Here is a 72,089-nt window from a genome sequence, read left to right as displayed (position 1 = left end):
GGCATTCCTATACTTTCCCGAGGTGTGATTTGGTAAGCCTATAAAATACCTGACAACTCATCCACCCAACTGCCTTTAACATGGTCCAATTTGATTTTGAACCCATGAACTATTTCTCAATTGACCATCTCAGTTTGCCCATTGCTTTGTAGGTAGGCTACTGAGGTGAAATCTTGTTCAATTTTAAATCCTTCACACCACTCTTTTAGTCAACGACCCTGGAATTGCCTGTCATTATCTGAAACAAGTTTGTGAGGGATGTTATATCGACAAATAATATTTTCCATAGAAATTTCTTTACTGTATCTTCAGTTATTCGGGCTAGGGCTTAGCCTTAACCCATTTAGAAAAGTAATTCATAACAATAAGGAGAAATTTCTTCTACTAAGCCCCAATCGAGAAGGGCCCCATAATATCTATGCCCCACTGGTCAATGGAGGTTGATATAGTGGAGGTCTTCAAGAACTCAATTAGGTGATGAGAGAGGTTCTAGTGCCTTTTGTAATGAATGTAGAGCACAAAGAATCGGGCAGTATCAGCCTGCAGTTGACTAGAAGTACCAGGCTAACAATGATTTTCAAGTGAGTGTCCTTCCTCCGATGTGATTTCCATAAATACCTTCATGAATCTCCTTCATAACATAGTTGTCATCATCGAGACCAAGACATTTGAGGAGGGGAAGCGAGAAGAATCGTCTATATAATATATCCCCAATTAAAGTGAAACGTGAAACCCTTCTTTTGAGCAGTCGGGCTTTTTTCGAATCAGTAGGTAAAATACCTTCCTTAAGGTAAGCAATGATAGGTGTTATCCAATCAAATTCATCATGTCTAGAGGCTTGGTCGATCTATGAAACCAGTAGAGTTTGAAATATGCAGTCGTCTGTTCTCCAATCTTCCAATGCACTTACTAGTTTGACCAACTCATCTATCTTTTGATTATTTATTTGAGTAAACTTCTGTAAAGTGACCTCTTGGAAATTACCTTTCAATTTTTCAAAAATGTCTGCATATCTTCACAATCGATTGCTTCTGATCTCAAAACTTCCTTCTAGCTATTGAGCAACTAATTGAGAATCTGAATAGATAATCACTCGGAAGGCCCTAAGTTGCTTTACTGCTTGAAGTCATGTGAGTAAGGTTTCATACTTGGCTTTATTGTTGGGCACTCGAAATTCAAGCCAAATAGAAAGTTGGAGCACATCTTCTCTGGGAGAGATTAGTAATATCCTGACCCCCATTATCTTGCCGAGTAGAGGAGCCATCCACTTAAATCTTTCTAGTCTAATTTACACCCTAGTTAGAAACTTCTGTTAGAAAATCAGCTAAGATTTGAGTTTAATAGCTGTCCATGGCTGATATTGGATGCTATATTTGCTCAACTTGGTGGTTCACTTAATCAACCTCCCAGAGGCTTCAGGATTTGTTAACATCCAACTTAGAGTACTATTGATGAGGACTATGATCTAGTGAGTGAGCCTGAGAGCTAAGTTCTCCAGATTAGTGTATCTACTTTCGACATCCTTTAACAAGTGGCCTAGAAAATATATGGGGTATTGTATACCATCTTCCTGTAGGACTAGGACTGCGACAACTGCTCCTTCGGATGTTGATAGATATACCTATAGGCATTTCTCCTATCATCGGTTTGGAGAGTAAAAGTAGTCGGGACAAATATTCTTTTGATTCGGCGAAAGCTTCATCACACTTTGTGTTCCATTTGAACTTGGAAGTTTCCCTCAATACCTTAAAAAAGGGTAAACTTCGATCAGCTGAGTAAGAGATGAATCAAGAAAGTACTATAATATGTCCAACCAATCATTGTGCCTCGCTGAGGTTACGAGGGGGAGACATGTTTTGGAGCCCCTGAATTTTCTTGGGGTTCAACTCTATTCCACGCTCGATTACTATGTACTTGAGAAATTTTCTGCTTTTAAACCCAAATAAGCACTTTTTGGGGTTAAGTTTAAGTCTATATTGCTTAAGCCCACGACATGTTTCTCGATATTTGTATTGCCTGATCTCATGTTACCACCATGAGATCAAGGTCTCAGATTGGACAGACTTGATTAAAATGTCGTCAACATACATCTCAATTTTCTCCCGATTTGATGGTTAAAGACCTGATCCATGAGTCATTGATAGATTGTGTTTGCATTCTTCAAACTGAATGATATGATAGTATAACAAAAGGTTCCATTAGTGGTTATGAAATTGACCTTTTCTTGAACATTAGAAGCTAAGAGAATCTGATGATCATATGAGTTCATAACCAGAAGTAGAGTTTACTGTTGGTGCGGTTAGCACTAACGGTCTAACTCATGTTTTGATGAATGACAAATGAGGTTAAGTTAGGTTCATCGTTATCTAACACTCTGATCGAGTGTGCAGGATAAGTCCAGACAGGTCGACGGGCTGACCGGATGTCTGGCACGAAGTCCAGCTAGGTCGACGGGCTGACCGGATAGCTGGCGAGAAGTCCAAGCGGGTCGACGGGCTGACCGGACGCTTGTCAAGAAGTCCAGCTAGGTCGACGGGCTGACCGGATAGTTGGCGAGAAGTCCAGACGGGTCGAAGGGCTGACCGGACGTCTGGCAGCTAAGTGAGGTAAGTCACTAGAGGGGAGTGACTGCGAGGACGCGTTCCCGGGAAGGGAACATTAGGCGTCGATCCGGCTTAGATCCATTTCGGATGTCTAAGTCGAGATCGTGACTAGATTTCGGTCTCGGAAAGACGGAATCTAAGTCATACTATTTGTGCAAATTCATAAATGTGCTAACAATCTATTTTGCAGGATATATATTGCCTCGGACTAACTTTGTTTTGCAGGAAAAGGAAGTTTTCTGGAACAAGGTGGTCCGGGCGCCCGGAGAGGATCCTGGCGCCCAGAGGTCCGGGCGCCCGGAAAGCAAATTATATCCAGGCCAAGTCGTCGCCACGTGGAGCATCTCGGTTTGAGCAGGTACGTCACATTCCAGGCGCCCGGAAGGAATCCAAGCGCCCGGAGCAACATATAAAAGAAGCCCCAGGCAGGAGCTTCAGAATCATCTTTCACATCTGAGAACTCTGAGATTACTCGCTCTGCTGCTCTACGCTCCAACGACGATCACAAAGCTCCGACGACACGATCCCGCTCTTTTAAATTCCTTGTCTGTCGGTACAGCTTTGATTTTCTTTTCATTAGTATCTTTTTGTACTTAAATTGTAATTATCCGAATTGCTAGTGAATTGCCCAACGAAAGTACTCAAGGAGTACGGGCCTTCGAGTAGGAGTCGTCACAGGCTCCGAACGAAGTAAAAAATACTGTGTCTACTTTACTTTTCCGCTGCGCTTATACTCGATATTCACCCCCCCCCTCTATCGAATCTAACGGTCCTACAAGTGGTATCAGAGCAGGTACCGCTCTGATTTGGTGCAACCACCAATCAGACTGGGGGTGAAAATTTTTTTCTTTCTTCAGTTTTACACTTAACTCCAAACTGGTTTATCATTTTTTTTAACATTTTTTGCAATTAAATCTAAATTGGTGCAACACCAATCTAGATTTTTCTACTATTTCTCTTCCCGCACTACTAATCCAAGACCAAGTCTTGGGATATTTTTCTTGGTTATTTACTTGTGTACAGGATGTCCCAACAAGAAGGATTCAGTACAGTACGACATCCACTCTTCAACGGGGACGATTTTCCGTACTGGAAGAAGCGCATGGAGGTCTACTTCAAAACAGACTTCGACCAGTGGATGAGCATTATGAGACCCTATAAAATTCCAGCTGACAACTCCGGGAATATACTGGATCCTGAAGACTGGACAGAAGATTTGAAGAAGAAGGCGTTAACAGAAAATAAAACAATCAACACTCTACAGTGCGGATTAACAAGGGAAGAACTAAACAGAGTCGGTCCACAAAAAAACGCTAAAGAGCTGTGGGACAAATTGATCGAGCTGCACGAGGGAACGAGCGACGCCAAGGTAACCAAACGAGACCTGCTCTTAAATAAAATTTTTAATATAAAAATGCAGGAAGGTGAAACGGCGAATCAGCTCCACGCGAGGATCAAGGACATCCTCAACGGGCTTCATGCGATAGGCCACCAGATGGAAAATAGAGACTTAATAAGGTACGCATTAAATGTTTTTCCACGTAATAGTTTGTGGACATCAATCGTAGATGCCTACAAAATCTCTAAAAATCTTTCTAAGTTAAAATTAGACGAGCTCTTCTGTGAATTAGAATTACATGAACAAACTAATGCTGGAGCCGAGAAAGGTATAGCCTTATTTGCAGGTTCCTCCAAAGAAAAGAAGAGCAAACCTGAATATGAAGAAGATTCCAACCAAGACTCCGAAGACGAAGAACACCTGTTGAACTTGGTAAGAAAAATGTTCACCAGGAGAAAAAGGAGCTTCAGAAAGATCAGTTCTCCCTCAGAACAAAAGAACGTGACTTGCTACGGCTGCAACAAAAAGGGACACTACAAGAACGAATGCCCGAAACTGAAGCTCGACAAACCGAAGCCAACCAAAAAGAAGACCTTCAAAGCAATGTGGGACGACTCCTCGGATGAATCGGAGGAAGAAGAGCAGAAACATCAGAGCCACCTCGCACTGATGGCCCGCGAAGATGAAACAGAAGACGAGTCGGAAGATGAAGACGGGTCTGAACCCGAAACAAGCCACGAGTCCGTACTCGTTTCCAAAGGCCTGAATGAGGTAGACTTTAATTTAAACAAAAAATTTTTTAGAATTATTTCCTGTTTAAATAGTAAATTGATTAAACTAGAAAATGAAAACAAATCACTTCTTGAGGAAAATCAAAACCTTAAGGAACAAAAAGAAAATACAAATCCAACTCAAGATCTAACACTTGAGGAGGAAAATTTATCATTAAAAAATGAGATTAACAATTTAAAAGAAATGTTAGAAAAATTCACAACAAGATCAAAAAATCTAGACTTAATCCTAAATAATCAAAAAGCATGCTATAATAAAACCGGACTAGGATATAAGTCGAATTCAAATAAAACCTTCAAATCATTAATAACCCAATACAAAACAATCAATCTAGCTTGGGTTCCGAAAGCGTGCTTAACCACGCAAATAAGACTTAATCAATATTATATACCTAAAGAAAAAATACATTATATAAAATCGAATAAACTAAACCAAAATCCAAAATACAAACCTAAATCAAAAATTAAACACTTTAAAAATCAACAAAATTATCACCAAGTTAACCATAACTATAAAAGGAATCGACACAAACCTAAAACGAAAATTTAAATTAAAAGGTCAATAATTCAGGGGGAGGCTCCATAATAGCTGACACCTCTAAAATTAACTAACCCGGCAGGGTAATTAGGATTAGTTAAAAAGAGACCAAGTTTAACTTGAATCATGGTATTGGTGAAGTTTTTGGATGATAGTACGTTAGGGAAGCTTGGGCATCGCATGTCTAGAAAGATATGATTTCGATCTGGTGCATTTGGCCAAGTAGAACTGACCGAAGCTACCCTTAAATGAACCCTAACAAGTTAGACCAAGATTTAGTACTAAGCTCCGTGGATAGGACTATTCGGAAAACCTCGAAAGGTTGGTTACTTCTAATGACGTCCATGTGACTCACCAAGCTTAGAAGTTTATCCGAAGAATGCCTATTTGTGGAGACCAAAGCTAAATCTGAATCTAACACAAGTTAAACCAAAACTCCATAATTAAAAATCCAATTTCATCTCACAAAATCATAGGATTCCCTGATTGATAATATAGATCAGGTGAGATGAATAAGGCTTCAAAATTTTAAACTTAAAAATTAATTTCAAAATTTTAATTTTAAACTTAAAAATTAATTTCAAAATGTCACGCCCCCAAAGGAGTCCCTGTCCGAAGAAATTTCGGCAGCACCTCCCTTGTACGGCGGACAATATGAAACATTACTACATACAAAATATACATCAGCCACACTCGGCCGGAATATATGCACAAATAGAAACAACATAACACGCAGTTTAATATACTCAGCCTACCCGGCTGGACAAAATGAAATAACGCATAACCACCGTCTATAACCATTAGTCTAAACGGCTGGAACAAAATAGAAACACACACAGTGAAAGACAGAACGATAAATACTCAGCCCTCACGGCTAGATGTAAACGCAGCGGAAATCACAAAAAGGGAACAAATGTATGACCAACAAAGTCACTAACTAACTTACCTGCAACCACCAGACTAGACTCCAAAATCCATATCGAAGCATACAATACCAAGTTCACAAAACCAAAACATAAATAGCGGTTGCAACGAAAACCAGAAAAAGAAACTATCCTCGAGTGTGTCGTGGGACTGACAGCTGGGACTCTCCAAGCATCCATGACTCATCTACTGCTACCTGGCGAAAGAAAATCAATTTGCGAGGTGGTGAGTATTGAAACTCAGCGGATATAGAAAGATAGTGCATGAATATAACATACAACTAGGAAGTGAGCCAAGAGTATACAGTCTCATAAAGGAATAGCAGACACTAAAATAACGTCATAATAAATGCTCATACCTGAAACCATATCCTATGCTAGATATAGTAGGTTAGAACTGGTACTAAACTGCTACAGTACTGCTCATACTACAGAGGTAATAAGCAAGATATATACATATTTCCAATGACTAAACATCTACAATGAGAATATATCTCAACCTAAGACAACATATCAGCATAAGTGAACCACAGTAAGAAACAACGACAGCATAAATATACCACATCAGCATAAGTAAGCAATGATAACATAAGTAAACAGCAGCAGCCAAAGCAGACATAATAACAGCGTATGCACGGATGGTCACCCCGCCCACCTCTCTGCACCATGACCCCTGTATGGTCGAGAGGCGGATCACGGATGGTCACTCCAGCCGCCACTCCCATGAGTGGCCGAGCGTGCGGCCTTGGCCAATGACCCTCTCAACCACAAGGGAGACATGGTCGCGACAAGCGACATCAACTCCAGCTACCACTCTCTCGAGTGGCCGAGGATGCGGCATGCATGCAATGACATGATGAATAATGCAACAGTCATCATATATTTATAAGCAGAAACGGGTATGCTACATGAATCCAGCATGCTCAATATCGTACATAAATAAGCAACAGTCAAAGCATACAAACATGGTATCTAGTATCTGCTACTGATCAGGGACAACAACAAGAGACTGTATAGATATGGAATGAATTTCTCAAATATTGCGTGGAAGTATCAAGCACAAGAGAAATAAGAGTGGAGTCAAGGTAAATAGTCCTTATCCAAAATGATTCATGCACTAAGGTCAAAGTACTAAAAGAAAACAAAGCAAGAAGTACCCGCCTTTATATGTAGATCGCGTCAACCGTCTTCAATCAACGTCCTGCAAATCACGTGATGTACAATTTAGCTAATTTCATAAACGACACTAGCTAAATCGAAACCCAACTTAATCAGGGAAAAATCCTAATCCAACCATGAATCTCAATTCACCCACTATCAATAATTAACGATTTTAACATCACATTCCTAACCACCTCCAATCACCATAACTCATATATATCCTACTTCAAGAATTAAGATATGTTTTGCCCTAAATATGAAAATTCGAGAAAGTCAATTCCAATTAGGAATAAAAATCTAACCACTAACTAACCCCCAATAACAAAGACTCATAGCTATCATACCACAAAATCTCCCATTCACAGTTAACGACTAAAACTGAAAACACCAACGACAACCTCCGATCGACCACAAATCCATTGACAGTTCATGGTAAACGCTCGATAGACCCAGCAATTCAAGTGGCACAATCAAATCCTTTAAATCTAAGAACAACATGTAGAACATAGTTATGACAAAGACAATCAATGTAAACACTTAGAACTCCAAGGAATCTGAACGTACAACGATCTAGAAGTGAACAAAAAGGATCTCAAATCGAAAACTCAAATTCAACGAGACATATCAAAGCCACCTTGCACCCAACCTTCAATTACCAAAACCACCTGTGATCCCCATAACACACTAAATCTTTGAAATCCCTAACCTTACCTAAGAGAAAGGAGACCTAGAAGTAGTCGAATAACCATCAGAAAAATCCAAATCAGCCTGAATAACCCAATTGAACAGACATTCTTGCCAAATTTCTAAACCCACAGTGGAAGAATTCGGGAGAACACTAGGTGGAAACACAAGAACGAGTAGAAATGAACAAGAACATCTCCAAATCTCCAAAACGCAGCTCAACAACGCCGACGATCATCTGAAATAAACCTAAAAACCACACCTATTGCCTAATTCATACCCATATAATCAGAATGTACTTACCGGATCAATTAGGGCACGTCAAGAAGTCTTTGGTGCTCGCGTGAGGAGAAGGAGACCAGCGGCCGAGCTCGTCTCTGGTGTTGGCGCGCAGGGTGGCCGACGGCTGCGATCTGTGGTGCTCGTGTGAGGGAGAAGAGTCGTGGCTAGGGTGCTTGCGGGAGGGAGAAAGATCGCCGGAAGCTGTGGCTTGACGGCGAACAGGATCGGTGAGGGGTTTGGGCGGCGTTGCGTGTGAGCTTGGGGAGGAGTCGGCGGTGGGGACTTAGGGCATGAGGCTAATAAGAAAAAGCCACTTATAAACTTAGGAATTTCTAAATCAAACCTTAGCTCAATTCCTTAATCAACTCCCACTTCCGGGTATTCCTAACAGACTTTTATCGGGCCTATTAGTGCATCCCCTCTAAATACGTCATACGAGCTCCAATTAATTCCAGAAATTTTTTCAAAAATTTCTAAAAATTCCAATAAGATTATTTGTCAAATAATCATATTTTTAATTATTATTTTGTTGTCGTATTTTACACAAAATTTTAATTTTAAACTTAAAAATTAATTTCAAAACTTTAATTTTAAACTTAAAAATTAATTTCAAAATTTTAATTTTAAAAATTAATTTCAAAACTTTAATTTTAAGCCTTAAAAATTAATTTCAAAACTTTAATTTTAAACTTAAAAATTAATTTTAATTTTTAATTTCAAAATTTTAATTTTAAACTTAAAAATTAATTTCAAAACTTTAATTTTAAACTTAAAAATTAATTTCAAAGTTTTAATTTTAAACTTATTAAGTAATTTCAAAATTCTAATTTCAAACTTAAAACTCACTTTAAATTTAAAAAAAAAAAAACTTAACTTAAATAATGTCTGCTCAAAAATAAAAAGACTAACTTTAAATTCTACTTACTGTAGGAAACCAAGTGGATTTTGGACAGTGGTTGCTCCAAACATATGACTGGAGATCACACTAAATTCACTCAACTCACTTACAAAAGCTTAAGAACAGTTGCCTTTGGAAACAACGGCAAACTCAAGGTAATTGGTATAGGTAATATTGAATTAAAAATAGACTTTATAATTACAAATGTTTTACTTGTTGAAAATTTTAAATATAATCTTCTGAGTATAAGTCAATTGTGTGATACTAGGTATAAGGTTAAATTTCTTCCACAGAGTGTTTAATCAAACATCTAGATAATCCTACCATAAGCCTAAAAGGTTTTAGAAAAGACAACATCTATGCCATCAACTTAACCACTTCTTCCATTAAGTGTTATTTAACACAAAAAGAAGAAACTTGGTTATGACATAGGCGGATGTCTCACACCAACTTTAGAAATATAAGTAAACTAAATGGATTTGTGAGAGGCTTACCAAAATTACCTAACTTAGATTCAACCATATGTAATGCTTGTCAACAAGGCAAACAAACTAAATCCACTCACAAACAAATAAATCAGCCACAAACTAACTCAATATTAGAACTTCTACATTTAGACCTTTATGACTCCCATGGAGTCAAATCTATAAATGGAAACTTATATTGTTTAGTAATTATAGATGATTATTCTAGATTTACTTGGGTAAAATTCTTAAAACATAAAGATGAAACTTTTGAAATCTTTATAAACTTCTGCAAACAAATTGAAAACAAAAAAAATATTAAAATTAAAAGAATTAGGAGTGACAATGGGGGAGAATTTAAAAATCATAATTTTAACAAATTCTGTCTTGAAAATGGCTACCATCACGAATTTTCATGTCCTAAAACCCCCCAACAAAATGGAATTGTAGAAAGAAAAAATAGAACCTTACTAGAAGCCTCTAGAACCATGTTAAATGAATATAACCTACCTAAATATTTCTGGGCAGAAGCTGTTAGCACAGCCTGCTATGTGCAAAATAGAACAACATTAAATAAAAGACATAATAAAACCCTCTTTGAGATATTTTATAACAAACAACCCAACATAAAATATTTTAAAGTATTTGGGTGTCCAGCCTTCATCCTAAATACTAGAGAACATTTAGGAAAATTCACCTCTAAAGTAGAAAATGAAATTTTTGTAGGATATTCTCTAAACAGTAGGGGTTACAGAATAAAATTACGCTAAAAATCGAGGAAACCACAAATGTAAAATTTGAAGAAACCCAAGGACAAACTCAACTTCAACCTACTGAGATTATTAATTCTGAAGAAACCAATCAATCCCTAGACTATGAAGAAGATGAACACACTCAAGAAAATGAACCCATTAGAACTATAAGAGTAAATCCTAACCATCCAACTGATCAAATAATTAGTGACCCAGACTTGAGAGTTCAAACCAGATCATCCTTTAGAAACCTAAGTCAAATTTCTCTAATTTCAAAAATTGAATCCAAAACTGTGGATGAATCCCTACTAGACCCAGACTGGATTATAGCTATGCAAGAAGAACTAGCCCAATTTGAGCGTAATGAAGTTTGGGACCTAGTACCACCACCTAAGAATAAGAAAATAATAGAAACAAAATGGGTATTCAGAAACAAATTAAGTGAAACTGGGGAAATTACTAGAAATAAAGCTAGGCTAGTTGCCAAAGGGTTTAGTCAGGTTGAAGGACTTGACTATGATGAAACCTATGCCCCAGTAGCCAGATTAGAATCCATTAGAATGTTACTAAGTTATGCAGCCCACAAGGGATTTAAACTATACCAAATGGATGTTAAGTCTGCCTTTCTTAATGGACTAATTAAAGAAGAAGTTTATGTAGGTCAGCCTCCTGGGTTTGAAAGTCTAGAACACCCTGATTATGTTTTTAAGTTAAAGAAAGCATTATATGGACTTAAACAAGCACCCAGGGCATGGTATGAAAGGCTAACATCGTACTTAACATCTAAAGGATTCAACCAAGGTCAAATTGACCCAACCTTGTTTGTTAAATCATTAAATACAGACATATTTATTGCACAAATATACGTAGATGATATAATATTTGGTTCAACAAATTCAGAATTTTTAGAAGAATTTATTAATCTAATGGAAAAAGAATTTGAAATGAGCCTAGTAGGAAAATTAACTTATTTCTTAGGATTACAAATCAAACAAACAAATGAAGGAAATTATATTTATCAACATAAATACACTAAAGACTTACTTAAAAAATTCGGAATGGAAAATACAAAAGAAATAAAAACACTTATGGCAGTAAACACAATCTTAGACAATGACCCAAGTGGAAAACCAGTTGACTTAAAATATTATAGGAGTGCAATAGGTAGCCTACTGTACTTAACTGCAAGCCGACCTGATATTTTATTTGCTAGATACTAAACTTGTGCTAAGGAATCCTATCTGACACAAGTCAAAAGAATTTTTAGATACCTTAAGGGAACAACAAATGTAAGAATTTGGTATCCTAGGACAAATAATTTTGAACTAATAGGGTATTCTGACTCAGATTATGCTGGATGTAAATTAGACCGCAAAAGTACAAGTGGTGGATGCCAATTATTAGGTTCATCACTTGTCAGCTGGTTTAGTAGAAAGCAACATTGTGCTGCTCTATCTACAACTGAGTCAGAATATATAGCTATAGGCGAATGTGTTGCACAATTATTATGGATGATGCATACTCTAAAAGATTTCAACTTAAATATCACAAATGTAAAAGTATTAATTGACAATATAAGTTCAATTAACTTAACCAAGAACCCTGTGCATCATTCAAGAACCAAACATATTGAAATTAGGCACCACTTTATCAGGGATCATGTTACTAAAGGTGATATTGAACTCAAATACATTGAGTCCAAATCAAATTTAGCTGACATTTTCACAAAACCACTCCCTGAAAGTGAATTTAGCAACTTACGTCGAAAATTAGGGATGTGCTTAATAGACTAGGGGTTTTCAAAATTGTTTTCAAATTATAAGTTAAAATTGTTTGTTTTCAAAACTTTCCATTTTTAGATTTTCAAAAACAGTTTTGGCCTTAGACTAACTTTGAATCCTTAGAAAGCATGTACCCATAGGACTAGTTTTTGAGCATCTCACCAACACCTTAGGCTTACCTTGCTTGTGTTTGACAAACATAGAAAGGGGTGAGATGCATAGGCCAACTGTCTGGACTTAAGATGCTTATTTCAGTGCATCAGCATAAGTCTGGACGTTAAATACAAATCAGACAGTAATCAGATTAAGATCATCAGTCAAGTCAAACACTGACTGCTTGTAATCACCTTAATCTGACTAACCAAGTGAAAGCTACTATCTTCTGATAGTTAGTTAGTACCTAATTGGTTAGACAGCTGTTTAATTTTAAGTATCAAGTTCAGGGGGAGAAATTAATTAAAATTTTGTGTGTTTGAAAAATGTTTTTGTACATCTATTTTAAAACTAACTTATTTTTTAAAACACCAGTTTTCAAAAAGTTAAATTTAACTAAGTGTTTGAAAAATTTGGAAGTTTAATCCCACCTAATTTTTAAACCTGATTTTAAAAGTTGAATATTGCAAATTTAAACTTATTCAGTTTTGTAACATATGCTTAAACTTTCCAAACTTAGCTATTATCAAATTAGCCTTAAAAATTTATTTTGGCAAAAATTTTACTTCTTGAAAAATTAATCTTACTTGTTTAATTTTTGCTTTATTTTGAAAAATCAAAGTTGAAAAGTAAATATTACTTAAACTTGAAAAGTAAATTTGAAAAACCTGATTTGAAAAATTTTACACGCTTGAAAAGTTAAACTTGATTAACTTTAAATTTATACTTTTCAAAATTCAACTTGTCTCCCCCAAGTCAACTTGACTATTTTTAACTTAGTGTTAAAAATTGTACTTTTATCTTTGAATTTTGAACCAAACTTAGATATTTTTCAAAATTAGCTGTTTTTAATTTGATTACTTTTTACAGTAACTCTACACTATGATTGTTTACCCTTGCTTATTTTTTTTGATGAATGCCAAAGGGGGAGGGTTAGGTGGTTAAGTTAGAGCAACTAAAAGCAAACTTGAAAAACTAACTTAAATCCTTAAAAACCTCGAAAATCATGCTTGATTTTTGCATATATTTATCACTAACTTAACCAGGTTGTCATTCCATCAAAAAGGGGGAGATTGTTGGTGCGGTTAGCATTAACGGTCTAACTCAGGTTTTGATGAATGACAAATCAGGTTAAGTTAGGTTCGTCGTTATCTAACACTCTGATCGAGTGTGCAGGATAAGTCCAGACAGGTCGACGGGCTGACCGGATGTCTGGCACGAAGTCCAGCTAGGTCGACGGGCTGACCGGATAGCTGGCGAGAAGTCCAAGCGGGTCGACGGGCTGACCGGACACTTGGCAAGAAGTCCAGCTAGGTCGACGGGCTGACCGGATAGCTGGCGAGAAGTCCAGACGGGTTGAAGGGCTGACCGGACGTCTGGCAGGTAAGTGAGGTAAGTCACTAGAGGGGAGTGACTGCGAGGACGCGTTCCCGGGAAGGGAACATTAGGCGTCGATCCGGCTTAGATCCATTTCGGATGCCTAAGTCGAGATCGTGACTAGATTCCGGTCTCGGAAAGACGGAATCTAAGTCATACTATTTGTGCAAATTCATAAATGTGCTAACAATCTATTTTGCAGGATATATATTGCCTCGGACTAACTTTGTTTTGCAGGAAAAAGGAGTTTTCTGGAACAAGGTGGTCCGAACACCCGGAGGTCCGGGCGCCCGGAAAGCAAATTATATCCAGGCCAAGTCGTCGCCACGTGGAGCATCTCGGTTTGAGCAGCCACGTCACATTCTAGGCGCCCGGAAGGAATCCAAGCGCCTGGAGCAATATATAAAAGAAGCCCCAGGCAGGAGCTTCAGAATCATCTTTCACATCTGAGAACTCTGAGATTACTCGCTCTGCTGCTCTACGCTCCAACGACGATCACAAAGCTCTGACGACACGATCCCGCTCTTTTAAATTCCTTGTCCGTCGGTACAGCTTTGTTTTTCTTTTCATTAGCATCTTTTTGTACTTAAATTGTAATTATCCGAATTACTAGTGAATTGCCCAACGAAAGTACTCAAGGAGTACGGGCCTTCGAGTAGGAGTCGTCACAGGCTCCTAACGAAGTAAAAAACACTGTGTCTACTTTACATTTCCGCTGCGCTTATACTCGATATTTTCGAATCGATATTCACCCCCCCTCTATCGAATCTAACGGTCCTACATTTACTAGTTGTTTAATACGGGGTAAGGGTAACAATCTTTTAGACAGGCTTTATTGATGTCATGAAAGTCGATGTACCGAAATAATCTAATATTTATGCGATGGTTATCCTTTTCTTGAAATGATCCTGTATTCTAATGCACGTCGTCAAGGAGCCTGGAGGCTAAGAAGCTGGGAGGTCCAAGAGTCAGGAGGCTAAGGAATTGGGAGGCTAAGGAGTTGAGAGGCCAAAGAGCCAAGAGGTATGGGAGCTAAGAGGCCCGATGTTGTGCAAAAGGATATCCACATATCTCCATAATGACATGATATTATCCACTCTAGGCCTAGATCTTCATGGTTTTGCTCTTGGACTCTCCCCAAAATGCCTCAAACCAATGGAGATATCCTACATCCTTTTAACCTCATGATCTTTCCCCAATCTTTCCAATGTGGGACTTTTATTGAATTCCAATAATTCTCCCCTCAAACGAAGGACCACAATTACTCTCATAGTCTGAACCTCCCGAGAGCATCTGATCACTCTGACTTGCTCTGGACCTCCCCGCAAGCATATGCACCCGGTCACCTTGACCTACTCTGACCTCCTCGCGAGCATTTTGTCACCTTGACCTGCTTCGGGCCTCCCTGTGAGCATCCGGTCACCCTGACCTGCTCGCCTCCCGCAAGTACTGGTCACCCTGACCTGCTCCAAGCTCCCCATAAGCATTCATTCATCCTGACTTGCTCCGGGCCTCCCCGCGAGTATCCGATCACCCTGACTTGCTTCGGGATATTTCCCACAAACATCTAGTCATCCTGACCCGCTCCAGGCCTCCCCGTGAGTATCTGCTTCCGGTCACTCTTGACATACTCCGGGCCTCCCTGTGAGCATCCGGTCACCCTGACCTACTTTGGACCCACCCTCAAGTTCGTTCAAGGCCATCCCACATGGTATCTGGTCTAGACCATGGCTCTGATATTATTTGTTATGCCCAAAGGATGTCCATATATCTCCACAATGACATGATATTGTCCACTTTGGGCCTAGACCCTCATGACTTTACTCTTGGGCTCTCCCCAAAAGGCCTCATGCCAATAGAGATATCATGCATCCTTTTAACCCCATGATCTTTACCAAATCTTTCTAATGTGGGACTTTTATTGAACCCCAACAATCCTCCCCTTAAACGAAGGACCACAATTACTCTCATGGTCTGAGCCTTCCCGCGAGCATCTAATCATCCTGACCTGCTTCGGGCCTTCCTGCGAGCATCCGGCCATCCTGACCTGGTTCAAGTCTCCCCGCAAGCATCCAGTCATCCTGACCTGCGTCGGGCCTTCCCACGAGTATCCGGTCATCCTAACATGCTTCGAGGCCTTTCCCACAAGAATCCTGTCATCCTGACCTACTCCAGGCCTCCCTGTGAGCATCCGGTCAACTTGACTTACCCCGGGCCTACCCTTAACTTCGTTCAAGGCCACCCCACATTACATCTGGTCCGAACCATGACTTTGATACCATTTGTTGTGCAAAAGGATATCTATATATCTCCACAATGATATGATATTGTCCACTTTGACCTAAGCTCTCATGACTTTGCTTTTGGGCTCTCTCCAAACGGCATCATACTAATGGAGATATCCTACATCCTTTTAACTTCATGATCTTTACTAAATCTTTTGAATGTGAGACTTTGATTGAACCCCAACATCCGAGATCATAGCATTAACTCTATTTCTCTTCTGTTGAAACCACCATCTCAATAAAGCTCTTTATCCTATCTTATCCATATCTATATGGTACCTACTAATTATCTTTTAGATCACTTGGTAAGAAGAACTCAAGGGCAAGGAGCAGTTGAAAACCTAAAAACATGAGAGCACGAGTCATATGTAAGCTTGGAACTTGTGCTTTTGGAAAATAATGCTCCCAAGTGATCATGTTTGAGTAACTTATTTACATGTGTTTGAAAAAATAGTTTTAAGTTTTACCAATATTTTTTATGTGTACATAAAGTGTGTAGAGAGTGTATTGACTCGACGGAAGTCAGATAATTAATTTGATGCAATTCGATGGTTTCGAAGTTTGGTACAACTTGAACTCAGAAGCAAAAAAGGATTACATGCCATAACAAACTCGAGGAGCATAGTGCTCCCAATGAATTGAAGGCCAAGCAAGGTGGAATCTAGGACAGGGAGCATTGAGTAATTACTATTTCAAAGGCTCAGAGGTATGGTACTAGATGAACTCGAGTGAGGAGGATTGGATGGCATAGAGCATGCTCAAGAAGCTTAGTGCAGCCGATGAATCAGAGGCCTACACGATATGAACTCATAGATGGGAGGATCGAATGGTATGGATCAAGCCCAAATAGCTTGTTTCATCCAATGGATTGAAGGCCTAGTGAAGATAGACTTTAAGGTGAGGAGAATTGACGAGTTTAAAGATATGGAAGCATGAGAGCATGAGAGATTATGCAAGTGAAATATAATTTGGGGCTTGTGTTCTAGGGCAACATCATTGGGGATGATGTGCTTAATTGAATAGAGCAGACTACTTAGTGGCGTAATTTGTAGCTTTCCATAGGAGATTGTAGATCCTAAGTCCTACTATACCAACTTGATCACGAGACTTTGCATAGGTTTACGAGGAGATAAGCAAAGTAAAAGAGGAACCACTACTTTTCTAGCTAGTCAATTGGAGGTTTGAACATCGATTGAAAATTTGTAATGACTTGCCCAGTTGCTTGAGCAATCTACTAGAGACTTTTCCAGTTATCTAGAGGCGAACAAATTGGAGTTGTTCCCACCATACCTTGTTAAATGAAGATGACGTAACAAATCCAAGAAATATATAGGTGTGGCAATCATTGAAAATTGTATCATCTTTGTAACAGCATTCCAATTGACTTTATCAAATGTTTTTCCAAAGTGGAGCTCTATAACAACTGAGTCTTCTTCTATACATTTATGCCAGTAAAGAACTTTGGTAGCGTTCATATTACTATCAACGGGCACTACCTCTTTCAGGAAAGTAAATTGACGCAACACTGCAATCTGAATGCCAAGATCTTTTTATTGAATTTGACTAATAAATCATTCAATGCTATAGGACAACTTGTCCATTCAACCTTCTGGATTAGAGACGAAAGTGTATGAGAATTGAGTCTCAGCTAATTATGAGCAGTGAATTTAAGAATATTGGATTGATGAATCGTGACTATGAGCGTTTTTCAATGTCAATAAAATTTTTTTATAGGATTAGATTAATCATCTCAGAATTAATCAACGAACGAATATATGATGCCAATTAAAAAAAAAATGAGATACTCTAATATCTCACTAAAATGAATTCAAACAAAATCTTAGCATCTTCCAAATCTTTGAAGACAAAAAAAAAATTAAAAAAATACATCAAACTCTAATTAATGCCGAATTTCAAGAAAGAATTGATCCACAGTGGATCATATGCATGTATGAAATCCTACTTTGCATTTTTATAAGAGACTATTTCTATAACTTAAACTCATGATCTTAAATCATGTGACAATAACTTTACCATTATGTCCAAGCCTTCCTTCCATCTCCAAATCTTTAATTCAAACAAAATCTCAACTGAAGTTACACTTTGTAATATTACTAACCGAAGAATTTGTAGTTTTGTCGCATATTAATGGACATTTTATAATGGTAGGCCACCTGGTTTGTGTTGCCAAAACATAGTAACAGAAAATATGGAATGAATTGCAGAAAGTAAGATTGCTAACCATATGATTTGCAGGAAAAATCTGCATTTGTACAACTGCAACGGAATAGCATGTGCCCATTATTTGTCCAAATATTGCATTAAAAAAATTAGAGAAGTTTACGGTTATTGAATAATTGTCAGCTCACGAGGATAAAAAAATCTCTCAGATTTTGAAGCATGCATCTAAAACATGGAGACACACAAGACTCAAGCTCTTCTTTCATTACACTCCTTTTCCAATGATGCAAAATCTTTGCTTTTGATCATCATCTGGAGAAAATCTCAAGGCCTTCACCACCAACCTCGGCTTTCAAGCACTGGAAGCCACATGATTCAAGCTCAGCAATGACCTTATCGACAATTGAACATGAAAGCACTGTACAGTGGTCAAGGTACAATGGATAACAAGATTAACAGAAACAATATTGATTATAACCGGAGAGGTGGGGGCAGCTACTGAATCAATAAAAGTAAAGTGGGCTATATTTCCAAAGTTAGTATTTAAATAGCATCGATGAAGAACAATAACTAAATTATTGGTATTTGAAATAATGTTAAACATGTTGTGCATAAGACCATTTTGCATCCCACATTAAAATAAAAAATAATTAATCAGGCTGAATAACAACGAGTCTGGGACATGATATAAAATTCATCAATTCCTAAGGGTTGAAGTCAAAAGTCGGCATTAATGACCAACAATTCCAATATGCTTTAATTTCCCATGCTTGAAAAATTGTAGCATATTTATGAATCTTTTAAGTTTCCTATGTAACTCCGCCAATGACGACCGATCATGGGCGGTCCTAAGCTCGGATAAAGGAGGAGGATTGCGTTAGGTTGCTAACCAACGTTAAAACTATGACAAATATTCAATGAATGAATCCATTAAATTATTGTGTTAATGCTAAGTTGTTCTCCAGAAGGAACACGTTACAGGGTCCGATTGTAACGTCTCGGTAAGGACCGCTACATTTCCAAAACTCCGGTGTAGTGTTAAATATGTAATAGTTCACGTTACAAGATCCGACTGTAACATATCAGCAAGGACCGCTACATCTCCATGAGAACTTGGATGTAATATTAAATAGGCAAGAGTTCTTACACCATAGGTTGGATAAGAATAAATATGATAGGAAAACTAATAATCTAAAATTTAAAACATAGAACATAGGAACCCTCACTAGTAAATCAATGGAGGTAGTAGATACGATGATTAGGAGAAGAATTAATATTTTGTGTGTACAAGAGGCAAAATGGATAGACAAGAAGGCAAAGATGATAGAGAACTCGAGTTTTAAGTTATGGTATACTGGAAAGAGTAAAGCAAGAAATGGAGTAGGTATTATTGTAGATAATTCGTTAAAAGATAAAATTGTAAGAGTAGTTAGAAAAATGGATAGAATTATAGGCCTTAAGATAATAGTGGTGAAAGAAACTATGAACATAACTAATGTATATGCACTGTAAGTAGGATTAGATGAAGCTACCAAATCAAAGTTTTGGACGACTTAGATGAAATATTATAAAATATTCCACCACATAAAATGATTTTAACAGGAGGTGATCTAAATAGGTATGTCGAAGTGAAAAATAAAGAATATGAGAGGGTACATGGGAGTTATGAGTTTGAAATGAGAAATGAGGAAGGGAAAACTATATTAGATTTTACGATAGCATATGACCTTATATTAACTAATATGTTTTTTATGAAAAGAGAAGAACATTAGTCACGTTTAAAAGTAGAAATAATAAATCGCAAATTGACTTTCTGATGGTTAGGAAGAAGGATAGAAAGATTTGTAAAGATTGCAAAGTCATCCCTAGAGAAAACTTAACTACCCAACATATGTTATTAGTGTTAAATATATGCCTCAAATATATTATCAATAGAAAGAAAATATATACGACTTTTAGAATTAAGTAGTGGAAGTTAAAAGATGAGAAGCAAAATATATTTAAGGATAAGGTAGAAGTACAAGCATTAGGTAAAATATACGATGACTCTAATACAATATGAGATAAGATGATATCAAAGTTGAAAATAGTAGTTAAGAGTGTACTCGGTGAGTCAAAGGGACATGCATCACTAAGTAAGGAATCTTGGTGGTGGAATGAGAAAGTACAAGAGAAAGTGAAGGAAAAACGAATAGCTTATAAGAAATTATATATCTGTAAGAATGAGGAAAACTTAAAAAAATATACAATAGCAAAGAAAGAAACTAAGAAAATAGTGAGTGAAGTAAAAAATAAAACTTTTGAACGATTATATCAAAAATTAGATACAAAAGAAGGCGAAGAGATATTTATAGAATAGCTAAAGTGAGAAAAAGGAAGATAAGAGATCTTATCCAAATAAAATGTATTAAAGATGAATGTAAACGATAGGGAAATAAAAGAGTGGTGGAAGAGGTATTTTCATCAACTTTTTAATGAAGTTATAGGTGACCAACTTAACTTAGGTAATTTAAGTAGGTCAAATGAGCATAGAAATTTAAATTTTTATCGTAAAATTCAAACTTTAGAAGTAGAACAAACTTTAAATGGGATGCACAATGGAAAAGTCGTTGGACCAGATGATATTCCGATAGAAGTATGGAAGTGCATAGAGAAACAAAGTATTGAATAACTTACAAAATTATTTAACATGATATTGAAAACAAAAAAAATGTCTGATCAATGAAGGATAAGTACTCTAGTTCCCTTATATAAGAATAAGGGGGACGTACAAAATTGTGCAAATTATAGGAGTATTAAACTAATGAATCATACTATGAAACTTTGAGAAAAAATAATAGAAAAAAGATTAAAGAAAGAGACCACAGTGACCGAAATCAATTTGGGTTCATGCTTCGAAGGTCGACAATAGAAGTTATATATCTTCTTAGACAATTAATTGAAAAATATCGAGAGCAAAAACAAGATCTACACATGATATCTATTGACTTAGAAAAAAGCTTATGATAGAATCCCAAGAGAAATTATACGAAGAATTCTAGAAAAGAGGGGTATTAGCGTAACAAATATTGAACTAATTAAGAATATGTACGAGGATGTAACAACCAAAGTAAAGACTTCAGATGGAGTAACTGAAGTATTTCCAATAAAAATAGGGTTGCATCAAGGATCAACTCTAAGTCCCTATCTTTTTACACTAATTATGGACGAACTCACTGCGCACATTCAAGACACAGTATCGTGGTGTATGTTGTTTGCAGATGATATTATTTTGGTAAATGAAACACGTGAAGGAGTAAATGCTAAACTAGAATCTTGGCGTGAAATACTAGAAGGGAAAGATTTTAGGCTTAGTAGATTAAAGACAGAATATATGAAATTTAAGTTTAGTAATATTAGAAGTAATGAGATAATTGTTAAGATAGGAGAGGACGAGTTGCCTTGAACCGAGAGCTTTAAATATTTAGGATCATTTTTGCAAAACGATGGAAGGATTGAGAGAGATGTCTTACATAGAATACAAGCAGGATGGTTGAAATGAAGGGGAGCGTCGAGTGTTTTATGTGACCATAAAGTACCTCTAAAACTTAAAGGAAGTTTTATAAAATCACAATTAGACCTACTATGTTATATGAAACTGAATGTTGGTCTATGACTCGAGCACATGAGCAGAAGATGAGAGTTGCAGAGATGAGGATGTTAAGGTGGATGTGTGGACATACGGGGATAGATAAAATAAGAAATGAGAGTATTTGAGAGAAAGTCGGAGTTGCATCTATTGAGGGAAAACTCCGAGAGACACGTTTAAGATAACACGGGCATGTACTTAGACGACCAATAAATGTTCCAGTTAGAGGATATGAAACTATGACAAATACTTATATCAAATAAGGAAGAGGAAGATCATAAAAGACTTGGTTAGCAACAATAAAATAAGATAAAATTTATTTAAGTATAGATGATAAAATAAGGAGATAGAGTTCAATGATATAAAAGAATTCATATAGCCGACCCCACCTAGTGGGATAAAGCTTGGGTGTTGTTGTTGTTGTTGTTGTTGTTTTAGTTTCGTATGTGTCTTTAAGAGTCTTTTTGTGTTTTCAATAAGTCCATCTATTAGCATTTATGTTGCTTGAGTCTTTTGTGAGTCTTAGTATAAATGTGTGTTTAATGCTGGGACAAAAAATAGATATCAATATTTTGCGAGTTCTTTAGTTGTGTGATACAATCCCCCTATGCTGTGATGTCTAGGAGCCCTTAGGTGTTATACCTAAGTTTCTACATTCCTTACCACTTTATTCCATATTTCTACTCCCCAAACTATTCAACACTCAATCTCCTCTTATACTACATCATATTTGGTATTAGAACTTTAGAGCTTTAATATGTCTACAAGATCCTAGAGGAGCTTTAGAGGAAAGTTGACTGATAATCAACGTGATGAGATAGTATGCAAATTCGTCTAGATGGTGTTGAAACCATGATTTATCAATCTAAAGGTGATCAAATCCAAGGAGAGCAAGGAGAAACATCTCAAGCAACCAATTTGATTCAAGACGGATTTCTAACACCTCAACAGCAGCAACCTTTTTTAAGTGGCCTAGAGGATTTCTTGAGGTAGGAAATAATTACCAAGATACTTGGAAATATCACAAAGAAGGTTCAAACTGAGGTGCGAGATTTTCAAGGAAAAGTGAACCCCACTTTATTTGTTGATTGGCTTACAGTAATAGAAGAATGTTTTGATTGTCACGACATGTTTGATGATCAAAGAGTCATGTTTGCACAAATGAAGCTAGTGAGTTTAACAAAGATGTGGTGGGCTGACGTAGAAGTAGACATAAGGAGATTAGGGCAATCACCAATCAACTCATGGCAAGAGATGAAAGCCATGCTATGAGAGAAGTATTTGTCTACAAATTACTATTACAAATTATGTGATCAACTTATTAATTTAAAGCAGAATCACTTGTCTGTGGCTGAGTATATGCAAAAGTTCAATGAGTTAAAGACAAGAAGCTAAATTGTTGAAGATCCTAGACAAACTCTTGCAAGATTTAAAACTGGATTAAGGTATGAAATTAGAAGGGAATTATTAAGACAACCACTTTACAGCCTAGAACAAGTTTTCCAAGTTGCCTGGGATATGGAGGAGTATATGAGTTATTCATTTGGAAAGAAGCCGGGAGTTTCAACAATGAATAAAAAATTTATGAAACCAACAGGCAAGGAAGAGGTGGATTCGTCAACTTATTTAATTGGCAAAGTGACATTAAACCGCTGATATGGGTTATGATAAGCTGGCTTGTCGGATGACATGGAGGTTACGATCGAGAGAGAAAGGAGAAGCCCATAGCTGGGTGAATGTATGATTAATAGGATAATGAATGGCCAAATAAAAGGTTTTCCGTAGACGCTCGGTCAGGCGATGCTCGACCGAGCATAAAGTGTTGGAATGTATACTAAAAGCCTAGCTTTTGTAAACATTTATTTAGAAATAAAAGAATCACATTGGTCAAATATTTACAAGCTAAGTGTAGTTGTTCAATTAATTTATATTGTAGATAACATGGTATCTGGTGTCACATACAGAAGATCATGTTATCGGTTCTTTATAAATTATAAACAGTAGCTCACGACTAAGATGGAAAAGAACAAACCATTGGAATAGTTGTAGTGTAATTAGGTGTTAGTTTATCTTGACTGATAAATTACACTGGTATATTTTGAGTGTACTGAGCAGGACCATTTAAGGTAAGTTCTCTTTGTACTGACTTGATAAAAGAACAACACCTTAATTATTATAGAAGTGTGTGCTCTTAATCCTAATATAATAACAAACACATATATTTAGTACTAATTTCTTTGACTTATCAAAGGGTGAGATTTAGCTCGATAAATCAATAGGCCCGATAAGTTGGGAAATGATATATTACTTATAGTGTGTGTTGTTGATTATAGAAGAAAACTGTATCCTAGTAATCTAGGTTGAGAATGCCCCCAAGAGGAGCTCAAAAGGATTGTCATGTTAAACCCTGCAGGTGGACTTAGTCCGACATGACAATAAGGTTGAGTGGTACTACTCTTGGACTAAAATATTAATTATAGTGAGTTATCAGTAACTCAATTAAATTAATGGACATTCATTATCTTAAACACAGGGAGACTAACACACTCATAATAAGAAGGAGCCCAAAATGTAATTTGGGATTGGTGTGGTAGTTCAATAATAATTTTTAGTGATATGAATTATTATTGATGAAGTTAAGTTGTGTGTTCGGGGCGAACACGGGAAGCTTAATTTCATTGGGAGACCAAAACCAATTCCTCCTCTCGGTCCTATCGTAGCCTCTTGTATATAGAGATTTATATCCACCACATACCCACTTCTTACCCACCTTTACAACCATCCTAATGGGGCCGGCCAAGCAAGCTCGGAACCCAAGCTTAGGCCGACCAAGTAAATAGGATGAGTTGAGTTGGTGTAGCCGGCCCTAGCTTGAACCAAGCTTGGTGTGGCCGGCCACATCACATTAAAAGAGTTTCTATTTATAAATTTTTCTTATGTGGATTCCATAGTTTTAAAAAAAGTTTAAAATTTAAATCTTTCCTTTTATAGCTTTCTACAAAAAATTAAGAAAAGATTTGAAATCTTTCCTTATTTGTAGATTGAAAGATAGATTTTAATTTTGAGAAAACTTTCTTTTTTTAACCATGTTCATGATTTAAAATAGAGTTTAAAAATTAAATATTCTCTTTTATAAATTTCTACAAAAGATTAAGAAAAAATTTGATATCTTTTCTTATTTGTAAATTGAAAGGAGATTTTAATTTTTAGAGATAACTTTCTTTTTTGGAAATCATCCACATGTTTAAAAGAAAGATTTTAATTTATAAAATTTCCTTTTACAATCCACCATGAAGGAAAAAATTATTGGAGAAATTTTTTATAAATTTTTGGAAACAAATTAGGAAGTTTTAATTCTTGTGTTGATTAAAACTCTCCTTGTTTGGGATTAAAAGATGACCAACCATGTTTATAATGAGAAAAAAATTATTTTTTAATTAAAATAAATTTTCCTTTTCATGGCAAAAGAATTAAGGAAGTTTTTATTTAAATTTCTTTATTTGCCAAGACCAAGGATTATAAAAGAGGGGGTAAAGGTGCTTTCATAGCTAGAGAACTCTATTCTTTTTCTTCCTCTCTTCCTTGGTGTGACCGACCCTTCAAGTTCTTCTCTCTCCTTTTTCTTTCTTCTCCTTGGTGGCCGAATCTCTTCAACCTTTGAAGCTTGGAAGGTGGCCGAATCTTGCTTGGAGAAGAAGAAGGAAAAGGAGGCTTTGTTTCTAGCATCCCTTGGAGCTTGGTGGTGGTAGCCGGACCTCTACTTCTCTTGGAGAATTGATAGAGGAGAATTGATGGTGGTCGAATCTAGCTTAGAGAAGAAGGAGCTTGGTGGTTCTCGTCTCGGAAGATCGTTGCCCACACAACGTCCGAGATTAGAAGAGAAATACGATAGAAGATCAAGAGGTTATTTGTTTACAAAGAAATGTATAACTAGTAATTATTTTCCGCATCATACTAGTTTTCTTTGTATAGTTAGTTATTTTTGGAAATACCAAACACAAGAGGCATATGATTCTAGAGTTTTTCGGATTTGTTTCGAATTTGTGTTTTTCTTTGTTTTTCAAATTTGTGATTCGATTGTTCTTTTTGGTTAAACCTAGAGTTATATAAGAAAATTAAATATTAGCTTTCCTTAAAATGCTTTGTCTAGGCGGTGGTGGATGCTCCCATACCCAAGAAGGTCATGTGCCTCGCCAAGCAGTTCTGGAAGTCAATTTTGGAAATTAATATTTAATTGAATTTATAACATGGGTTGATTTGGATCAATAGTGTTAAATTCCGCTTGCGATTAAAGTCTAAACCATTAAGAACAGATAAGTTACATTTGGAATCAATAATGTTAAGTTCCGTTTGTGATTCCTAATTTAATTTCTAAAGAACACAATAAGTTGTTTAGGAAAGGTTCGACACTTGTACAAATTTTTTGTACAGTGGAATCGGTACGATCTTCTTAGGATCAACCAACAATTGGTATCAGAGCTAGGGTTTGTCTCTGTGTGTTTGATTTTCAAATAGATTATGCACATGTCATACATAATTTAGGCAGGATAATAGTAGGATGTGCTAACTTTGTGGTTGCAGGCTCCAACTATTATGACATATAGATATTGTGTGATTGGACCTTTAGACATGTCAAAGACATTTTATTGTGTGTGCATGATTGTAAAATTAAATACAGCAGGAACTGTATTAGTTATTAGGATTTTACATTTTTTGTTTCGATCTAGATTACATGTACATTCCTTTGTGGAATATAGGATCGATATATGTAAAATTTTATTTTTGTCGCGGATCGTATCATTGCGAAGCATGGTACTATTAGAGGACCAGAGGTGCAACAGAAAAGGAAGCTCGATGAACCCGATGACCTGGACCCGATAACGGTGGCTAAAGATGACAGCAGCTAGGGTTGGAACACACGAAGAACAGTGATAGAAGAAGCCATAATAGTTGGAAAATTAATTTTCATATTTATTGTTTTTATTTAATGTGATATGCATGTGATGTATGCTAGCATAGGTTAAAATTCCTCACTTTAAAAAACTAAGTGGGAGAGGGATTTTTAAATAAATTCCACGGTCTCCATTACTGGTTTGTAAGTGATGCAACAAGCTTGCGTGTTGGCTCTGAGTGCCTCCCTTCACAACGGATGGGTTTGTTGCGTATCACTAGATCAAACTTCCTTTATGGATGGTTATAGGAAATTATTTAGGAGCGTGTGATCTTCTCCAACTGAAGTGGAATAATCCTATTTAATGGACTAAGTATCAAGTAATGGTATACACTTAGACGTATTCAATAGTATCCTTCCCAACGGAGTCACTGCTATTGTTTTACGTGACCAAAAGAATACCAACTATTAATTTGTCATAAAGTTAGGTAAAACCCCCCTCTTACAAATGTTTGAATTTGTAAACATCCACACTAACATGGCATATAAAATTCACGGTGTTTGAGGTAATTTTATTTGTCATAAAGTTATGTTGACAAAATAAAATGGGTAATACCTCCTCTTACAAACAATTGAATTTGTAAACGTCCACACTAACGTGACTTACAAAATTCATAGTGTTTGAGATAATTTAAGGTTGACAAGATAATTAATGGGTTAAACCCTCCTCTTACAAATATTGAATTTGTATACGTCCACACTAACATGACATACAAAATTCACGGTGTTTGAAGTGCTGGTGAATTTAAATAATATTGTTTGAAGAATCAATATTATTTTAAATTCGAAATTTTGACCAAATATTTGTTCAAAGACAGACCAATTATTAATTTTATTCGTCATAAAGTAAGATTGACGAGATAATAAAATTAATAGATAAAATCTCCTCTTTGATTTTGTATACGTCCACACTATTGTGGCATACAAAATTTATGAGGATTTTAAGGTGTTAGTCTTGACCAAATATTTTTGTGATTCTTAGGATTTCAAATGTTAGTCAATCCCCTAGCTGAATAGACTTAGTAGTCCCAGTTATGATTAGAAATAATACTTGGACTCTAAGATGGACTGTCTTTTCAGAACCAAGAACAATATAGGTATATTTTATTCATTACTGGTTGAAACATGATTAGTGGAGTTATCTACCGATACCTGGTGTGTAGTTACGGGAACCACTGATCATGTCTGCAATTTATTGCAGGGGTTCCAAGAAACCCGACAACTATATGAAAGAAAAATCATTGTCTACATGGGCATTACTGCTAAAGTAGCAGCTGTTGCAGTGGGAGATGTTTATCTTTCGATAGGAATAAAACATGGATTTTTTGAGAAATTGTCTTTACGTACCAAGTTTAGAAAGAACTAGTTTTCAGTTTCTAAACTATTTAAAGAACTTGATATTCTGCCTCTTTTAATAACAAAGTTATTATCAAGAAAAAGAGGAAATTTATCTGTTCTAGTACATTAATTGGTAATTTAGAAATCCAATAACTCCCACAATGCAACAAATGGAAATTAATAACATATCTTCTAACTTTAATAAGACAAATTAACCTTCGGAGATGAACCAATCATATCTTTGGCATCTAAGGCTAGGTTATATTAACTTGAGTAGGATTCAAAGGATAATAGCCGATGAACTTTTGAGTTCATTGGTAGTGTAAACCTTTCCAACCTGCGAATCTTACTTGGAAGAAAGAATAACCAAGAAGTTTTTAAGTCTAAGGGTTATAGAGCCAAAGATGTGTTAGAATTGGTTCATTCTGTTTTGTGTGGATCTATAACTATTCAAGAAAGAGGTAGTTTTGAATATTTCATCAATTTTATAGACAACTATTCAAAATACGGGTACATTTACTTGATGCGCTGCAAGTCTAAGTGCTTTGATAAGTTCAAAGAGTATTAGGCTGATGTGGAGTAACGTCAAGGTAAAAGTATCAAGACACTACGCTGAGATTGTAGTGGCAAGAACCTTTTGGAAGAGTTTAGGAGTCACTTATCAAAAGACGGGATTCAATCCCAACTAACTGCACCTGGTACACCCCAAAAGAATGGTGTAGTGAGAAGGTATAGGACTCTTATGGAAATAGTTAGATCAATGATGAGTTATTCAGAATTACCAAAATTCGTTTTGAGGATATATACTAGAAACGGAAGTGAACATAGTACCTTCTAAGTCAGAACTCTCTACTCTCATAGAATTGCAGAATGGGCGTAAGCATAGTCTGAAACATATTCGGATTTGGGTGGTCTAGCACATAAGATACACTGATAAGTTGGACAGGAATTCACTTGTTTGTAGGTTATCCTAAAGAAACGAAAGGAGATTTATAGTCCTAAAAATCAGAAGGTCATTGTTAGCACCAATGCACGATTTTTAGAAGAGAACTATGTAATCAACCATAAGTCTATAAGTAAATTTGTTCTTAAGGAAATAATAAATGACATGTCTAATCTAGTACCAACTGTACAAGATGAAATATCACAAGAAACTACAACACGTATCACAGATGATACACAATTGCAGAAGGTGCCTCGTCGTAGTGGGAGAGTTGTTAGGCAACCTAAAATGTTCATGTTTTGGGAGAGTCTTTGGACTTGATCCCTGGTGAACATGAATCTAATTCCCGGACATATGACGAAGCGCTCTAAGATAAAGATGCAGCATCTTTGTAAAGAGCAATGAATACAGAATTAGAATATATGTATTCTAATAAAGTCTGGGAGCTTGTAGAAACCACCAAATGGTGTAAAAGCCATTGAGTGTAAATAGATCTACAATAGGAAAAGAGGGGTAGACAGGAAGGTGAAAATTTTTAAAGCAAGGCTTGTTGAAAAAGGAAACTTTTTCGTCGGTAGTCGTGCTTAAGTCTATCCGGATTCTTTTATCTATATGGACTATGAGATTTGGTAAGTGGATATCAAGACAGCTTTCCTTAATGGAAGTCTTGAGGAAAATATCCATATAAAGCAACCAGAAGGGTTCATTGAAAAGGGCAAGGAGCATCTAGTGTGTAAGCGCAATCGGTCTATGGACTGAAGCAAAGCTTCAAGGTCTTGGACATCTGGTCTAATGAAGTAATCCTGATCTATGGATTTATTCAGTGACCGGATAAGTCTTGTGTATACATAAGTGTGATAGGAAACGTGATGATATTTCTTGTACTATACATAGATAACATTTTTGGTAGTTGGAAACAATATCAAAGTGTTGTCGGAAGTAAGAGTATGGTTGTCCAAGTAATTCGATATGAAGGACTTGGGAGAATGTGCACATATTCTTGGGATCATGAGATCACAAGAAAAGAATGTTGTGATTATCCTAAGCTTCATACATCGATATGATTATAGCTCGCTTTTAACATGCAAGACTCCAAGAAAGATTTTCTACCTTTTAGACATGGAGTAGCTTTATCTAAAGAGATGTCTCCGAAGACATCAAAGGAGATAAAAGGATATGAAGGCAGTTCCTTATGCTTCGGCAGTCGGAAGCCTAATGCATGCTATGTTGTGCACGAAACCGAATATCTGTTTTGCCCATGGAATAGTTAGCAGATATCAAAGTAACCCAGTACCGGGACACTAGATTGCTGTAAAGCATATATTGAAGTACCTTAGAGGGATTAGAGATTATATGCTAGTTTACTAGGCGGATGATTTGATCCCTATGGGTTACTAGGATTTTGACTTCCAATCAGGTAGGGATAATAGTAAGTCGACCTTGAGGTTTTGTGTTTACTTTAGGAAGTGAAGCCATAACAATGGAGGAGTGGTAAGTATAAGTGTTTTTCGGACTCCACCATAGGAGCTGAGTTTGTGGCAACCTCTGAGGCAACCATAGAAGTTATATGGCTCAGAAACTTCACGATGGACTTAGACATGATTTCTGGTTTGTCCAAAAATTATTTATTGTAATAATAATGGTGCAGTAGCAGACTCGAAGAAACCATAAGTCCATAAGACAAGTAAACAAAATAGAGCGCAAGTACCACCCAATACGAGATATCGTATAACGAGGAAAAAGTTGTTGTCGCCTAGATTGCATCAGATGATAACCTGGATCTTTTCACTAAGGTCCTTAAGGCAAGAGCTTTTGATGGGTATATTGAAGGGTTGTGAATCAGATGTATGGAAGGATAAATAACAACATAGTTTTTTAGTATAAGTGAGAGATTGTTGGAATGTATACTAAAAGCCTAGCATTTGTAAACATTTATTTAGAAATAAAAGAATCACATTGGTCAAATATCTACAAGCTAAGTGTAGTTGTTCAATTAATTTATATTGTAGATAACATGATGTGTGGTGTCACACATAGAAGATCATGTTATCGGTTTTTATAAATTATAAACAGTAGCTCACGACTAAGATGAAAAGGAACAAACCATTGGAATAGTCGTAGTGTAATTAGGTGTTAGTTTATCTTGACTGATAAATTACACTGGTACACTTTTAGTATACTGAGCAGGACCATTTAAGGTAAGTTCTTTTTGTACTAACATGATCAAAGAACAACACCTTAGTTATTATGGAAGTGTGTGCTCTTAATCCTAATATAATAACAAGTACATATATTTAGTACTCATTTCTTTGACTTATCAAAGGGTGAGATTTAGCTCGATAAATCAATAGACCCGATAAGTTGGGAAATGATATTACTTATAGTGTGTGTTGTTGATTATAGAAGGAAACTGTGTCCTAGTAATCTAAGTTGAGAATGTCCCCAAGAGGAGCTTATAAGGATTGTCATGTTAAACTCTGCAGGTGGACTTAGTTTGACATGACAATAACGTTAAGTGGTACTAACTACTCTTGGACTAAGACATTAATTATAGTGAATTGTTAGTAACTCAATTAAATTAATGGACATTCATTATCTTAAACATAGGGAGACTAACACACTCATAATAAGAAGGATCTCAAAATGTAATTTGGGATTGGTGCGGTAGTTCAATAATAATTCTTTAGTGATATGAATTATTATTGATGAAGTTAAGTTGTGTGTTCGGGGCGAACACGGGAAGCTTAATTTCATCGGGAGACCAAAACCAATTCCTCCTCTCGGTCCCTATCATAGCCTCTTGTATATAGAGATTTATACCCACCACATACCCACTTCTTACCCACCTTTATACCCATCCTAATGGGGTCGACCAAGCAAGCTTGGAACCCAAGCTTGGGTCGGCCAAGTAAATAGGATGAGTTGAGTTGGTGTGGCTGACCCTAGTTTGAACCAAGCTTGGTGTGGCCGGCCACATCACATTAAAAGAGTTTTTATTTATAAAATTTTCTTATGTGGATTCCATGGTTTTAAAAAAGAATTTAAAATTTAAATCTTTCCTTTTATAACTTTCTACAAAAGATTAAAAAAAGATTTGAAATCTTTCCTTATTTGTAAATTGAAAGGTAGATTTTAATTTTGAGAAAACTTTCCTTTTTTAACCATGTTCATGATTTAAAAGAGAGTTTAAAAATTAAATATTCTATTTTATAAGTTTCTATAAAAGATTAAGAAAAGATTTGATATCTTTCATTATTTGTATATTGAAAGGAGATTTTAATTTTTAGAGATAACTTTCTTTTTTGAAAATCATTCACATGTTTAAAAGAAAGATTTTAATTTATAAAATTTCCTTTTACAATCCACCATGAAGGGAAAAATTATTGGAGAAATTTTTTATAAATTTCCGGAAACAAATTAGGAAATTTTAATTCTTGTGTTGATTAAAACTCTCCTTGTTTGAGATTAGAAGATGACCGACCATGTTTATAATGAGAAGAAAATTGTTTTTAATTAAAATAAATTTTCCTTTGCATGGCAAAAGAATTAAGGAAGTTTTTATTTAAATTTCTTTATTTGCCAAGACCAAGAATTATAAAAGAGGGGGTGGAGGTGCCTTCATGACTAGAGAACTCTATTCTTTTTCTTCCTCTCTTCCTTGGTGTGGCCGACCCTTCAAGTTCTTCCCTCTCCTATTTCTTTCTTCTCCTTGGTGGCCGAATCTCTTCAACCTTTGAAGCTTGGAAGATGGTCGGATCTTGCTTGGAGAAGAAAGAGGAAAAGGAGGCTTTGTTTCTAGCATCCCTTGGAGCTTGGTGGTGGTGGCCGGACCTCTACTTCTCTTGGAGAATTGATGGTGGCCGAATCTAGCTTAGAGAAGGAGCTTGGTGGTTCTCGTCTCGGAAAATCGTTGCCCACACAACGTTCGAGATTAGAAGAGGAATACGGTAGAAGATCAAGAGGTTATTTGCTTACAAAGAAAGGTATAACTAGTAATTGTTTTCCGCATCATACTAGTTTTCTTGATATAGTTTTTTTGGAAATACCAAACACAAGAGACATATGATTCTAGAGTTTTCGGATTTGTTTCGAATTTGTATTTTTCTTTGTTTTTCGAATTTGTGATTCGATTGTTCTTTTTGGTTAAACCTAGAGTTATATAAGGAAATTAAATATTAGCTTTCCTTAAAAGGCTTTGTCTAGGCGGTGGTGGATGCTCCCATACCCAAGAAGGCCATGTGCCTCGACATGCAGTCCTGGAAGCCAATTTTAGAAATTAATATTTAATTGAATTTATAACATGGGTTGATTTGGATCAATAGTGTTAAGTTCTGCTTGCGATCCAAGTCTAAACCATTAAGAACAGATAAGTTAAATTTGGAATCAATAATGTTAAGTTCCGTTTGCGATTCCTAATTTAATTTCTAAAGAACACAATAGGTTGTTTAGGAAAGGTTCGACACTTGTACAAATTTTTTGTACAGTGGAACCGGTACGATCTTCCTAGGACCAACCAACATAAAGGCATTAGCCTTATATAGTTTCTAGCATATTACCAGTCGAGTGAAAGTCGAGCGAGCACCAATGTGCTTATATGCGCTCGGTCGGACGAAGCTCGACCGGGCTTAAAGGCACTTAGCCTTATATAGTTTCCAGTGTATTACCGGTCGAGTGAAGGTCGAGCGAGCACCAATGTGCTTATATGCGTTCGGCAGGACAAAGCCCGACTGGCTTAGAAACCCTTAGCTTTATATAGTTTCTAGCGTATTACTGGTCGAGCAAGCACCAATGTGCTTATATACGCTCAGTCGGACAAAGCTCGACCGAGCTTAAAGGCACTTAGCCTTATACAGTTTCTAGTGTATTATCGGTCGAGTGAAGGTTTAGCGAGCACTAATGTGTTTATATGCGCTCGGCCGGACAAAGTCCGATCGAGCTTAAAGGCACTTAGCCTTATACAACTTTTAGTATATTACTGGTCGAATAGAGGCCGAGCGAGTACCAGTGTGCTTATATGCGCTCGGCCGGACAAAGCCCGACTGAGCTTAAAGACACTTAGCCTTATATAGTTTCTAGTGTATTACCGGTCGAGTGAAGGCTGAGCGTAGGGGTGTAATCGAGTCGAACCGAGCCGAACTGAGCCGAACTTTTGGATGTTTGAGTTTGGCTTTATAATCGAGCCGAGCTCGAGCTTTATTTAACAAATATATTTATGGCTCACGAGCTTATTCGAGCTTTATTGAGCCTAAACGAACTTAATAAATATAAATTATAAATTTAAATATTCATTAAAAACTAAATTATATATTTTAAAAAAATTATAATATTCTTGTTAAAATTTATAATTTTATTCTAATAAATAAATTTAATATATTTGTTTATGTATTTCATAAGTAGAATGTAAAATTTATAAATTCAATATCAAAACTATTTTTTTTTATTTAAAAGTTGATTTATGAGCTTAATTAACATGTTCACGAGCTAACGAGCCGAATATTGTGAAGCTTGAGCTTGGTTTGTTTATCTTAACGAGGCTCATTAAACGAGCTCAAACGAGCTTTTATCGAATCGGGTTTTGAATAGCTTATGAGCGGCTTGGCTCATTTACACCCCTAGCTGAGCGAGCACCAATGTGCTTATATGCGCTTGGTCGGACAATGCCCTACCGAAATTAAAGACACTTAGCCTTATACAATTTTTAGTATATTACTGGCCGAATAGAGGCCGAGCGAGTACCAGTGTACTTATATGCGCTCAGCCGGACAAAACCCGACCGAGCTTAAAGACACTTAGCCTTATATAGCTTTTAGTATATTACTGGCCGAATAGAGACCAAGCGAGCACAGTGTGCTTATATGCACTCGGCCGGACAAAACTGGACCGGGTTTAAAGGCATTCAACTTTATAAAGCTTATAACACATTATCGATCGAAACATGCTTAACAAAAGGTATTCTCAATATATATATATATATAGACCGGCTTGAATGATCGGTCAAGGCATATTTAACAGAGGATGAAGTACAAGTAGTAAACAACTCTATGACAGCTTGGTGAATTTGACGGGAAATATTCTCTAGAAGCTTCTTCAGTTACAGGGACATGTTCCTATTCATATTTTATCAGGAATATGAGTTATAAATGACAAAAGAGATACATCTGGAGTATAAAAAAGATTTCTTGAGAGATTATATGAGGCAATATAAAAAGGAGAATTCTCTCCGTTGGCAAGGTATGCAACTCTAGCATCTAAAACTCTACTTCAGAGTACTTTCATTACTGTACTTCTTCTTCTTCTTCTTCCACCTTCAAGAGAGAAAATTGACTTGAGCGTCGAAGGACTTTGCTAGAGATTTCCACCCTAGTCTTAGGTCACTAACGCTTTGTTAGCTCATCTCGCTGTGCGCAGGATTGTTGAGGAGCTCTTCTGGATCTCCAAGAGTTCATCTTCCTCAGAACCACCGTTCATCAGAACCAGCATACCTTTTTGTAGATTTCAGACAGGATCAATCGCCTTTAAAACTAACCGAGTTAAAGAACAAGGGCATCCTATGTTTCAAATGTCAGCAAGTGGGTCATATGCCTTATAATTATTCTAAAAAGAATCTACATATTGGAATAGAGTATGAAGATGATGTTGAAAATCAAAAAGCCAAAGGAGAAGAAAATTCTTTTGAATATGAAGCTTATATTGAAGATGATTTGGAAGAAGATAAAGGCACTTTTGGCAAGTGTTAGGCATATTCTTACTATTCCAAAAGCTGAAGGTGATGATTGGCGATAGACATCTATTTTTCAAATGTTGGTTTGTTGTGGGAATCAAGCACTTAAGGTTATCATTGATGAAGGAAGTTATATGAATGTTGTCTTAGCATCTATGGCAGAGCGCCTCAAGCTTCCTACGCAGCCACATCCCTAGCTATACAAGGTCAGATGGATTAATAACACAACTAATCTAGTAACACAATGCTACCTTATTTCTCTTTCTTGTGAAAATTATAATGACTCTATTTGGTGCAATATTATTCCTATGAAAGTAACTCATATTCTTCTTTAGAGACCCTGGCTATATGATCGAGATGCACATCACTATGGAAAGGAGAACACATACACTTTCATATCAACAACAAGAAAGTATTATTGAAACCATTGCAAACTGCTGAAATGAAGAAATACAAGAAAGAGAAGGCAAAGAGTCCTAGTAATAGTGGAAAAATCTCTTCACATTCTAATAAAGAAAAATTTTCAGAAATGTAGAGAAAGTTTTACTATATATGATCTTATAATCAAAGAAGTATCTGCTCCCGAAGTTTCTTTATTCCCTCCAGAAATCACTACACTATTAAATAACTTTTCTGATGCGACTCCAGAATAATTACCTAGTGAACTTCCACCCATGCATAAAATTCAACATGCTATTGATTTTGTGCCAGGTTCACAACTATCCAATCTACAAGCCTATTGAATGAATTCAAGTGGTCATGTAGAATTAAAGAAGCAAGTGGAAAAATTATTGTCCAAGGGTTTCATTTGGGAAAGTTTAAGCCCATGCGATGCCCGTGCATTGTTAACACCAAAAAAAGATGATAGCTGACACATGTGCATTGCAGTCGTGCGATCAATAAGATCACTATCAAATATTGATTCCCAATTCCTCACCTTGATGATATACTGGATATATTGGTTGGTTCTTATATCTTTTCAAAAATTGATTAAGGCCGGGAGATGAATGGAAAACATCTTTCAAGACTAAAGATGACCTTTATGAATGGCTTGTCATGCCTTTCGAATGCCCCTAACACATTTATGCGCTTTATGAATTAGGTACTACAACCATTTATCGGAAAATTTCTTGTTGTTTATTTTGATGATATCTTAATTTTCTACAAACATAAAGAATATCATTTTATCCATTTGCAATAAGTCATGAGGATTCTTTGTAGAGGGAAGCTATATATAAATTTAAAGAAATGTTCCTTTATGACTTCCTCTGTTGTATTCTTGGACTTCGTGGTTTCCTCTAGAGGATTAGAGGTAGATCCTGATAAGGTAAAAGCCATCCACGAGTGGTCGTTGCCTAGGACACTACAAGAAATCAGAAGTTTTCATGATCTAGCAACATTTTATAGGCGTTTAATAAAAAATTTCAGCACTATTATGACCCTATAACTGATTGCATGAAGAAAGACTCACTTGTTTGGGCAAACAAAGCTTCACAAGCTTTTCAAGAAATAAGACAAAGATTGGTTGAAGCACCTATTCGAATTAATAGATTTTTCAAAGGTATTTGAAGTGGCATGTGATGCATATAATGTCAAAATCGGAGGCCTATTAAGTCAAGAAGGGCATCATATTGCATATATTAGTGAGAAGTTGAATGAGGTGAAACAACAATATTCCACTTATGATAAGGAATTTTATGTCATAGTTCAAGCTTTGTGTTATTGGCAACACTACCTCCTTTCACAACAGTTTGTTCTATATTCTGATCACCAAGCTCTTCAATATATCAATTCTCAGCAAAAACCAAGTCATCAATATGGACAGTAGGTCTCTTTCTTACAAGAATATACCTTTGTAATCAAACACAAATCTGGAGTTGAGAACAACGCAGCTGATGCACTTAGTAGAGTGGTATATATCCTTTCTTCTATGACAATACAAGTGGTGGGATTTGAACTACTTAAGAAAGACTATCCATTGTGCAAAGATTTCAGCAATATATTTGCTGGTTTAATTGCAGGACGACATGGAAATTTCTCAGATTTTTCTCTCCATGGTGATTATCACTTTAAAGGAACTCGACTTTGTTTGCCTAATACTTCTCTTCATGAACAAGTGATATGGGAGTTACATGCAGGAGGGGCAACAAGTCATTTTGGAAGGGATAAAACCATTGCAATGGTTGAACACTGTTTCTATTGGCCTAGCCTTAAGAAGGATGTGGCCAAGATTGCCTCTCAATATCGCACATGCCAATTATCTAAAGGAAGAAAGAAAAATACCGGTTTATATATGCCTCTACCTATGCCACACAGACCATGGCAAGATCTAAGCATGGATTTTGTGCTTGGTTTGCCTAAAACCATTAGAGGACATAACTCTATATTTGTAGTGGTGGATCGGTTTTAAAAAATGGCTCCATTCCATGTTCAAAAACATCAGATGTTATTCACATTGCTAAACTTTTCTTCAAGGAAGCATAACAGACCGAAATGTGAAATTCACAAGCTACTTCTGGTGAATCTTATGAATAAAGGATTGAAGTTTTCTTCTTCTTTTCACCCTCAAACATATGGTCAAATAGAGGTAATCAATAGAAGTTTGGGTGATTTACTTTGTTGCCTGGTTGGAGATCATGTTACCACATGGGATTAAATTCTTCCTATGGCTAAGTTTGCATATAATAGTTCCGTAAATAGATCTACTAGATGCAGCCCATTCAAAATTCTTATAGGTATGCTTCCTCAAAAGCCAATTGATTTGGTTCCTTTACCATTGGAGGCAAGACCAAGTGCTGAAGCTGATGCTTTTAGGAAACACATAAAAGATGTACATGATGATGTCAAGCAAAAAGTTGCTCTAAGCAATGAAAGATATAAAACACATGTTGATTTGAAAAGAAAATTTACTGAATTCAAGGAAGGCGATATGTTTATGGTTGGTATAAGGCCAGAACGATATCGAAGAGGGGTTTATAAGAAACTTCATTTGAGGAATGGTGGACCCTATAAAGTTTTAAAGAAAATCAGCTCTAATGCTTATGTCCTTGAGCTGCCAGTAGATATGGGTATTAGCAATGTCTTCAACATTGAGAATATCACTTTATATTCTGGACATAAAGATGTTATGGCAAATAATGCACATAATGCTCGTTTGCCATCAATTCAAACAATGAAAGATGACATTGAACATGTAATTGATCATGAGATTGTGTCTGAAAAGGAAAGCGATTATCAAAAATATTACTTATGATGAATTCCAACAGCTGGATAGAGATTTTTATGAAAGATTTTACGCTTTTAATTTGCTAGGGATGAGTTTTTCTCACTGGGGAGAGTTGATGGAAACAAGTGGCAAACATCATTAAAAGTCTATAGGCATAAATAAAGGTTCTAAAACTCCACTATTAATTTGACATGTCTTGAAAGATGATAAATCTACTTTGGAAATTAATTCATCAATTCCCAAGGGTTGAAGTCAAAAGTTAGTATTAAATGACCAACAATTCCAATATGCTTTAATTTCCCATGCTTGGAAACTTGTAGCATATTTAAGAGTCCTTTAAGTTTCCTATTTAAGAGACTTTTGTGTTTTCAATGAGTCCATCTATTAGCATTTATGTTGCTTGAGTCCTTTGTGAATCCTAGTATAAATGTGTGTACTGCTGTAATGCTGGGATAGAAAATAGATATCAATATTTTGGAAGTTCTCTTTGGTTGTGTGATACAATCCCCTTATGATGTAATGCCTAGGAACCCTTAGGTGTGATACCTAAGTTTTTGTATTCCTTACCACTTTATTCCAGATTTCTACTCCCCAAATTGCCGAACACTCAATCTTCTCTTGTGCTACATCAGTTATGTAGATAGAACTGTCATACTTGCCCATCTTTTTTATAACCTGAGCGACCTCAAGAGTTAGGACTCTCACTGTCCAAAAGATGTCACTATTGCTAGCAGAAATATACTAAGTGCAAGATTTAGTCAGAGTGAAGATTAAATATTATTATATGTAATGCCTCAACTTTCAAGTGAATTTGACAATGAAAAGTAAACAAGAAATAAGGTTGCCAATCACAAATAAAGAAGAAAAACTAATGATTGGTAATATAAGAAGGATACATGTTGGTAGCAGTGTTAAAACACACCCTCCACCACCAGCACCCGTCAGCTTGGAGGTCAATTTGTACTTCAGTGTAGTCTGCAGTACAGTTTCAATAGAACTATGGCTTACCCCCATGCACTGGAGTAAACCTTGGTTCATTTCCAATAGTTCCTCTATCTTCTCTTCTCTTGCAGTAACAGATATGTCATCAGCAGCTGGTGATTCTAAGATGGTCAACAACTCCTTACTAATACAATCAACAGCAGTAAACACAGAAGACATAGCAACCAGATGCCGTGAGGATCTTCCAGATACACCAGCAACCAGTACTTTCGTATTCCTTCCAACCTTTGTATTAGTAATGAGCATTCTTAGAGGTGCACTTGATTTAATTTGAATCAGTTCACCTGATTTAAATTGAATCATGCTTCCTGTGTTCAGCATGAAATTAAAACTAAGCTATGATTAAAAGATTAGGAAATAGTATCATAGTAGACGCCATGATAAGTTGCCAAATTACTAACACGTAAAAAAAAAAATCATCCCTTATCATACAACTCAAATGTGTGCCAGTGATATGAAACACACGGAGAGAAAAATAGCTCGCATCTGATGTGTTTAGCAGAAATGCAATGAACTGTTACTGAAATTTAGACAAACTCAATAGTTTTTTTTTACCATTGTTAAATTCATGTTTTGCTAAATGAAATAGTGCTAAATTGATGAGAAACTGTCATAATAGTGGTAACTTTAGTTGTAAGTGATGGTACATGTCTATACTGCATGTTTACATTTTTAGCATATATTCAGCAGAAATTGTATCAGCATTTCCGCTTCTCTGCACTCTGATTACATGTTTTGATAACAAATAGCATAGAAACCCCACAAAGATGATTAAAAACACATTTTGATAACAAATAGCATAGAAAACCCACAAAGATGATTAAAAAACACATTTTGATAACAAATAGCATAGAAAACCCACAAAGATGGTTAAAAAACACATTTTGATAACAAATAGCATAGAAAACCCACAAAGATGATTAAAAAACACAACAAAAATCCCAAAACAAAATAGAAGATAACATACCAAATGTGCTTATTGTATTATCGATGCCTGATGGCTTCCCGTGTATAATTTTCTCTCCTTCAAACGCCCATTTATTGACCAGTTCAAGCTCAGCCTTGGTCAACTTAAACCATCCGGTTTGGGATTTGTCAAAGCTTACAGCATCAGTCAATGAAAGCAGAGCACCAGCGAGTGAGACACAAAATGATGAAGATGAGCCCAGTCCGGATCCAAGAGGAAGATCTGAAGTTACTACCACTTTTCCTCTCTTGTAACTGAGAAAAGATAGAAAAGAAATTAGAACAGGAAAGCAATGCCGAATGAAATAGAGAATCATACCCATGGATCGAGGTGTAGAGATGAAGAAAGGCAGAAACTCCGGAAGAGAGCCAGATCATAGCTTCCGGTATGATGGGCTCCTCCACGAGGGCAGAAATCGATTTGATTCGTTCCAACGAGCAGGAAGCCGGGTTCGAGGGATCGGCCACAGCGTCGTCCAGAACCTCCCTCAATTTCGATGATGGCCAAGAAAACTTCAAGGCCATATCTTTCAGCTCCAAATCCACGGCCGATTCCTCATCTCCTGCAATAACCAATTCACGCTTGCAACTTTAAGAACGAAGACGAGCAAACTGCAGACCTAAAATTTTGATAATTATGTGAAACAAGAGGAAAGCATCCGGAGCAAGAGGCAGGGATGATGACGAACCAGGGGGCAGTGACGGATCGAGGCGGAAGGAGACGTGAGTGTGTAGATCGATGGCGGCGGCTATGGCGGTTGAGCCGTGGACCACGGCGTGCTCGCCGGAGAGGATGATCTTTCCAGGGGCGCGAGCTCGGACCTGCGCCATTAATGGTCGCAAATGCAAACCTCAGAAGCCTAGAGCAAAGAATTTGAAGGCAGAAATCATCAATTAATCAAAAATTTTCGCCGGCGATTTCTCTCGCTCACAAGATTGCATGTGAACCTCGACAGAATTTTGGTGGATTCGCTCGCCGTTGCTCCCCGTACTCAAAAACATTCGTAAACTCTTTATTAATATTTCGAAGTTCCCTATGTATCAAAATGAGGAACTACTTATGAGAATATACGCCACCACCACCAACTCGATCCCCCAGTAGACAAAAATAGCCCTGTGTTTAGATTGTGCATGGAGGGTGCCCTGTGTTTAATTGATGGGCGAATCAAGGAATGATCGTCTAGGGTGTGGTGGCAAAAATTTGCATGGATAAATCATCTTCAAACTTAATCGGTTCAAAATATCAAAAAACAACTTAAACAAACTAAGATGACCAGAATCTCAATTAAATTGAAATAAACTCGACTATGCCCATTTATTCGATTCGATTAAATTCAGAATTGATTAAACTGATTTAATGTATCAACTGATTGAAACATTAGGATTAGTCGATTATTGGCCTATATTTATGATTAAAACAATCTCTAAAATTTCAGACAATAAATTTAACAATCAACGATTGGCTTCTACAAATCAAGCCCAATAAATTTTGATACAGATTATGATAGATCAGTCGAGCGAGTGAAGGAAGGGTTCAAGTCTACAAAGATAGGAAAGGAAAGATATATCATCGGTCGAGTAAAGGTCAAGCAAGCACCTCCGCACTCATATATGCTCGGTCGGGTAAAACCCGACCGAGCATGGAGGCATTTAGCTTTATACAATATTCTTAGTATCTTACCGGTCAATCGCAAGCCGAGTGAGCGTCCCCATGCTCATATAAGCTCGGTCGGGCAAAGTCCACCCGAGCATAAAGGCATTTAGCCTTATATAATATTCTCAGTATATTATCGGCTGATCGCAGGCTGAGCGAGCACCCACGTGCTTGTATATGCTCGTCCGGGTAAAACCCGTCCAGCATAAAGGCATTTAGCCTTATATAATATTTTCATCCTCTTACCAACCGACTACAAGCCAAGTGAGTGCCCCAGCGTTCATATATGTTCGGTCGGACAAACCCCACCCGAGCATAAAGTCATTTAGCCTTATAATATTCTCATCATCTTACCGGCTGATCGCAGGCCGAGTGAGCACCCACATGCTCATATATGCTCGATCGGGTAAAAGCCCGCCCGAGCATAACGACATTTAGCCTTATATAATATTCTCAATACATTACCGATCGATCGCAGACTAAGCGAGCACCCACATGCTCATATATGCTCGGTCGGGCAAAGCCCACCCGAGCAGAAAGGCATTTAGCCTTATATAATATTCTTAGTATATTACCGGCTGACCGCAGGCCGAGCGAACACCTACGTGCTCGTATATGCTCATCCGGGTAAAGCCCGCTCAAGCATAAAAGCATTTAGCTTTATATAATATTCTCAGTATCTTACCGGCCAACTGCAAGCTGAGTGAGCGTCCCCACGTTCATATAAGCTCAGCTGGGCAACACCCGCCCGAGTATAAAGACATTTAGCCTTATAGAATATTCTCAGTATATTACCGACCGACCGCAGGCCGAGCGAGCACCCACGTGCTCGTATATGGTCGACCGGGCAAGAGCCCGCCCGAGCATAAAGATATTTAGCCTTATATAATATTTTCAGTATCTTATTGGCCGACTGCACGGCGAGCGAGTATCCACGTGCTCATGTATGCTCGGTCGGGTAAAGCCCGCCCGAGCATAAAGACATTTAGCCCTATATAATATTCTCATCATCTTACCGGCCATAGCAGGCCAAGCGAGAGCTCTGACGCTTATATATACTCGGTCGGGCAAAGCCCGCCCGAAGTATAAAGAAAGAATCAACATAGGATATTCTTAACAGCATATATGGTCATCTTGAACAATCGATCAAAGCATATTCAATAGAAAGTAATGTGAACAGTATATACGACCAGCTTAAACGACCGGTCGAAGCATATTCAGTATAAAGTAATCTGAACAGTATATATGACCGGCTTGAACGACCGATCGAAGCATATTCAACAGAAAGTAATCTGAATAGTATATATGACCGGCTTGAACGACTGGTCGAAGCATATTCAGCAGGAGGTGATCTGAACAGTATATATGACCGGGTTGAATGACCGATCGAAACATATTTAGCAGGAGGTGATCTGAACAGTATATATGATCGGCTTAAACGACCGGCCGAAATATATTCAGTGAAAGACATTCCTAACAGTATATGCGACCGACTTAAAAGATCGGCTGAAACATGCTTAATAGAATATTTGGCGAGAAATATCTTCTGGAAGCTTTTTCAATTATGATGGCGTGTCCCCATTATTAATATGAATCATAAACGACAAAGCGGGTACATCTGGGGTACAGAAAAGATTTCTTAAAGGATTATTGCATGAAATATCGAAGATGACTTCATCTCCTAAACAAACTCTAACGAACCGGGGATCATCTCATGACTACGGAGGTTACGTGAGGTGATATAAAAAGGGGAGCATTCTCCGTTGGCAATGTACGCAAGTTCTAACATATGAACTCTGTTTTCACTTCAATTATTGTTCTTCTTCTTCTTTTTCTTCTTCTTCTTCTTCTATCTTTGAAAGGAGCTGACTTGAGCATCGAAGAACCTAGCCAGGGATCCCCACCCCGGTCTTAGGTTGCTAACGTTTTGTTGACTCGTCCCATTTTGCGTAGAAGCGTGGAGGAGTTTCTTCAGATCATCGGAGTTCGTTTTCATCAGAGGTCATCATCATTCATCGGAATCAATGTCCATTCTCACATATCTCAGACAGGATCAAGTTCAAAAATGAATTGGTGCAGTTGAATATTCATATTTACAAATAATTCAATTAGTTACAAAATTAATTAATTTTATACCGATTTATTCAATTTTAACGATAAACTTTCATCCGTTGGATTTGTCTAAAAATTTAATTAATTTACTTTTGATTATTTTAATTTGATCAGTTCCATTTTAATCTAATGCTAAGTTAGGTGTACACCTAAATTATTATTATTATTATTATTATTATTATTGTTTATAAGTAAAAAATGTATATATTATAAGTCCAAAATGTAATAATTAGGTATTAGAAGCTATTCATGTCTAATAAAGTATGTCTAATAAAGTATTAGATCGGAATACATTTCTTATGTCTTCTATACATGAATTTACTCCTATAAATCCTCTCACAATTCAACTTACCATCATAAAAAAAACTATTATTGCATTTCCTCCATACAAAGTGGATCAAAGAAGACAAAGTAAGATGCCTCATCTTTATCAATAATCGTTGACCTCTATAGTACCATCCATAAACTCAAAGCATCCGTCAATAGGTAGATATCTTCTGTCTCATGTGTAGCCAATCTATGATCCTCCTTTATAAATCCACGATAGGTGGACATCAAAACAATAGTTGTGTCTATATCTCCAACACCTATTTACAAAAAGTACACTATCGATCTTCTAGATAGTTTTGTTATATTTGAGAGGTATCCTAAGGTATTTATTGGATAAATAAAATTCCTTATTTGAGTATGCATTTTATATATGAACTTAATAAATGAAGTCCATAATACAATGTATAGTAGGAGAGAAATTATGATTGTATCATAATTAATGGATATCTCTCTATGTGTAATTATATACCTATTGAAATATTCCCTACTCAATGAAATGATGAGATTATATATCATCAATTCTATAAGACTACACTACAACAAAAACCCTCATAGACATCGGTTTTCCACCGATGTCTATTAGATTTTCGGCCGATGTCTATGAAGGCGATGTAAAAGGTCTGTCATTTTAGACATCCGGTTAAAACCGGTGTAGTATCATTTAACGACATCGGGTGTAAAACCGATGTAATATTATATGCTAATAACACCAGTTTTGGCAGCAGTATATGACCGATGTAATATTAGTTAATGACACCGGTTTTGCAGCGGTGGAAAACTGATGTAATATCAATATTGTTTAACGACACAAATTTGATTTCCGAAATAGTGAAAAACCAATATTATCACCAAGCAAATCATAAAATTAAGTTAATATTATTAATTCACTAAGAAAATCACAAACAAAAATGCACCGATGTATCTAAACACACCAAGTCAATATCCATATAACCAACACATAAATATTCTTCTTACAACATAAAAAGATAATAGATATTGTGCACATCAAGTTAGTATCCACAAATTACATATAACTATTCTTCTTACAACATCAAAAGGTAATATATAGTACACAAATATTCTTCTTACTGGTGCCAACGTTATCCTTCTTGCTCTGTGCAAAGATTTAACTAAATCTTCCCTAGTGTTATTTTCCCCTTCAGCCACTCACATTTCCAGCTTTTGAAATAGCACTCGGTAAATGTTTGATTACAGAATCCCTGGAAATTCAAAGACTGGATTGCTCTGTCTCCATCTCGAAGCCACATAAGATCATCTCTCCCACCTAAACATATAGTTGACAGAAGTGAGATGGCAGTAACAAGGAGTTCATACCTGTTTAGTTAAGATTCAACAAGCAAACATGATAAGTACCATGTAGTGAGGGCAAGTCAGAAGGCCAAGGGCGCTTGAGCCTAAGTAGAAAGGAAGATGGATACATTGGAAACATTGTTAAAGGCTCAATCTCCCAAAAAGACTCTTGGCTGCCTCTCTCCAGAAGTTGACTCATCCCAGCCAACCTACAAGAAAAGCTAGATTCAGTTTCAAGAGGAAGTGGCAAATTAAGAACTTAGCGGTGACATTCAAGAAACATTAATGGATTGCAACACTTTTACATGTTACTATAAAAGTCAGAAAACAGTTATCACATGGCAGGTTTGCTGAAGAGGAAAGTTAGAAAACTTCAGTATATATACCTTCACAGAGCGCTAATATGAATTTGGCCATCGGATAGGATCTAGATCACTTATCCCTGTGACAGTGCCCATATATCTAATAATAAAAGGACAAGGCAATTAGAAGCTATTGTGCATTAAAAAGCCTGTGACAAACTAATATAGATGCTTTTAATATAAATAGGGGAAAGCAATACTCAATTACACATCAGATAGCTAATGGATGTTCCAACAGTAAAAAGAAAAATGCAACTCAGGAATGAGAACAGAGAAAAGAGAATTAGAAAAATAGGAATAAACATTACAATAGAATTCTTACCAACACAGGAAAATAGGAACAATAATTAAAATTGAATTGTAAGCTTACAAAGAAAGCACCGATGGTTTATTGCAGAATACAAGAACTAAAGATAATCGAGAGGCATACATGATCTTTATCCTCCGAACATGATTTTTTTACTTGAGAGGGATGAACCTGGAGGAGTGAGTAGCACCAATACCAGGCCTTCCATGCTTCACGGGCTTGTATGATATTGAGAATTCAGCCAAGTAATGACCAATCATCTCGGGCTGATGTCAGAAAAATCAAAAATAAGATAACAATCTTGATTATGCACTAGTTAAACCTAGTAAAATAGTTACCTTGATTTCAACCTGATTGAAGGTTTTTCCATTGTATACGCCAATGATGCTGTCGATCATCTCTGGGACTATGATCATGTTCCTAAGATGCGTCCTCACAGGCTCTGGCTTTTCACCAGGAGGTGCATCTCACTTCTGAATATTGTGTCGACAATAAACAAGGTGATTCAGTTAATAGAATCGCATACTGAGAAATCAGATATTGATATGAACAACAATTTTGTGTTAAATTGGTTATAAAATCAGATACTGAGAATTCAGATATTAATATGAATGGCAAATTTGTGCTAAATTCAGATATTAATATATAGAAATCCTTAGACATCACCCAGCTATTTAACTTGTGTTGTTTTGATGCCACATTTAGGCTATAGAACCATTACACGAGTCAGAAAGAAATAATGTTTAATACTATCTAAAACCTTAAGAGACAGGATAAATAACAAATACCTTTTGGCAACTTCATGGTTTTGGTAAATTCTAGTAACCAGACAAACTCTGTGTTGCAGGAACAGTGACATGGTAAATACTTTGAAACAGCCTATCCAAAGATGTGTATCACCACAAAACTAGACACACAGAACCACACTTCCATAAACAATATATGTATGCATATGAATAATCTCAGAAGCAATTACACTTTTCGCAGTTTTTAAGGAACTACCATTATGCATATTTTAATGTATGTAATAAGGTTTAGAAGACCTAATTTAAACAAGAAAATGTATCACTTAGCAAAACTACCTTGATGATTGCACCATTTAAGTTGATAATAAACTTTCATAAGAAATTTCACTAAACAAAATAAATGCTCATATTCCCACCAAGAAATGCAAGAAAAAACAAATTTACACTTCCAGCTAAAATTAGTATGTTGATGTGTTTTGGATTCTTATATTTTTATATGCAAGAAAAATAGGAACAATAATTAAAATTGAATTGTAAGCTTACAAAGAAAGCACCGATGGTGACAACATGTAAGCTTGAGCTCTGGCTTTGAGCCTGATATTTCCTGGAAATATACCTGATGAAACAGATAGCGATCACTTAATATATCATAATCAAAGAAGAAAGTTTAAGATCAACAGGTAGAAAGGCACGCAGAATAGCTACTTGTGATGAAGTATTTTAATGTTCAAAACAGAAATTGCTTCAAATACAATTGACCTATTAGCTGAATGTCAACACTTGCTCATTAAATCAGGAAATAGGGCAGAGCACAGACCCCATTTGGCAATGGCACCATGATAGTGGGCTTCCCTGGAGCGGAGCAAGAAGAGGACGTCGACCTCGATTTCCACTCGTACCTCGTGACTCCCAATCCCCTCTCCCTTGACCTCTCTCGCCTCAGCTTCTCTTCAGCCGAGAGATTATTCTCATCGAGGCCGCCTCCATCAGGCAGGCAAAACACAAGCTCCTGCCGCCGTGAGGCAACATCAAAGGCGAAGACTTTACGGTGGAGGGTACCATCAGGGCTGAAGAGATAGGAGATCAAGCGCCCATCGGGGCTGAAGCTGATGGAAGAGGGAGCGACGTATCCCGTAAGAGGGTACTGGACGATCTCCTCCATGGGAAAGAGGAAAGAGTCTTCCTTGGAATCAGTAAGGGGCATCTCGACTTCGCAGTGGCACGACTGCTTCGGAAAAGAGGAAAAAGTCTCCTTCTCGCCGTCCTCCGCGGCCGCCTTGTCCTGCATCAAGAATGGAAGATACGCAGGGGGAGAGGAAGGGCTGGAGAGGCCGCTAGAACAAGAAGGAGCCGCCGGACATCGAACCCTAGGAGTTCGGATGGCAATCGGATTGGGGAAACGAGGGGATCTAGCTCTCACTTAATGGTGCTTGGCCCTCCTTGGAGCGGAGAAAGAAGGCTTGTACTTGTCCTGCACCTTATCCCACATGATCGATCTCATCTTAAGGTTCACTGCCCGCTTTCCTTTCACTTCCGTCGTGCCCATCACCCACACGAACCAGTAGACCGCGACAGCGCCGACGACCGCCGCCGTCCACATCGCTGTCGAGAGATCCATTGCTCGTCTTTCAAATGGTAACTCCTAAAAGGAGGATGCAGAAGATTAGGGTTTCGATTTATGGTGGGCGAGGAGAAGCCCAAAAGAAATCGTGCTAAGAAAGTCCGCCAAAATTTTGGTTCATAGACACCGGGTTTTAAAAACCGCGGTTAAAATCGATGTCTATTAATGAAAAAAAGGCGCTCATAGACATCGGCTAAAAAATCGATGTCTATGAGCGAAAATTTGCGCTCATAGACACCGGTTTTTGGAAAAATTGATGTAAAATACTCAAAGACATCGGTTTTTGCTTAAAACCGTTGTTGTTCCACCGATGTCTATGAGGGTTTTTCTTGTAGTGCTAGCATATGTTATGTGTTGGAACAATCGGTGTGGTCTTATGTTTTGATATTTGGGTAAAGGTATAAGTTAAGTTATTGTTATATTTGATATGCACTTGTGAGTGTGTAGGATGTAGGTATAACAAGACAAAGTCTAAGTGTGATCTTGGCAAAATAAGTCTAAGTGGAGTCTTGGGAGTGCAAGTCTAAGAGTGTAGCCTTGGCAATATAAGTCCAAGTGTGACTTGGTAAAGGGGAAAGTCCAAGTGGAGTTTTGGTGGTGTAAGTCTAAGTGTGTAGCCTTAGCAACGTAAGTCCAACTATGACTTGATAATGGAAGACCCGATAACAAAGGATAAGCTGATGGAAGCTCTTGAAAGCAAGTCGTTAAAGATGGGGAAGCATTCAAGGGACGCGAGGCTAATGGAAGAGGCTAGAAGGTCGAGGTTGTGTGAGCGAGGACGAGTGCATGATGTTGGATCGTAGCGTTAGATAGAGGGGGGGGGGTGAATATCGATTAAAAATTTTTGAAGGAGTGTCGCAGCGGAAAAGTCGAAAGCCAAAACAATGCTTACACAAGAACCTTTTACTTGATTCGGAGCCTTTGGTGACTCCTACTCCAAGGCCCGCATACAAGGGTGATTTCGATTGGCAATCACTAATAATTCGACAGAATATTACAAGTTAAGTACAGGAATTAATTAATAAACGAAAAAGGCGACAATTATGAAAAATAAGACAGAAAGAAAAACTTGTCGGTGAGCTTTAGCAGCGTCGCAGGAGCACATAAGATCTGATCGTGAGTTGTTGTTGGAGCTTCAACCTCTACCCTCCTTATAAAGGAGGTTCGGGGCGCCCGGAACCTTCAGGGCACCCTGATTATGACGTAGCCGAGCCAACCAGGAAGCTCCATGCGGCAAAATAATGCTGAGGATAATTTTTCACCTCCGGGCACCCAGATCCCTCCCGGGTGCTTGGACCTCTGGGCGCCCGGAACCATCCCAGGCGCACGGACCTCATTTTTCCAACAGTTTCCTTCCTGCAAGAAAACATTAGTCCAGAGGCAAACATATGATATGTATCTTACAACACAGAGTATTAGCACAGTTTAAAATTAAACAGAATATTAATTAGATTCCATCTCTGCGAGACCGGAATCTAGTCAAGATCTCGACTTAGAGTTCCGAAATGATTCTAAGTCAGATCGGCGCCTAAGTTCCCTTCCTGGGAACGCGTCCTCACAGTCACTCCCTTCCAGTGACTTACCTTCACTTACCTGCCAGACGTTCAGTCAGCCTTTCGACCCGTCTGGGCTTTGTGCCAGCTATCCGGCCAACCCGTCGACCTAACTGGACTTCGTGCCAAACATCCGGTCAATCCGTTGACCCGTTTGGACTTCGTGCCAGACATCTGGTCAGCCCGTCGACCTGTCTGGGCTTCTCCTTTACACTCGATCAAAGTGTTAGATAACAATGAAACTAACTTAACCTATTTTGTCATTCATCAAAACTTGAGTTAGACCGTTAGTGCTAACCGCACCAACAATCTCCCCTTTTTTGATGTAATGATAATCTGGTTAAGTTAGTGAAAAATGTGTAAGTAAAAAAAACAAGCATAAAGTTGTTAAGTTAGCTTTTTAAAATTCTGTTATTTTTGCTGTTTGTTTTGTTTAACTAACTTAACCTCCTAACCCTCCCCCTTTGGCATTCATCAAAAGATTAACATAGAACAACTTGTAATTGAAAAATGCAAAGTAAAAATAATCTAGAAATGTATGTCAGATTATCTTGGGGAGTTTAAATTTTAAAACATAGACAATTTTCCATTTATCTCTTAACCTTTGTAAAATAGATGATTTAGCAAAATAACTTAGTAATAAGTTTAGAGATTAATTTTCAAAAGATAATTTTTGCAACCATAAATTTATAAAAGCTAATATTCAAGTATAAGTTTATGAAAGCTAACTTCATGAAAGCCAAGTTTATAAATTCTAATTTTCAAACATAAGTGTATAAGTTCCAAATTTCAAAATAAGTTTGAACTTGAAAAATCCAATTTTCAAAACTAAGATGGAATTTTCAACACTAAGTTTCGAAGTTGTCATTTTCAAAATTGAATTTGAAAAGTTTAAAAACATAAAGCTAATTTTCAAAAATGATTTTAACTTTCAAAACTAATTTTGAAAAATCCAAAGAAATTTTTAAAACACTTAGGTTTGACTTGATTTAAAAAGAGGTATTTTTTTTTAAAATAAGTATAAAAATAATTAGCCTCACCCTAAACTTGACATTAGAAAAATCTGTCTAACCAGTTAGTTACTCACTGACTATTAGAGGATAGCAACTTTCACTTGGTTAGTCAAGTTAAGTCTAAGCATTAGTCAGTGTTTGACTACACTGAATGACTTAACCTGATGAATATCTGTTTAGTATTTAACGCCCAAACTTATATCGATGCATTGACATAAGCATCTTAAGTCCAGGCAATTTACCTATGTATCTCACCCCTTTCTATGTTTGGCAATCAAAAATAGGGGAATCCTAAGGTGTTGGTGAGATGCTCAAGTACTAGCCCTAGGGGAACATGCTTTCTAAGGGATTGTTCTAGTCTAAGGCTAAAACTGTTTAAAATTCTAGAAATGAAAGATTTTAAGAAAATACAAAGATTTTATCCTAGAATTTGAAAATATTATTTTTGAAAATAATTTTTGTAATCCTAGTCTATCATAATAAATCATTTTCAAAGTTGAGATATACCTAAGATGGAGTAGCTCAGAATATCATAAGTCAATGTCAAGGTCAAAATACAATGAGCATAATAGAGTGTACATAGTGATCAGGAAGTCTATCGAGATGAGGAGGGAGGTGGTCCGGATCCCAAGGAACGTAACATCTCAATCAGCTTAGTGTGCCAGGTCTGGGCATCCTCTCGAAAACTGGATAGATCATCTCAAAGATCAAAGATATCCTGTCTCACATCATCTCAAGTTGGAGACCTCCAGATGGAGACTCATCATGGATATCTCGAGTCTGGCAACTCAATCGTCGAGAGTGCAAGGAGCATGACGAGGTGCTTGGCCTGGAGGTGGAGGTGGTATATGGGTCGGAGTGTCCTCGCCGAATAACGCAACCATAAACTCATCATGCTCTGCCTCCTCCTAGGTATTTGGGTCTGGCTGGTGCTATGCCCCCCTCCACCAAGACATGACACCATCATCATCTATATGGACACCTCCTAAAGAGAAACTCTTAGGTCCTATGACGTCGAACTCAGTCATGGCCCGAACATTACCTCGGGTGACGTCAATATGTAGGTGGGCGAAATATGTCGTCAAAATATGACAATACGACATATGAACTCAAGCACGGGTGATGAATCCAGCTGAGTAAATAATGGTCTGAAATATATGTAGACTAATATCTATGTCTAATCTATGGCAGAAAGCATACAAGAGAAAGGAATGAAATGGACGCATCATCTCTATGCCACAAGTGGATAGTGGTAAGATGTAGAAAACTAAAACCCTATAGAGTGCATAATCATGAACTCGAAGGCCTACTGACCTAAATATAGTCACAGTGGGTACTCGCTCCCCTCTGAAAAAATACGAGTAAATCGTATCCAGAGTAATGTGTGAGTAGGGATCACCAAATGGTAGATCCCTAGGAGGGTAACACTGGAAAGGACATGTAGATGGTCGGAACTCTAAGATGTCCTGAATAGTGGTAGGAGATAATGTAATATCTGTACCAGCTACCCTAGTAACATAAGTAAGATCATCTACCCTAACCAAGTTATTATAAAATTCAGCACATTAATTTATGTTTACTGAACTGGTGTAGTAAACAAGGTTCCGCAAGTTATAGTGGTTAATGTCCCCTATAACTGGAACACAGGAACGCAAGAAAAACTCACTATCTAAGAACTTAGTCCTAATAGGCATATAGATGGTCGACTCAAACTTAATCCTAAGTTCGTCAGTAGGGAACCTAGGGTCAATACTCGCAGTGGAGGGTCCAACACCAGATCTAGAACGTTTTCTACATTATATAAAAAGACTATACTAAGTAAAAGAAGTCAGTAAAATATTTAAAGGGAATTTAGGAGGGGTTAAGAAATATACTGAGGCATCGTGAATAATATTTTTAGAAATGACGACCTCGGTTGATTCGAAACAGCGTAATAACCACAGAATGAAATAAAATTTTAATTTGATCACTATTGCGATAAAGCTCGGAAAGAGCCTCAACAAGAGTGAAGAAGATGTGGGCAAAGGGAGAGGGTGCCCCTACCCCCCTATATATAGGGGGCTCCGGGCGCCTAAACCCTTTTCGGGCGCCCGGCACCAGGTGGGGCGGGGCGCCTGGAGTCCCTTTCGGGTACCCTGGAAGGTAATACTAGGGGCGCCCGCCCTTGGTTTTTGACATCATTTTTAAAAAAGTTTTTAAAAGAATTTTTAAAAGTTTTTAAAAGAGTTTTTTAAAAGTTTTTTTAAACGAGTTTTTAAAAGAAGTTTTTAAAATAATTTTTAAAAGTTTTTAAAAGAATTTCTAAAAATAATTTTAAAAGTTTTTAAAAGAATTTTTAAAGTTTTTAAATGAATTTTTAAAGTTTTTAAAGGATTTTTTAAAATAATTTTTAAAGTTTTTAAAAGAATTTTTTAAAATAATTTTTAAAGTTTTTAAAATAATTTTTAAAATAATTTTTAAAGTTTTTAAAAGAATTTTTAAAGTTTTTAAAATAATTTTAAAAATAATTTTTAAAGTTTTAAAAAGAATTTTTAAAATAATTTTAAAATAATTTTTAAAGTTTTTAAAAGAATTTTTAATATAATTTTAAAGTTTTTAAAATAATTTTTAAAGTTTTTAAAAGAATTTTTAAAATAATTTTTAATGTTTTAAAGGAATTTTTAAAATAATTTTTAAAGTTTTAAAAAGAATTTTTAAAATAATTTTTAAAGTTTTTAAAAGAATTTTTAAAATAATTTTTATAGTTTTTAAAAGAATTTTTAAAGTCTTTAAAGGAATTTTTAAAATAATTTTTATGGTTTTTAAAAGAATTTTTAAAATAATTTTTAAAGTCTTTAAAGGAATTTTTAAAATAATTTTTAAAGTTTTTAAAAGAATTTTTAAAAGAATTTTTAAATTTTTTAAAAGAATTTAAAATAATTTTTAAAGTTTTTATTTTTTTTGTTTTATTTTTAGAATAATTTTTGATTTAATTTTCAATTTTAATTTATTTTTTTAATTTAATTTAATTTAATTTAATTTAAATTGACTTTAATTTTAATTTAATCTTTAGTCATCTCACCCGATCTACCTTTTCAATTAGGGAAACCTATAATTTTATGAGATGAATTTGGTTCAGTTTTAGGATTTGGTTTAACTTTGTGTTAGATTTAGGTTTAGTTTTGGGCTCAACAAATAGACATTCTTTGGATAAACTTCTGGTCTATGGTGAGTCACTTGGACATCATTAGAGTAACCATGCCTTCGAGGTTTTCTAAATAATTCTATCCACTGAACTTAATACAAAACCTTGGTCTAACTAGTTATGATCCATAAGGGTAACTTCGGTCAGTTTCACTTAACCAAATGCACCAGGTCGAAGTCATATCTTCCTAGACATGCATAGACTAAGCTTCCCTAACGTACTATTATCCAAAACTTTACAAGTACCATAGGTCAAGTTAAACTTGGTCCTTTTCTAATTAGTCCTAATTACCCTATCGGGTAGGTTAGTTTGGGTTACCCTATTAGGTAGGTTAGTTTTGGAGGTGCTAGCTATTCTAGAGCCTCCCTCTGAATTATTGGCCTTTATTTTTGATTTTTAGTTCTTGGTTTATGTCTGTTCTTTTTATAGTTGTAGTTGACTTGGTGATATTCTAAGTCTTTAAAATATTTAGATTTTGAATTTGTTGGACTAGGTTTGTATTTTGGTTTTTGAGTTGATTTATTTGATTTTACATAGTATATGTTTTCTCTGGGTATGTAGTATTGGTTAAGTCCTACTTGCATGGTTAAGCACACTTTCAGAACCCAAGCTTTACTTGATTGTTTGTGTTGGGTTATTAATGATTTAAATGTAAAATACCGGAAAATGATGGATAATAATAAGGGAATTTTCTGGAATTTTTGGAAATTTTTCAGAAATTTTTCGGAGCTCGTATGGACGAGTTTACTGGGATGAAAACGGGGTCCGGGAAAGCCTGTTTAGGCTACCCCATTTAAGTGAGGAAAAGTTTATTTATTTAATTCTTTTTCCTTTTCCTTTTATTTTCCTCATCCGCCGAACTCGTGACTATTTTCCTTTCCCTGACGCCGTCCCTCTTCACTCCGACAGTTTCTTCTTCTTCCCAAAACCGTCGCGCCCTTCTTCTTCTTTCCTCGTGTCTTCATCACCGCCGGCGTTTGAGTATCACCCGAGCCTTCTTTTCTTCGGGTCGGGGACAGGAGCCGAGCAACGCCGATCAAGCCGACAAATCCCCTGCCCAGTGATCTAAGTTTTTTTCCCTTCTTCCTCTCTTTTACCGACGCCGCCGATGCCACTGCGAGATCCTCTGTGCCAATCACCGAGATTTCCTAGCCGACCCCTCACTGTGCCCTAGCTTTCCGCAGCATTGGGTCTCCTTCCATCATCGTTCACCCGAAGCTTGGAGAGATGCCCTAGCAGTGATCCTTAAGGTAAGGTGTCACTGGATTTTGATTAATTGGGCTATGTGTTGCGTTAATCCTTCTTGTTCTGGTTTAGGAAAAAGGGGTCGGATCAGTTCTTGCTGTTTTCCCCTGATCGGATCTTGATCCTCTTCTTTGCTGCGGATTAAGGTCACAGGATTGGAGAAACAGAGGTAAGGTGCATAGTTGTTGCTGGGAATTGGTTGGCGATTAGTTGTTTTGTTGAAATCTGACCTCTTCTTCTTGATCCAGTTGGTGGACAGCAACTTGATCAGGGCATTGAGTTAGGTTGTTTCTTTGATTTGTGATCTCCACCGATTGGTTCCAGTGAGGTTTTATTTTTGATCAGTGAGGGGTGTTTGGGTTGTTGGGCAGAGACTAAAAGGTAGTTGCTTGATTAGTGACCTCTTGCTTGATTCGGTTGATATCGATGAGGAAAGATTTCAGCAAGATTCTATGTTGTGAGTTGCTCTTTGATCTAGCAGCACCTTGGATTCGACATGACCTCTTTCAGGCAGTACACGTTTTGGCTGAGTTTGAGGTATGGTTTATGTATCGAATTATGGATAAATTGGATTACTAGATGGTTAGATTTATTAGGGTTTTACCCTAATTGAGTCTCAAGGATTTTTATTTGGTTATACATTTGAGTTGTAGCTAAATAAAATATTTATATATTGGTGACACAGGACTGTGACTCGAGACGAGTATCTCGACGTCGTGTTTGGACCAGCTTGGACTTTTCGATTGGAGGTGGGTACTTTTGACTTTATGTCTTTGATATGCATAGTAGTGAATTTAACAAGTAGCAATAATTATGTTCTCTTATTTGTTTTGGTTAATCACTACCCGATACCTGTTACATGATTGATTGATTGCTTGTTTTGCATCTCATGTATTCCTTACCTGCTTATACATGCTTATAGGGGTAGTGATTTACCATACTTTACCATGTTCAGGACCTAGGTTTTATACCTTTAGTGTACCTTTGATTTGATTCATTGACCTATGGTGCACTTTTATATATATATGGATTAGCTCAGGATATTTTGTGGTTAGTGCCATGCACCATTTGCATGATTGCATGCCGTGCGATAGTCCGCTCCATTATTGTTGAGCACATCGCTAGTTACATGGATCTGCACACACCACCACTCATGGGTTAGTGGTCGATTCAAACAGTGTGTGTTGCAGCAGGGACTTCGTTTGGCTCCGTTGGTCCGCTCATGGGTAGCGTGATGCAACGTGTTAGCCTGCAGGGATTCCTCCCCGTCATCGTGTACCAGGAGTTGAGAGCATTGCTGAAACATCCCGTGTTCAACCCTCAAGTTTTTTTTTAAAACAACCCTCTCGACCTCTGCTATGTAGTTAACCGTAGTGCAACACCATCATAATGATTTATCTTATCCAGTGTAAATGACATCATCCCAATAAGAGTTTAATAAAAAGTAACAATAAATTCTCAAATCTCTCCCTATACTAAGGAAGAACCTCTCACAATAGAACGAGTATACTTTGCACTCCTATACGTCTAGACAGTGTCGTGCGTCCATCTCGCCTCCACGCCTACTCCGTCCACATGCTCCTAGTAAACGTCCTCACCTGTAACATAAATGTGGTGAGTCTACGACCCAGCAAGTACAGACCAATATGAATATGAAGATCTCCATAAAGTAGTAGAAATAGCAACTAGAAGTCTTTAAAAGAAGCCATAACACAACCCAAGTACGATATATGAAAGATATAACATACAATGGTGTTCCCACGTAGCTAATAGGGTGAATATGTCACATATCCGGTAACCACAATTAGAGCCAGTCAACAGTCCCATGAACCTAGAGGTACCTCGTAGAGAACATGCATCCAGTCATATAGCCGAAGCTAACCATATCAGTCAAGTTTGGATGGGCCCTCCCCGGAGCTCATCCCGGGTCACCCATCCCGTACTGCTACCCCATATGCTCATATACATCCAATTAGCCACAAAAGATTCATATAACCATAATAAATTCTAGTCATTCATTCCATAGCATATTCTAGTCATTCTTTCCATATTCGTTCCTATAATAGTAGCATTCTTCATTTATTCCTTAAGCATATCAATTCACAAGGACCCTTCCATATCCAAACATGCATAACTTAAGAATACATAATATAAATCATGCATATCATAATAGAGAACAGATCACATTATAAATCATACAAATCAAAATAGAGAACATGTCACAATATAAGTCATACATATCAGAACGAAGAACATATCACAATATAAATCCTACATACCAGAATAGAGAACAAATCCCAATATAGATTATGCATTTCAAAAAAGAGGACAGATCACAATATTGGAACTATCATGGAAATACTTGAATCCTGTTACACAAACCAATACCGCAAATTGTTAGTTAGAGCTCTAGAGCCAATCATTTGATGATTGTATGGACTCATGTATATCATATTCTTGTATATATATTAAGGCATTTGGTTTTTGGTTATTATGCTTATTTGTATTAGTGCCAGATAAAATAAGTATAGTAACGTCCTTGAGTAGAAGGTTCTTACCTATATCAATCGATTGGTTGAATCGATAGTGAGATGATATAGGGAACACTACTCTAAATCATTCCTAGTCGAGTATTAACATTCAGGGACAATGTTAATACAATAAGACTAGCATGTAGGTCAGCTCGATGACTTGATCTCACAAGTCATGGATATAAAGATATCAAGCTGACACATGGGTATGCATTAGAGAATGTATACTGAATGACCCGCCATGAGAAAGTATCATGGATCGTTATATGAGTGTCATATACTTTCTCATGTGGCTATTAGTATGACTATTAGTCCTTTGACCTGAAGTCACCATGGATCCCTACATAAGGAGTTATGTACTTTGGTTTTGTCAAACGTCACCCGTAACAGGGTGGACTATAAAGGTGATTACTGGGTATGTAACAAATTATGCAGAGGGATGTGAGTGATGTAGAAGGGATCTATCCCTCCCATATGACGGGAGCGACATCAATATTCTTGATAGAGTTAGACCATGAAGTGCATGGCCATGCCCAAGTGAGTCAACATGAGATGTTGAGCTCATTTGATTGAGTGAGTCTACTTGGAGTTCAAGATTTAGATTGATTAGAGGATGACACGGTCTATGCCTCATATTGATCAATCTAGATGTCTAGGATAGAAGGACAATGTTATATATTGTGAGGAGTCACAATTAGTAGTCACAAGGTGATGTCGGCTCTCGACATTCTTGTAACTTGGGTAGTAATGATGTGTTGCTAGATACCGCTCATTACTTATGCTCCTAAATGGGTTTAGGGCATTGCCAACGTTACAAGAACCTATAGGGTCACACACTTAGGACAATTAGATGGAGATTAGGTTCATATGATGAACCAAGAGAATTAGATTCATTTGACGAATCTGTTGATGCAATCTGACCTGGCTGTTGTTTTGATGTTGACACAGATTTAAGTTTGTATCAGATGTTAATTAAACTTGGTTTGATTAATGATCAAGGTTGATCGAGTGGAAGGGAAAAGTCCAAGTTGGAAACTTGGATCGGATGAAGTCGGAGAGGGCTCGGTAGCTCGTTCTCCGGACTAGGTCAGAGAGGGCTCGGTAGCTCGTTCTCTGGACCTGACGAAGTCGGAGAGGGCTCGGTAGTTCGTTCTCCGGACTAGGTCAGAGAGGGCTAGGTAGCTTGTTCTCTGGACCTGACGAAGTCGGAGAGGGCTCGGTAGCTCGTTCTCCGGACTAGGTCAGAGAGGGCTAGGTAGCTCGTTCTCTGGACCTGACGAAGTCGGAGAGGGCTCGGTAGCTCGTTCTCCGGACTAGGTCAGAGAGGGCTAGGTAGCTCGTTCTCTGGACCTGACGAAGTCGGAGAGGGCTCGGTAGCTCGTTCTCCGGATTAGGTCAGAGAGGGACCTAAGTGGACATTCCATGGTACATTGGATCGGTCGGCAGACCGATCCAGTGATACATAAGATAGTGGATCGGTCGGCAGACCGATCCAGTGAAACTAAGTTTCCATGGATCACTCTGTGCTGCACTGAGTGTAATCTGATCGGTCTGGTGACCGATCAGGAAACACTCAGTAGCACACTGAGTGCAATCTGATCGGTCTGTAGACCGATCAGGAAACACTCAGTAGCACACTGAGTGTAATCTGATCGGTCTTGGAGACCGATCAGGAGATGCTATTGCGAAAGAAGAAAGGCAGGGATCGGTCGTGGAGACCGATCCAGCTGCGGCCTGATCGGTCTCCACGACCGATCAGACAAGCAGTGGACCGATCAGGATATGTCCTGATCGGTCCATGGATCGGTCTGGTGACCGATCCACACACGATCCATATTGTTCGCTGTTTCTGCGATTCCTCCACTGCATTTGATCTGCCTGATTCATGTGATATAACCTCTGTGCTGTTAGCTTTTGAGTTTGCAGGATCACAGGTATCATTCCAAGCTTAATTTCAAATCAAGTCCATAAGAGGAATACGACAAATGGCCTTTCTGCTGTGATTCGCGGCGCATGATGCATTTGAAGCATCAACGGCTACTGGTGTGATCTGGCTGCGATCTGCTTGACTCCTGGTGATTGGTTCGAGCTCAGAAGACACCAGTGAAGACTGTGATTTCATTGGTGTGAGTTCAGGGAATCAGGTAAGGAGGAAGAGGGATTGGCTGGAGCGATGATTCGGAGCAGCTTGACCACGATCCGTGACAGCGGAGAACAGGGGCTTAAGAAGCAGTAAAAAGCGAGAGGAAAGAACGAGAAGCAAGCAAGAAAAAGAAAGTTCTGTTGATCGTTGAGGTGTGCTAAGTTCTTGAGCTCTCGGGTGAAAAACTGCTATTTTGTGAGTTCTCTGTTTTCACTGATCCTCGCGTGGTTGTAAGCTTTAGTTCATTCTTCTTTGCCACCGAGCTCTGTAAGTCTTATGCTTTAACATATATATTTCTTGAGACTTTGTGGAGAGGTTACTCCACCGAGAAGGAGGATCTTGAGCCGGAATTTTTCCGGGGTGCGATCTACCGAAGATCGAGGGGTCGTCCACCTTACGGACACGCCGAGGAGTAGGGACAAGTTATCCCCGAACCTCGTAAATCCTTGTGTTAGTGTGCTTGTTTCCTCCTTGTTTTAGTTTCCTAATTCCACTGTGCTAACAAGTTTCTTTGTAGAAATCTTTGTTTTTGTTTTTAAGAGGCTATTCACCCCCCTCTAGCCATCTAAGATCCTAACAAGTGGTATCAGAGCCTGGTGCTCTTCATCTGGACTAACATCCAAAGGAGCAAGAAGATGACCATGAAGGAAGGATTCAGCACAAACAGACCACCCTTCTTCGATGGAGCAGATTTCCAGTACTGGAAGAGCCGCATGGAGTATTACCTCAAGACTGATATCTCCATGTGGTTCTCGGTCAAGGAAGGATTCACATCACCGAAGGACGAAGAAGGTAAGGAACTCGATTCATCAAGGTGGTCTACTGAACAAACTTGTAAAGGGCAAGCCGATGCCAAGGCGGTAGTCACCTTACAATGTGGGATTGCCAAAGACCAACTCGTCAAGGTAGGTCCATTCTCGAGTGCAAAAGATTTATGGAACAAGCTTATCGAGCTCCAAGAAGGAACTCGAGATTCTCGGATAGCCAAGAGGGACCTATTCTTGAATCAACTACAAAATCTCACCATGAAGGAAAATGAAACAGTAAGTGAACTACATGGGAGGTTCAAGGAAATCATCAATGGTCTACATTCCGTAGATGAACGCGTGGAGAATCGCGATCTAATAAGGTACACTCTTAAATTCTTTCCAAGGAATGCCTTGTGGTCATCTATGGTAGATGCCTACAAGGTTTCCAAGGATCTTAACATTGTAAAGTTAGATGAATTCTTTTGTGAAATGGAACTTCATGAACTTGCTAACAAAGGTCAAAAGGAGAAAGGTATAGCTTTGGTTGCAGGAGAAAAGAGCAAGGATGGGAGAAGAAAGAAAGGAAAGAAGAAGGAGAAAGAGATTCTTTCATCTTCATCCTCCTCCGAGTCCGATGATGAAGGTGGATCATCATCAAGCGAGATGGCAAATTTTGGGAGGAAGATCATGAGAAGAAGCAGGAGATACAAAGGTAAGACTGTAGATCAAAATATTGATAAGTCTAACGTTACTTGCTATGAGTGTAGCAAGAAAGGCCACTACCGGAGTGAGTGTCCAAAACTCAAGAAGGAGGAACGGGCCAAAAAGAAGGAGGAAAGAGCCAAGAAGAAGAAAGCTCTCAAGGCCACTTGGGATGAATCTTCCTCAAGCTCATCGGAGGAGGAAGAGAAGAAGGAGAAGAGTACTCGGCAATTGGCACTCATGGCAAGGGAGGAGTCCGAGTCCGAGAGTGATGACTCAAGCACTTCAGCCGCGGCTTCATCATCTTCGGATGATGAAGAGGTAACCTCTTCTCACTTAGAAAAATGTTATAAGACTATTACACATTTGTCTACCTTGCTTAAAAAATCAAAAATAGAAAATAAATCATTAAAAGAAGAAGTAGAGAACTTGAGAGCTCTTAGGGAAGATGAGATTGATGACCTACATCTAGAGCTCCTTGAAGATGAGAACAAGGCCTTGAAGGGTGAGGTTGAGAAACTCAAGAAAATGCTTGAGAAATTCTCAACTAGCTCTAAGACCCTAGACATGATTCTAAATGCCCAAAGGGCGGTCTACAACAAGGCTGGATTAGGATACCAACCTAAGGAGTCTAGCTTTATTTCTTTAGTGTCAAGAACCCAATTTCATAGATCGCATGTTTCTAGGGTTCATGAGACTAGGAAGAAGGTAACAAAGGCATGGTTGCCTAATTCCTTCATTGTAGATGCATTAGGTCCCAAGATTTTGGTACCTAAAACATCTATCTTTCATGTCTTGTAGGCATTGGTAAAGGGGGAGCGTCTATCAACTTGGTTTGTTGATAGTGGATGCTCCAAGCACATGATCGGGGACAAGTCACTATTTTCTACCATTCAAAACAAAAATAGAGGTAATGTGTCTTTTGGTAATAATGGTAGCCTTAAGGTTATAGGGGTTGGAGACATTCATATATCCGAATATCTCCAAATCAAGAATGTCCTTCTAGTCAAGGGGATGACTTTTAATCTCCTAAGTGTCAGTCAATTGTGTGATACGGGTTACACAATTGAGTTTCATTCGAGTCAATGTCTAGTCAAAAACATTGACACACTTGACACGGTACTAGTAGGCACAAGGGTAGATAACATTTATCAAGTTTCTTTTAAAAGTGCTACTAATGCTCTTGCTAAGTGTTTCATGTCAAAAGAAGAAGAATCGTGGCTTTGGCATAGGAGGTTGGCTCATGTAAACATGAAGAATATCCGGAAGCTGGTCAACAAAGGGTTAGTGCAAGGCTTACCAAGCATCAAGTACCAAAAGACCAAATTGTGTGATGCATGTCAGAAGGGTAAGCAAACTAAAACGCCTCATAAAGGTAAAAGCGCTGTAAGTACAAGCACTGCCTTAGACCTATTACATATGGATTTGTTTGATTGCAGTAGTGTTATTTCATTAAATGGAAGTAGATACTGTTTTGTGATTATTGATGACTTTACTAGGTATACATGGACCTTCTTTTTGAAAACTAAGGATCAAACCATAGATATTTTTATTTCCTTTTGTAGAAGAACTGAAAATGAAAAATCAACAACAATTAAAACCATTAGAAGTGATCATGGTGGGGAATTTCAAAATCATAGGTTTTTAGAATTCTGTCAAGAAAAGGGATATAGGCATGAGTTCTCTACTCCAAGGACCCCACAGCAAAATGGGGTTGTGGAGAGAAAGAACCGAGTCCTACAAGAGGCTGCACGAAGTATGCTCAATGAGTACTCACTACCGAGTTACTTGTGGGCTGAAGTGAGAATACAACTTGCTATGTGCAAAACCGAATCCTGATACATAGGTTTTTAGGAAAGACTCCCCATGAACTTTGGTTTGGAAAACCCCCTACAATTAAACATCTTAGGGTGTTTGGTTGTAAGGTGTTTATTTTGAACACCAAGGACCATCTTGGAAAATTTTCGGCCAAAGCTGATGAAGGGATACTGGTCGGGTACTCGCTCACCAGCAAAGCCTATCGAGTCTACAACAATAGGACTAAATTGATTGAAGAGTCCTCTGATGTAGCTTTTGAAGAAATCCCTAACTTAAATGATCAATCAAGGGATGTAGGAGAAATTCAACTTGAACTTAGAAGGCTAAGTTTGAATGATCGAAACATAGAAAGAGTCGAAGTTGACTCTGATGATGATGAACAAAGGCAACAAAGAACTCAATCTGATCCTTTGCCTGATATTGAGTCCTTGCCTGTGCCTAGTGAGACTATTCATGAGGCACCACCAACACCAAGACAATCTAGGATAGCCACTAGTCATCCCCAAGACCAAATTGTGGGAGACATCCAACAAGGGGTTAGGACTAGGTCATACTTTAGAAATGAGTCTAATGAAGTCGCATTGATTTCAGAGATTGAACCAAAATTAGTTGATGAGGCATTGCGCGATCCTGATTGGATCATAGCTATGCAAGATGAGTTAGGTCAATTTGAAAGGAGCCAAGTGTGGGACTTAGTTCCTAGACCTAAGAAGACCACCATTATTGGAACTAACTGGGTCTTCAAAAATAAGTTAAATCAAAAGGGAGAAGTTGTGAGAAACAAGGCAAGACTTGTAGCCAAGGGCTATAGTCAAGTCGAAGGTCTCGATTATGATGAGACTTATGCTCCCGTGGCCCGATTAGAGTCCATTCGTTTGATGCTAGCTTTTGCTGCACATAGAGGTTTCAAGCTCTATCAAATGGATGTTAAATCTGCCTTCTTAAATGGCTTTATTAAAGAAGAAGTCTATGTTGAACAACCACCAGGCTTTGTGAATACCGAAGCTCCAAACCACGTGTACAAGCTCAAGAAAGCACTTTATGGGCTTAAACAAGCACCACGAGTTTGGTACGAAAGGTTGTCAACATATTTACTAGAAAAGGGCTTTGTAAGAGGCCAAATAGACCCAACACTATTTCTGCGTAGAAATGGTGAAAATATTTTTGTAGCCCAAGTGTATGTCGATGACATAATTTGTGGATCAAATAACAAGGGCTATTTGAATGAATTTATTTCTCACATGGAAAGTGAGTTTGAGATGAGTCTAGTAGGAGAATTGACATTCTTCCTTGGACTTGAAATCAAACAAACTCGAGATGGAATTTATGTCCATCAGACGAAATACACTCAAGAGATGCTCAAAAAATTCAAAATGAGTGACTCTAAGGAAGTATCCACTCCAATGGCGACAAACACTCGTCTTGACAATGATGAGAGTGGGAAACCAGTTGATCTAAAGCAATATAGAAGCATGATCGGTAGTCTTCTATATCTCACAGCTAGTCGACCGGACATACTTTTTGCTGTGGGCATGTGCGCGAGATATCAAGTTTGTGCCAAGGAATCTCATTTAACTACAGTTAAGAGAATTCTAAGATATCTCAAGGGCACAATTAGAGTAGGACTGTGGTACCCTCGAACAGAGTCTTTTGATTTGATAGGCTATACCGATTCCGATTATGCTGGATGTAAATTGGATCGGAAAAGCACTAGTGGGGGTTGCCAATTCTTAGGATCATCATTGGTTAGTTGGTCAAGTCGGAAGCAACATTGTGTTGCTCTCTCCATGACTGAGGCTGAATACATTGCCATGGGAGAGAGTGTATCACAATTGTTGTGGATGATTCACACTCTAGAAGATTATGGACTTTCATATAAAGGAGTGCAAGTGTTGTGTGACAACATTAGCACCATAAACCTAACGAAAAATCCAGTCCATCATTCAAGGACCAAACACATTGAAGTGCGTCACCACTTCATTAGAGATCACGTAGCTAGGGGAGACATTGCACTCACATATGTTGAGTCAAAGTCAAACCTAGCCGATATTTTCACCAAACCCCTTCCGGAAAATGAATTTAGTCATTTAAGGAGGGAATTGGGAATGTGTTTGGCTCAATAAGTCATTTTGACCACATCATGATCAATAAGGACCATTAAAAAGACAAGAGAAATTGGGAAATTAATTTAGGCAACTTGGGAACATCTCACACAAACTATAAGGTTTAACAAAATATTTTTGTTTGCTAGAAATGGGGTGAGATGCTAGGATCAACCAAATTATTCAAAATGTATCATGCATCCCTTGAATAATTAGGTTGAAGAGACATAAATTGAATATGGGGAAGGTCATTACATAATTCATGTGTATTTGGCTCCTAGATCTTACTCATATATTCCAACCAAGGAATCTTGGTTGGACCTGTGTCTAGAAATCATCTAATTTTGTTGATGTGTTGATTGATACCCTTGATTGATATTTTCCTGATGTTGACTGAAAATAGGACAAGTTGGTGAAGAAACCTTGACATATTTTGACAAACTTGTAACTACTCATAGCAAGGAACAAACAAAACAAACTTCTCTGGTTTTGAAACCTTGAGATTCAACACATTTGTTATGAAGTGTATGAAACTTTCGAGTCCTAAATAATTCCAAATCATTAGAGCTCATCATTAGGTAATATTCATTGGTATCCCTGACTATAATCTGTGGGGTCTTCAGATCCTAGGTTCTGAACTTGGAAGTTGTTGAACTAAGTTTCAGAGCTTTCGATACGAATTTCAGAGACTGAAATCATGATGATCAGACACTGATCGGTCCAGGGACCGATCAGGATGATATCTGATCGGTCTCTGCGACCGATCAGGAGAGTTCCATTATATACTACTGATCGACCTCTGATCGGTCCGGGGACCGATCAGGAGGTTCCCTGATCGGTCCCCACGACCGATCAGGAGGCTTTGGTACGTAATCCACCTCTGATCGGTCCAGGGTCCGATCAGAGGCTTCCTGATCGGTTTCCACGATCGATCAGGACACTTCGTGACCGATCAGGACGCTCCCTGATCGGTCAGGATTTCTCCTGATCGGACAACCGTCCGATCTTATGATCGATCACCCCCTTTAACTTCCCCCAATCTTTCTTCCTCTCATTTCACGCCGAAAACCCTAGCCGAACCACTCCTCAGTCCCGACTCTTCTCTTCATCTTCTCCGAAAGCTTCAAATGGCGCCTAGGTAACTTCCTTTCTCCCCGACATCGGTTCATTTTTGGCATTTTAGCTTCTTTTCACAGTGTATCTCTGTGTGTTGTGTGTGTTGTCTCGGTTCTCAACTCTGTGGCTCCCGTGGACTCCCATTTGCCCCGACCATGTCCCATTTTGACCTATTTAGGAAGAAATCAGCCGGTGAGGGTACGTCTAAGTCCTCTGCTGAGAAATCCAAGTCCCAGGCACCCTCCCGACCTCAACCTTCCTCTTCTTCAAGATTTCCGAACCGCCAGTTTGAACAAGCATTTCAAAATAGGACATTCAAGCTACTCCCATGTCGATCTGTCGATCGAAAGTACATGGATGAGTTTTGTCCTTCTGTATCCGAAACACTGGCATATTACAATCTTGACTCGTTAGTCTACTTAGAGAGGGACATCAACTATGACCTAGTATCTGAATTCTATAACAATCTTCATCAAACCAGCGATAGTATTTATAGAACCAGAGTCGCTAAGAAAACTGTTGATTTCTCTGTAGTAGAATTCTTTAGGTATCTAGGTTGCCGAGTTTGTTCAGGAGATCCTTTTCCCATTTTTCCTGATTTACCAGAATCATTACCTCCTCCACTTGATGTATCACCTGATTCCATCTATGAGTACTTCTTCGGTCATCCTAGACCAGGTGGACTGGATGAGTTGGATGTTGATTTTCCCACCTTTGCCGCCCTACGACTATCTGCCCCTGACTATATTCTTTTTAAGATAGTCACAAACTGTCTCCTTCCAATCACGTCCAAACCTCTAGCAGAGATCCGACCATACCACTGCCTGATGTTTTATGGTTTGCGTCGGCATCTCGACTTTGACATTATGTCCAACATCTATTCTTCGATCATCTCCTATTCTCAGCCTAGCAGCTCCACCATTTATATGCCTTATGGGCATATAATTACAGATTGGCTCGAGACCCTTCAGATAGATGTGTCTAAAGGTAGGATAGTGAAGATGGTCAGACAGGATTGCCGACTTGGGAAACGGGCATTTTCCAAGTCCGGTATCTTGGGACAGAATGGGGCTGTTCGGTGGAAGGATGGGCGAGGACTGGGAGAGTTACCACGGGCACTTCCTCGACAGGTTGCTGCTCCTCCTGCTGCTGCTGATGAGGCCGATCCTGATCTGCGCTGGCAGATCGCTGAGCTAGAGAGCCGCTTCGATCAGCACGATGAGCTACTGGCTGCTGAGCTCCATGGACTGCGCGTTCAGATCGACCAGCGCTACGATGACTTACGCATTTAGCAGTTGGTGACGCAGCAGCTGCTTCTGGGCTGGATGGCCAACTACCCACCTCCACAGCATTTCTCGGGTCATCCACCTTCGAGCTCCAGCATGCCGCCTCAGGGTTACGTGCCTCCCGCAGATGATGATGAGTTTCCTCATGTTGAGGATATTGATTGATCCATTCTGTGTGTCACTTTGCCTGTCTGTATTTTGGTTGCTATCTGTTGGATCTCTTTGTCTGACCTGGATACTTATGCTACTCGTATATTTTTGTTATTCATTTGTCTATTTCTTGCTTTTCCTTATGCTTCAGTTCATATTAATATGCTGTTCCTATATCATGATTTGATTGTATCTTATCTCTTTCTTACTGTCATATAATACACTTAGAGGGAACTCTAGGTGCATTAAGAAAAAGATAGTATGGGTTAAGGGGGAGCCTTTTGAGTTTTGTCACCTCATTTGCACCTTTTCGGTGTTTGACAAAGGGGGAGAGAACACCTAAGTTTAGAGATGAATGAAGGCTTGATTTTAAGGGAAAAGATAACGGAAAGGATCTTGATTCCCGTTATTGACTTAGTGGTGTATTCATCTTAGGGGGAGGATCTTGATTCCCTTAAAATTATGAAAATAAGAACATCTCTGATCTAAACTTAAATCGTGTTGTCAAACAACAAAAAGAGAGAGATTGTTGATGCAATCTGACCTGGCTGTTGTTTTGATGTTGACACAGATTTAAGTTTGTATCAGATGTTAATTAAACTTGGTTTGATTAATGATCAAGGTTGATCGAGTGGAAGGGAAAAGTCCAGTTGGAAACTTGTACCGGATGAAGTCGGAGAGGGCTCGGTAGCTCGTTCTCCGGACTAGGTCAAAGAGGGCTCAGTAGCTCATTCTCCGGACTAGGTCAGAGAGGGCTCGGTAGCTCATTCTCTGGACCTGACGAAGTCGGAGAGGGCTCGGTAGCTCGTTCTCCGGACTAGGTCAGAGAGGGCTAGGTAGCTCGTTCTCTGGACCTGACGAAGTCGGAGAGGGCTCGGTAGCTCGTTCTCCGGACTAGGTCAGAGAGGGCTAGGTAGCTCGTTCTCTGGACCTGACGAAGTCGGAGAGGGCTCGGTAGCTCATTCTCCGGATTAGGTCAGAGAGGGACCTAAGTGGACATTCTATGGTACATTGGATCGGTCGGCAGACCGATCCAGTGATACATAAGATAGTGGATCGGTCAGCATACCGATCCAGTGAAACTAAGTTTCCATGGATCACTCTGTGCTGCACTGAGTGTAATCTGATCGGTCTGGTGACCGATCAGGAAACACTCAGTAGCACACTGAGTGCAATCTGATCGGTCTGTAGACCGATCAGGAAACACTCAGTAGCACACTGAGTGTAATCTGATCGGTCTTGGAGACCGATCAGGAGATGCCATTGCGAAAGAAGAAAGGCAGGGATCGGTCATGGAGACCGATCCAACTGCGACCTGATCGGTCTCCACGACCGATCAGACAAGCAGTGGACCGATCAGGATATGTCCTGATCGGTCCATGGATCGGTCTGGTGACCGATCCACACTCGATCCATATTGTTCGCTGTTTCTGCGATTCCTTCACTGCATTTGATCTGCCTGATTCATGTGATATAACCTCTGTGCTGTTAGCTTTTGAGTTTGCAGGATCACAGGTATCATTCCAAGCTTAATTTCAAATCAAGTCCATAAGAGGAATACGACAAATGGCCTTTCTGCTGTGATTCGCGGCGCATGATGCATTTGAAGCATCAACGGCTACTGGTGTGATTCGGCTGCGATCTGCTTGACTCCTGGTGATTGGTTCGAGCTCAGAAGACACCAGTGAAGACTGTGATTTCATTGGTGTGAGTTCAGGGAACCAGGTAAGGAGGAAGAGGGATTGGCTGGAGCGATGATTCGGAGTAGCTTGACCACGATCCGTGACAGCGGAGAACAGGGGCTTAAGAAGCAGTAAAAAGCGAGAGGAAAGAACGAGAAGCAAGCAAGAAAAAGAAAGTTCTGTTGATCGTTGAGGTGTGCTAAGTTCTTGAGCTCTCGGGTGAAAAACTGCTGTTTTGTGAGTTCTCAGTTTTCACTGATCCTCGCGTGGTTGTAAGCTTTAGTTCATTCTTCTATGCCACCGAGCTCTGTAAGTCTTGTGCTTTAACATATATATTTCTTGAGACTTTGTGGAGAGGTTACTCCACCGAGAAGGAGGATCTTGAGCCGGAATTTTTCCGGGGTGCGATCTACCGAAGATCGAGGGGTCGTCCACCTTACGGACACGCCGAGGAGTAGGGGCAAGTTATCCCCGAACCTCGTAAATCCTTGTGTTAGTGTGCTTGTTTCCTCCTTGTTTTAGTTTCCTAATTCCGCTGTGCTAACAAGTTTCTTTGTAGAAATCTTTGTTTTTGTTTTTAAGAGGCTATTCACCCCCCTCTAGCCATCTAAGATCCTAACAGAATCAAATTGGATTAAGAGTAATCCTAATTGGGCTAACTTGAGTTCGACTCAAGTTGATTCATGTGTTCAATGAGTCTAATTTAGATTTTGACTCATTGAATCAATTTAATTAAATGAATTAGATTCATTATATTAAGTTGGCTTGAATCAAATGGTTAGATTAGATCAACCATGAGAGAGATTGAGTCAAGTTTGACTTGACTAGAGAGGAAGAGGAAGAGTCAAGTTTGACTTGACTCTTTACCACATCATGAGTGAGGTGGCAAGATGTGGACCAATGGTGTTGTTCCACATCATCTTGCTTTGCCACCTCATGGAGGTTACAAGCCTCCATTGCATTTAATGTGGGTTGGCCACATTAAATGAGTGGAGGTTACTCATTTGCCACATCATTGTGAGGTGGCAAGATGTGGACTAATGGTAATGGTCCACATCTTCATGATGTGCCACATCATAGGAGTTACACAACACCTCTTAATAGCTTCACATTAATTGTGATTAATGTGGAATGGGAGTTACACTCCATGGAGTGGCCGACCACACTAAAGTGGTGAATGAAATTTGATTTTCATTATTCAAGGCATTACTTCTTCTTCTTCCTCAAGAGAGCTCTCTCCCTCTCCTCCTCTTGCCGTGACCACACAAGGTGCTAGCACACTTTTTGTGTGTTTTCTCCATCTACGTGTTCGTGTGGATACTTCTAGAGGAGTATCTATTTTGATACTCTAGAGATCCGGCAATTCCTTGGACGAGCGGGAACGC

At 38.0% G+C, this 72,089-nt stretch overlaps 1 protein-coding gene across 2 annotated transcripts; it reads right to left on the bottom strand.

The window, feature by feature from the left end:
* Window positions 1-18,325: 18,325 nt before the first annotated feature.
* On the bottom strand, window positions 18,326-42,062 carry LOC122030813 (mevalonate kinase-like). Of its 2 annotated transcripts, none has more exons than XM_042589859.1 (6): window positions 41,920-42,062; window positions 41,677-41,809; window positions 41,307-41,550; window positions 40,989-41,242; window positions 39,916-40,329; window positions 18,326-18,630 (listed from the first exon to the last, which is right to left on the bottom strand). In XM_042589859.1, exons 3-6 carry the CDS (start codon window positions 41,510-41,512, stop codon window positions 18,521-18,523), a joined length of 984 nt encoding a protein of 327 aa, XP_042445793.1. In that variant the 5' UTR covers window positions 41,513-41,550; window positions 41,677-41,809; window positions 41,920-42,062; the 3' UTR covers window positions 18,326-18,520. The 2 variants fall into 2 exon arrangements, with proteins under 2 accessions (XP_042445793.1, XP_042445792.1); XM_042589858.1 differs by having other exon boundaries at window positions 41,936-42,054.
* Window positions 42,063-72,089: the final 30,027 nt, after the last annotated feature.

Source organism: Zingiber officinale, chromosome 11A, assembly GCF_018446385.1.
Source record: "Zingiber officinale cultivar Zhangliang chromosome 11A, Zo_v1.1, whole genome shotgun sequence".
Classification (NCBI taxonomy): Eukaryota; Viridiplantae; Streptophyta; class Magnoliopsida; order Zingiberales; family Zingiberaceae; genus Zingiber; species Zingiber officinale.
Note: the sequence above shows the minus strand (reverse complement) of the source record. Positions and strands in the feature narration are given on the sequence as shown.

Excerpts from the sequence above, each read along its gene's own strand:
- LOC122030813 (XM_042589858.1), bottom strand. The coding sequence starts at position 41,989 with ATGTTTTTGAGTACGGGGAGCAACGGCGAGCGAATCCACCAAAATTCT. Across the intron at positions 41,810-41,935 it reads TCCACCAAAATTCTGTCGAG|GTCCGAGCTCGCGCCCCTGG; the intron begins GTTCACATGCAA and ends TTAATGGCGCAG. Across the intron at positions 40,330-40,988 it reads TAATACAATAAGCACATTTG|GAAGCATGATTCAATTTAAA; the intron begins GTATGTTATCTT and ends TGCTGAACACAG.